The sequence below is a fragment of the Arachis hypogaea genome, chromosome 16 (assembly GCF_003086295.3).
Source record: "Arachis hypogaea cultivar Tifrunner chromosome 16, arahy.Tifrunner.gnm2.J5K5, whole genome shotgun sequence".
In the NCBI taxonomy this organism is placed as follows: domain Eukaryota; kingdom Viridiplantae; phylum Streptophyta; class Magnoliopsida; order Fabales; family Fabaceae; genus Arachis; species Arachis hypogaea.
The window spans coordinates 124,242,456-124,314,544 of NC_092051.1; the positions used below are offsets into that span (position 1 = coordinate 124,242,456).

Here is a 72,089-nt window from a genome sequence, read left to right on the forward strand (position 1 = left end):
TTGGTATGGTGGATGTGGGTTAGAGTCATATGGAGGTAAATGGTGTAAAGGGGCTTGTGAGTATGGTGGTCCAAAGTCATGTTGAGGAGAGGGTTTATAGGCATATGGTGGTGGTTGTTGATAGTCCATTGGAGGTGGTTGTTGCCATGAGGGTTGATCAAATCCTTGTGGCTCCTCCCATCTTTGATTGTTCCAACCTTGATGCATGTTCTCATTGTAATTTCCTCTTCCTGCAATATAATTGTAACCAGACTCATAGGCAAAGGGGTGAGAGTTCATAGTAGCAAATAAAAATTAAAAACGAAAATAAAAACAAATTTTAAATTAAAAAGTTATTTAAATTTTGAATTTAAAAATTAAATTTTAAAATTTGAAATTTGAAATTTTGAAATTTGAATTTTGAAATTTGAATTTTAAATTTTTTGAAATTTGAATTTTGAAACTTGATATTTGAAATTTGAAAATTTTTAAATTTGAGTTTTGAAAATTTTTAAATTTGAATTTTGAAATTTGATTTTTGAAATAAGATAAGATAAGATAAAATTTTTAAAATCAAAATCTGAATTTTTTTTTTTTTGGAAATTTCGAAAATTCAATAAAAATAAAGAGAAAATATATTTTTGAATTAAATGAGGAAAGAGAAAAATAATAAAATGATACCAAACTTAAAATTTTTAGATCAAAATGAAGAAAACAACTAAGAACAACTTGAAGGTCAAGATGAACACGAAGAACAACTTGAAGATCAAGATGAACACCAAAAAAAAAATTTTTGAAAAATTTTTAATAACTAAATAAAAACCAATAACATCTTAATTTATGAAAAAGTAAAAATAAAAACAAATAAAAACAAATAAACAAGCAAAAAGCAAATATTTACAATAACCAATAATAAGGCACACGTTTGCAATTCCCCGGCAACGGCGCCATTTTGAAGAACTGAAGATTGATGGTTTAGAAGTTATAGTAAACTCTCGTTGTAAGTATAGTTACTAAACCAAGCAATCAGCCTTTCTTACAAAAGTTTTGGTTGTCACAAGCAACAAACCCCTTTAAATTTGATAACCGAAGTATTTAAACCTCGAGTTGTCTTCTCAAGGAATTGCAGGGAAGTATGTTTTTATTATTGGTTATGAGTTTGTAAATTGGGAGTTTGGAGTTTGGGCAATGGGCACAGGTATATTTATAAATTAAAGCAATAATAATAAATAAGAAATTTTATTGTAATTAAATTAAAAACCTTGATTAGGAGAGATTAATCGGAAGTTCTATCCTTGTTGGATTTTTTCTCAAGATCAATTGATAATTGAAGGTTACTTCTACTTAGTTATCCTTTACCAAGTAAAGTAAAAGAAAGTTAAGTAAGTTGGAAGTCTACTTCTATTCACAAGTTCTAATCTTCTCCCTTGGGAAGGATTAGCGTTAGTGACTAGAGAGCCAGCCAACAATAAACCCAATTACAATTTAACTCTTGAGTAATTCAACTCAAGGGTCTCCGAATATTAATCAACTCTAAAATCAAGTTAGGATCTAACTTAGAACATTAATTAATAACAAACAATAGAAGAAGTGATAAATCTGAAATACCTCAATTATATTAAATAAAATATTCAAATCCTAACATGGAAAAGTTTATAAGCCAATTAGGCAACATAACTAATACAAGCATTAAAGTATCTGAAAATAAGAGATAAATATAAAGTAAAAGAAATATTGAACCTCATGAAGAGTTGAATCCTAAATCCTTTAAGAGAAATCCTAATCCTAAAACTTAAGAGAGAGGAGAGAACCTCTCTTTCTAAAAACTATATCTAAATTATGAAAAGTGAATTATGAAAAGCATGATTATGAATGGATGCATTCCCCCACTTTATAGCCTCTAATCTGTGTGTTCTGGGCTGAAAACTGGGTAAAAAACAGCCCAGAAATCGCCCCCAACGTATTCTAGTACGTTCAGGTCGCGGCAAAGTGACGCGGAGGCGTCATCCACGCGTTAGCGTGGATTGAAGTTCGCATATGCGACGCAGGCGCGTCATTCACGCGTTCGCGTTGCCTAACTTCAGAGCAGCTATAGCAAATTATATATCGTTGCGAAGCTCCGAACGTTAGCTTTCCAACGCAACTGGAACTGCATCATTTGGACCTCTGTAGCTCAAGTTATGACCGTTTGAGTGCCAGGAGGTCAGGCTAGACAACTTTAGCAGCTCCTTCAGTTTCCTGTATTCCTTCCACCTTTGCATGCTTCCTTTCCATCCTCTAAGCTATTCCTGACCTGTAATCTCTGAAAACACTTAACACACATATCAAGACATCTAATGGTGATAAGAGAGGATTAATATTAGCAATATAAAGGCCAAAGAAGCATGTTTGCAATCATAGCACAAAATCAGGAAGGAAAACATAAAGCATGCGATTAGGATGAATAAATGGGTAAAGAGTTGATAAAAACCACTCAATTAAGCATAAGATAAACCATAAAATAGTGGTTTATCACGCGTACGTGTCGCTTGCCTGCTGCACTGGTCACGCATACGCATAGCCTACGCATACGCGTCACCTAACTGCAAGGCAACTATGGCAAATTGCATATCATTTTGAAGCCCCGGATGTTAGCTTTCCAACGCAACTGGAACCACCTTTGTAGCTCAAGTTATGATCGATTTAGTACGAAGAGGTCAGGATTGACAGCTTAGCAATTCCTTCAATTTCTTGTGTTCCTTCAACTTTTCCATGCTTCCTTTCCATCCTCTAAGCCATTCCTATCCTATAAACCCTGAAAACACTTAACAAACATATCATGGCATCGAATGGTAATAAGAGAGAATTCAAATGAGCAAATTTAAGGCCAAAGAAGTATGTTTTCATTCATAGCACAAAATTAGGAAGGAAAATGTGAAACTTGCAAATTCTATGAATAAGTGTGAGAATAATGGATAAAATCCACTCAATTCAATACAAAATAAACCGTAAAATAGTGGTTTATCAGTGACATCAAAACCCAGATCAACAAGTCGACCAACAGAAATAAGATTAAAGTTTAATTTGGGAATATAATAAGTATCACGAAGATTAAGAGATGATTGGGAGATAGAACCTTTGTGTGTTGCGTGCAAGAGGAAACCATTAGTAGTATTGACAGAAGGTTCATTTGTAGTGGTAGACAGAGACGAGAAAAGATTACGCAACGGAGACATATGATTAGAGCAACCCAAGTCAAAATACCATTTAGAATTACCTGGAGGAGTCAAAAAAGCAGCAGGGATATTACCAGAAAGGGAGAGAAGATGCTGAAGAAAAGACACAATATCAGATAGAGAGACAGGAGACGGGTTGAGAGGAGCAGAGATGGTAGATTCAATAGTAGCAGCAACAGTAGAAGTAGGCACAATCTTGCATAAGTTAGGACGATAATGATACTTGAGTTGATCAGGACGTGGTGGGCGAGTAGGACAGGTAGTAATCAAATGTCCTGAGAGCTTGCAATTATGGCAGAACAGCTGTGAACATTGGTAGCTAATGTGACCTTTTTGGTGGCATATGCAACATTTAACAGAAGGACAGTCGGAGAAGAGGTGTCCGGAACGGTTACAGTTTCGATAGAATTTACACTTTCTGTCTATGGCAGCAAAAACATCTGACTTTTTCATGATAGTAGTCACAGAGATCAAAGAGATGAGAGAAAAATAAAATTTCGGAGTAGAAAATGAGAAATCAGAGTCCAAAATCGGAAAGATCTCACCAAAAAACCTTAGTGAGGGTCCCAATTGTCTACCACGTCAACGCCACATCAGCTTGAGCGCGGGTCAACCAGCGGATCGGGCCGGGTTGCACGCGGGTTACTGGGAAGGTTAGCATCACAACACGTGGAGGCTTCTAGACTGTTCGATCGACACCAAGATCCAACGGATCCTGAAGCGTCTGGAGATGAAACAATGGAGGCGGGCAGCGAGGTTGCGGCAGCGCGTGAGGGCGAGTCTGGCGGCGAGTCTGACGGTGTTGGAATCTTGACGAAGAGACGAACACGATGGTGACGGCGGTGGCGAACCAAAGCGTCAAGAAAAGACCAAAAAATGAGAGCAAAGAAGCACTGTTGAAAGAGAAAAATAAGGGGACTATAAACAAATTTTCATGAAAAAAAGAACTTAAGCTCTTGATACCATGTTAGAAACAAGAAAGACATATGAAGAAAGTATTTTTGTGCATTATTCAGGCTGTGGAAAAGTACAATATACAATGGGTATATATAGGTGTTAGAAGAATTAGAGTAATAAAAGTATACAATCCTATAATTTTTTTTGGTTTCCCACGGTATCCCCCAACCCGACAGGCCAAGGACTAATACGTCGCGGTACTGAGCTCCATTTTATAAGGGTTTGCCGCTGGCCAATAGATTGCTGCATGTACAAGGTGGGATTCGAACCCTCAACACTTGCTTAATTAATATACAGACATGGTATATAAATATAAATGATACTAATTGATCTAATAGTTTCAATTTGGGTAAGGATATTGTGTGACCATTTTGTCTTCAATTTTTTTTTATTTCTTTATTCTAAGATTTCTGATGGCAGGTTACTTTTGAAGGCAGATATTTAGGTTGGGTCCACATGATTAAATTCAGGTGGTGTGGAAATGGATATTATTACAGTAGTAAAATTTAGGATGAGAATAAAAGAAGAGTCAAAGTTTAGGGAGAGTATTGAGTTGATTTGTTGTTTAAAGAGGCTAGAACACATGTACAAAGATGTATAAAGAGAAGGTGGGTGTGATGCAGAAGAGGAAGAAGAGAGATTGTGAAATGGTGGCGGTGAAGGGTTAGAGATTGAGGTGGATTAGAATTAGATTATAGTTAAAATTTTGAATCAAGTTAGGATAGATAATTTAAAATTTTTGAATAATTTTTTAGAATTTATGTGGTTTTGTCGACTTGAGTTTATTTTTCATAAATACGTTAGTTTTATTTTTGAGTAAAGTATTAAAATTGACTATAAAATATTGTAATACGGACAATTTAACCATAAAAAAATAAAACTAATTTGTAACTATGAAAGATAAAGTTTCATAGATAAAACTATCCAAACTCTAAAATCTATAAAAAAATTTTAGATTATCCTTCTACTGTAAATCTAATCACCTTCAAACTCTAATCTTATCTCATCTCCATTCTCTAATCAAGAAACAGGGAGTTGTCCATTTTGTTCGCTTCCCTGGGTTTGCAACTCACTTCTTGTTGCTCTCCCTGCTCCCACAAATTCATTAGAACTAGAAGCACATACCATTTCAATCTTAATTACCTCTCTTTTTTCTGTTTTAGGATTATTTATCCTTTCAAATTTTTTGTGTCTATTCTTAGCATAACACTTGCAAAACACAAAGAAAATAACTGCAGCAAAAAATACAGTAATAATAGCTATACCTACAATCCAACCAAGCGAAAGCAAAGTACCACATAAAGAAACGTTCTTCAAACTCGACATTGTGGTCAGCGCAACAAGTACAAAACCGATTAACTAGTTATCGCAAAGCTACATACCGAATAAATCGATGCAGTTTGACAAATCCAAAATGAGACTGGTAAACTGATTCTTCTGAAGCTAGACTTGCTTTAAGTGCATCATTGACGCGAGTATATTGATGGTGCTGGTAAACCCAACACTATCGTTCTGGTCACTAATCTAAGGGAGAAGACATTGACAGAGTGACAGAGGTGGATAAGTTTGAGGAGAAGAGAGAAGGAAAGGTGGTGGTGGTGGAGAGAGAGAGAGGTTGAGGATGAATTTTGGGTGGAAGAGGAAGAATCTTAGGTTTTGGATTGAAGAAAGTGAGGTTGTAGTAGTAATGTGAAGTGAACGTTAGAGATAAAGTGAGATTAGAATTTTGAGAGGGTTAGAGTAGAGGAATAATTTAAAAATTTTTTATAAATTTTTTAAATTTTAATAATTTTGTTAGTAAAATCTCATTTTTTATAATTATAAGTTTTAATTCTTTTATAGTTAAATTTATCAATATTATATTTTATGATCAATTTTAGTACTTTATTCTATTTGTTTGGATAAATTTATCAATATCCAAATTTTTTATAATCACACATAATTATTTACTCTATAAATAAATATTCATTTTAAAAGATTTATATTCGATCTTTATTTGTCTAAATAACTGGCTAATACATATATAATATATTATTTTTAAAACAAAAATTAGATATTAAAATATATTAATCTCAAACTAATGTGAGAGTAAGAAGTCGGTTTCAAGTATTTTGTGATGATTAGAATTTCATCTATGATCTTTATATATTCTTTTTGGCCTATATATCATCGTATCAGAAAGTATATATCTGTATCTACTCGCTGCCCCTCTTTCCTCAACTCTCTCTCTCTCTCTCTCTTCTCTGTTTCCTTTTAAACTTCTTTTATTATATATTACCATAATTTCACCATGCAACCTCAAGAGCTGCAGCAGCTTCCAATTGTGGGTAAGTCAAATTTCTTTCTTTAGGATCACTAATCAAAGCCACTTCTATTATTATGATATTTAACTTCACAAAATATTAAGGCCAGCTTCCTATACGGTTTGTTCTTTTGTGATCATTTTCATTCAAGTTTGAGCATATCATGATTGTAGGCCAGTTATCATCTCATCATCTATAATACTACCCTTATGTGCATAAACTAATTAATAATCTAATCGTCTTGCATGTACATGAATTAAATTATTCGAAGCTTACGAGGAAGTAATTAAAATTTGGACGTTGTTGTGCTAGATGTAAACAAGAAGCCAGCAGAGTCCATATAATATAGCTAGCAAGAAAAGACAGTGTCCTGGAATGTAAATATCAGTCTTTAATTATGTCATCATCACACTATATGATTTTTTTTTTTTTTAAGATTTAGGTAAAAGTATTTTAAGGAAATTATTTATTAAAAAGATAATAATAATTTTTTTAAATTCTTTATGTATTCAAAATATTAAAAATAATATATAAAAAACTTTTTTTAATAATTCTTTTGAAAGATTTTTTATTTTACAGTGTTTATACAAGACCCTTTTTATTAATTTACTTATATATATAACGTATCATTCATAACTAAATTAAAAAGTATACATAAAAATGATATATCAATATAAACTGGGAGACAACAGTAATTGATAGTATTTGACTATTTGGGGTTTTAGATTTGGTGATAGAGATAGAGTTTGGAGGCGGTCATACATAGTTTTTTGGTAGTAGATATTGTTCGGTTTTATTTTTTATTTTTATTTTTTTGCTAGAAGTAACACAAAGTTTTGATAATAATCGCTGTTAGGATATTCTTTAAAGATACAGAGGATAAAATATTATTATTGAAAAAACAGAAACGTTTTCTATTTGATTAAATATAATATTTTCTATTTTTAAATATTTTTCTTTTTTATATCTTTAACAAGTAGTTTTAAGTAGGGGTGGTAAAGCGGGCCGGTCCGCCCCAACCTGTTCCGCCCCGCCAACTAAAATGGGTTCAAAATGCTCGTCCACTCCGTTTTACGGCGGATTGGCGGGTCGGCGGGTCGGCGGGCTAGCCCGCTTGACACTTTTTTTTTTTGAAAAATAAAATTCATTAAAATTAACTAAAAATAATAATTAAAAAATCAAATACAAATAAAAATAGTGAAATTATAATATAAATTTTTTACTATCTTGTTTTAATTTTTAACTTAAATAAAATTGTTCAAAATAATATTTGTCAATAGAATTATCTTTATTTTAAAAAATAAGTCACATAATTCGAACAAATATACGAATTGTAAAATAAAATAAATAAAGTTAATAACTAAAAGAAGAATAAAAACAAAAACAAAAACAAAAAAAAAGTGTTTGAAAATTCTATAATTATTAATTTTATAATAGTAATCACTCTTTTATTTAATAAAAAAAGAAAAAGAAAAATAAAAATCTTCGATCCGGCGGACCGGCCCGCCCCGCCCCGCCAAAACTCATCAATTTGGCAGTGCGGGTTTGGCGAATTTTTATAATTTGACGGGCTCCAAATTCTAGCCCGACCCGCCTTTTTAGCGGGTTGGTCCGACGGGTTCAATCCGTTTTGTCACCCCTAGTTTTAAGATAGTACAATCGTAAGTAAAATTATATCTCAGAAAAATTTTTTGGTTTTATGAAAATTGTATTTAATTTTTCTAAAAAAAAAATAAAATAAAATAAGGCGAGATTTATTTTTTATTTTTAAATTTTATGAACAAAATTTAGGCGGTAGAAACCACCTGTATCTAATATTAGGTGAGACTTCAATGAATATGTGATATGATGGGGAAATTAATGCAAAGCTCTCGTTTTCCATGTGAACGGGTCAAGCTTGTAATCACTTTTTTGTTTTTCCTGCTAAGAGGACAAGAAAATTAGTACAAATTTTTATTTTAAAAAGGCAAATTAAACATAAGCAAAAAGGAAGGGTTTTCACTTTTCATATTAAAAGAAATTGAACTATACTCTATCTCTCTCATACCTGTATGTCAAGTTGCATTTCAATTGGTACAAGCACATGCAAGATGAAGTTCCACTAAACTGCTTAATTGCTTATATTAAAAACGTGGATGATTGGACATATATATAGTGGTTTGTTTCTTTTTTGGTTTTATTTAACAAAGTTGCATATAGTGCCTTGAAGTGATAATGAAATTAGGTCTTTATGGCGTCTAAACAAAGAGGTGTATATTAAATAATGTGAAACAAAAATTAAATTCAGATTTCAGATATATAATGGTATTAAATAGATGAAATCCGGTCTTTATGGCATCAAAACAAAGAGGTAAATATATAGAAAATGTGAACCAAAAATTAAAATTCAATGATGTTGCGATAATAAATTAAAAGCAAGTAAAATGTATTATTATTATTATTATTATTATTATTATTATTATTATTATTATTATTATTATTATTATTATTATTAGCTCGAGAGGCACTTCTTACACTTACTATATTTTTTAAAATTTAATTATTATATATAATTTAAAAAATACTTTTCAATTGGATGTATATATTTATTAAATTTGTATCGATTAATATAATTGAGTGGTAATTAGAATTAGACATAGAAATAGAATAACCTTTTTAAAAGTATATGTGTTTAGGAAAATAATGAAAAGAAAGAAAAGAAAAGAAAAGGAAAGAAAATACCAGATGAAAGATGGACCAAAAGTAATTAAGGAAAAATTGGGTGTTCTGATAATAGTTATCTCATCGTGAGTTCACTAAGGTAGACAAATGAGTCGAAGCATTTTTATTTTACCATTTTAACCATATTTAATAGAAAAATCCTAAATTTGACATCACACCAAATAAAAGACTTAATTGGAAGAAAAATTAGAAATAGCAAAAAGAGGTAATTACAAAAGCGTATTTACATTATAATAGATATATTATTATTATTATTATTATTATTATTATTATTATTATTATTATTATTATTATTATTATTATTATTATTACATAAAATAAATGAAAACCCGTATTTAGGGCATCCAAACAAAAAGGTACATATGTATAGCAAAGGTAAAACAAAAAAGAAAAGTATAGGGTATTAATATACTATCTGTCAATTTATTGTCAATAATAATTAATTATTATATTTTAAACACATATATAAAGAGACACATCCAGAAAATACATCTATAAAAATATTTTTATTAGACACAGTTATAAAAAAGTCATTTTTATTAGACACATCTATAAAGACACTTCTATTAAATATAGTCATAAACAAGAATTGGCAGAAGTTGGCAGAAATGTTATTGGTAACGTAGCGGGATTGAAACAAAAAATAAACTCAATTTTGAGATACCAAAAAATAATTAGAATAGTATATTCTCATTATTATATGATATAATGATATGATGATAATTATTGAAGATAGTATAAATGAGGTACAGATCATGGTATGGATTACAAATTAAAGTTTTGGAAAGTAGTGGTGTGATTTCATGACATGGTGACCCATAAATGATTTGTTTTGTTTTGTTTTTACAGTATCTAATGGAGCTAATAAGGAAACAAATACATTGGAAGATGACAATAATGTTCCAACTCAAATGAACCAATCATCGGCTATGATGATCGAGAGGAAAATATACCATCGTTGGTTAAAAATAGCAGTGTATGCAGCATTTGTGTTGTTAGGCCAATCAGCAGCAACACTCCTAGGAAGATTGTACTATGAAAAAGGTGGTAAGAGCAAATGGATGGGAACACTTGTCCAAATTGCTGGATTCCCAATCCTCTTACCTTATTATTATTTTTTCAATCAATCATCACCACCCAAAAATAAAGATATAACAATTATTGATCCAAATAAACCATCACTTTCAATGTTGTCATTTGTGTATGTCTCTTTGGGTCTAATTGTTGCTTTGAATTGTTACTTATACTCAATTGGGTTATGGTACCTCCCTGTCTCCACACTCTCCCTAATTTGTTCATCCCAATTGGCCTTCAATGCTTTCTTCTCTTACTTTCTCAATTCACTCAAATTCACACCTTATATTATCAATTCCTTAGTACTTCTCACAATTTCATCAGTAGTTCTTGTATTTGAACCAAGTGATGATGGCACATCAGACTCATCAACAAAAGCCTCAAAGAAAAAGTACATTATTGGGTTCATCTGCACAATTGCTTCTTCTGCAGGTTATGGACTAGTCCTTTCCCTTCAACAATTGGCTTTCAAGAAGGTTCTAAAAGGTGAAACTTTCAAAGTGGTGATGGACGTGATAATATACCAATCAATTGTAGCTACAATTGCTACTCTAATTGGACTTTTTGCTAGTGGAGAATGGAAAGGTTTGAATGAAGAGATGAGAGGGTATGAAATGGGAGAAGTATCCTATGTGTTGAATTTGACCTTCACAGCTATAATTTGGCAACTTTTTAGTATCGGTTGTGTAGGGTTGATATTTGAGGTGTCTTCACTCTTTTCTAATTCTATAAGTGTTTTGGGTGTGCCCATTGTTCCACTTTTGGCTGTGATAGTGTTTAAGGACAAAATGCATGGGATTAAGGCTATTTCTATGGTGCTGGCTTTGTGGGGCTTTATATCTTATGTGTATCAACACTATGTGGATGAAAGAAACTACAATTCTCAAAACAGTAGCAATGGCCATGATGCAAAAGCTAGTCCTTCACCTTTAGAAGAGAAGGCCAATAGATAGGTGAATAATTAATTAAGTGTGGGCTTTTTTATCATCAGTTTCAGAGTGCACACTTGTATGAATTATATTACAAAATTCCAAAACTTTCACATTTCTGTAGTGGTACATTATTGTTTATATTTACAGTAGCATCCTATCAATATCTTGTTAACACTTAATTTAAATGTTTTTTTAATAGGTCTCCTGGAATTTTATTCTGAGAGATTTTCACTAATTAACAAATCCTTTTATCAAGAGCTGATGTGCAGTCATAACTACAAATTAATTGGAACAGTCTCAAAATAATACTGATTTTTCTAACAAGCAGACAAGCACATATGTCCTTTACTTGAGGCTTTCACAAACCTTTTCAACACCAAAAAAAAAAAAAAAAAAAAAAAAAAAAAAGACAGCGGGAAACCTAAGTTTATTGAAATTGAAAGCAGAAAAGGTCATGCACTCCAGAAACTTGCTGAGAAGAGAAAGAGTAAAAGATGCAAAGCTTTGATGAATAGAGAAGCAGAGAGTTAAGGTTATCTCTCGTTTTTTTAGTTGTAATAGTACCAAAGCTTTCCCTAAACAAGCACTATCCTAAGCATTGTAGAGGTTGTGGAACATTGTGGCAATTTTGACTCTATCCAATCTTTGTTATGAGTTGTTCTTTAGGAGCGCCTTTCAACACTCCATGGAGAAGATTTGATTCCAAAGTGTGAAGACTTAAGAGATTGAGCCAAAGGTCCTTCCTACAAACAAGTTTGTTCTTGTTCTTGTCTGCTCTGAGTTGGTCACTAATTTCTCTTGATTATTCTTCGAATTCTTATGCTTAAATAGAGTATGTTATTAGATTTCACATTGATCAACATCATCACTTAATGAGAGTAGACACAGAAGACGCAGCAAAAAGAGCACAGAGCCACCACAGGCTGGGAAAGGGTTAATTGGGGAAGGAAATCCCCATCTATACCATATATGACAAATTTTCAGTCAAATCATAAGACAATTTTATTACATTATGGAAAAAGCATTATGTGTAAATGATGTTATGTGTGAAAAAACTGTATCAACTCACATTTCATCCACTATTGAATAGGATGTGAATTTCATTTGAATTGGATACATATCTCGTTTAATAGTGAATGGAGTATGAGTCGACAACATATATGCACATATAGTATTACATTATACAACTATTGAATAGGACGTGAACCTCATTTAACTTAGATACACATCTCATTCAGTAATTTCTGAAGTGTGAATCGACAACATATATGTACATACAGGATTACAAACAAAGGTTGAAATTTACCATTATACCACATCCTTCTCTTTCTGGGTGATAACATTGCCCTCAGCTTCAGATTCTTTTATCTGCCTTTCTATATCTGCCTTCTTTTCAAGGAGTGCTTGTATTTTGACATTAACTTTTTCAAGCTTCTGCTTCAAGGTGCTTAGATCATTGGTTTTTTCCTTTTTCTTCTTCTCCTTGTCCTCTTTCTTCTTCTTCTTCTCTTTAGCATCTTTCTCATCACCCTTCTCTTCCTTGCATTCCTTCTCATTCTCTGTTATATCAATCTCCTTTGAAGCAACTTCAACTTTGACCTCCTTATCCTTCTTCTCTTTCTCCTTCTTATCTTTTTTCTTCTTTTTCTTATTCTCTTCATCATCATTATCCACTTCTTCTTCATCATCTACCTTCTTTTCTTTTTCTTATCCTTCTCTTTCTCCTTGTCTTTTTTCTTCTTTTTATCATTATCCACTTCTTCTTCTTCATTATCTTCCTTCTTTTCTTTCTTCTTATCCTTCTCTTTCTCCTTCTTGTCCTTTTTCTTCTTTTTATCATCATTATCTGCTTCTTCATTGCCATCGTCCTTTTTCTTTTCCTTTTTCTTATCCTTGTCCTTCTTTTCCTTTTTCTTCTCATTACCATCCTCACCTTCATCATCTTTTACCTTGTCCTTCTTTTCCTTTTTCTTCTTCTCCTTTTTCTCCTCATCACCATCATCATCTGCACCATTTTCATCATCCTTTTTCTTTTTCTTTTTATCCTTCTCCTTCTTTTTCTTCTCCTCGCCTTCCCCACATTTATCTTCTAAATCCTTTTCTTTCTCTTCTTCCTTTGATTCATTCTTCACGTCCAATTCAATCATATTCTTCTCTTCTTTTGCTTCATTTAGACTTACTTCGACGGAATCTTCCATACCTTTAATTTATGTACCTGAAACAGATAAATGTGACGGTAAATGCAAACCATTGAGTAAATAATTTGCTTGGTATGATTATAACGATACATTAGCTAAATACCAACATACTGAGTTGATCAACAAACTAAAGCTGAAATATTAAAACCATGTCTTAAAATTATCTGCCAAAATATACATCATGATCAGCCACATATCAGTAATCAAAAGCTAATAACAACTGATTCAAGCATTTAATTTAGTTATGACATCTGCTAGATTGAAATTTAGGCAAAAGATGCCAAACAGAACAGGGGATACATCAAATTTGCACGCCTTGATTTGTTTGAACATGTCAAACAGATCATGCGCAGTACAATTATAATCTTCAAACAATTGTCACAGAAACTAGTATAATCTAGCATCCTAATCTGAATTTAAGTAGCTGAATTGCCGTTGCTTTTGTGAACACATTTACATCTCACGTTAGATCTAAACATAAATGACCTTATTGCAAAAAAGATACATGAAGAGGCGTAATGACCTAGATCCAAATTCCAATCAACAACAAACTCCTAGATGAATAGCACAAAATGAAGTGAATCAGCGCTAGATCTTACACACATATCAAATGATTAACAAAATATAACGTCATAATTCAATTCCAATGATCATCAATCACGAACGATTTCAAGTTCAGGTACAGCATAATTCAATGATGATGAATGGAATTAAATGAATGAAGAAAAAGAAACATACCTTAGACGAATGCTTGGAATAACTCGAAAATGGTTTGTATAAAGAGGGCGTTGAGGTATTTATAAGATTTCAGTGAATGGTGTTGGTTCCAATGGCCCTTACGCGTAAGAAAGGAAGATTTCATGTTCGCTAATCAGAAGAAAAATATAATCCAAGTTTGCTGATTAGTCGGTGTCTAAAGCGTGGAATCATCCAACCACTCTTACGGTTCGCCTTTCTTCTCTTTTCTTTGCTTTGCGTGTTGTCTGCGTGGAATTTATTTCATTCACCGCCCTTGCAGGACAGCTCTGGTAATACTATGCTGTCTTTAATCCAAAAAAAAAAAAATAAATAGATAATATTTAATAAATTTTAAATATTTTATTTTTATTTTTAAAAATAAATTAAGCAAGTCAGATACTATCATTTTGTTTGGATGTAAAATAAAAAAAAATGAATGAAATAAAATAAAAAAAATAAATAAAAAAAAAGTTAATTTTTTTATATTGTTTGAATAAAAAAATAAAAAAAATTATTTAGATAAAAGAAAAAAAAATTATACCTAAATAAAATTACATTAATATTCTTATTTATATTACATAAAAATTATAATATATTAATATAACACAAAGGATAAATTTATAATATTATACTTATTTATAAATTTTTTTCAATTTTCTTCGCACAGATAAAGTGAAAAGTTAAACATGGGTCTCACGTCAATCTTTTTCCTTTCCATCCAATTTTCTTTCACATCCAATAACAAAAAAATTAAGTTTCATTTTCATTTTCTGCATTTTCTTTCCTTTAGTTTTCTTTTATTCTAAACACAATATACAATATAAACACCATAAAATTTACCTAATTTTTTAGTTCATTACGTTCCACATGCTATCATTAGTCGGCTTCATGAAAAATTTTTCATATATATTTATGCATAATGTAAGGTTAATATTTTTAATAGAAAATGTTTATTAGTATTAGTTTAAATATTTGATAAAATTAAAGAAAACATTATCAATATTTCATTATATTTATATACTTATTTTTTTTAATAGTATTCTTAGTCCGGCAAATTAATAGTTAATTTGTTATAAATTTAAATTCTATTTAAAAATTTATCGTTGACTAATAAATTGCTGCATATATAAAATAAAAATTAAATTTTGATATTTATTTAAGCAGACTAATAAAATAACTACTAAAACAACCTAAATAATTTATTTATATGTTAATTAAATGTTCAAGTTTTAGGTTTTTAAATTTTTAATTATCTTAAATATTAAATTATAAAAAAGTTAACCAATTATAATAATAAATTGTCTTTATAAATCTAAATCAGTTATGTCACATGTAGTAAATATAATAATTAAAATATGTTATATAGTAAAAATACAACACCCTTAGTTTAATAATGGTTAAAACTTTAAATAAATGCCTCCACTTAGCCAATAAATAAATCTTTTTAAAAAAATATTGGATTAACAAATTATTTTTATAATGAAATTTAACTAAATTTTTTTGTGTCTCTTTTTTTTTAATTAATTTTTATTATATCAATAAATTATCATACCAACTTAATTGAATTTAATTAGTAAAATAATATAATTATATAATATCATTATTTTTAATTTCGAACTAATTATTTAATTTTGAAGTGCTTATAGATCAACTAAAAATTAATGAATGTATTGGACATAGTATATTAATATATAGGGAAAAGGATAAATTAGTCCCTGAACTTTTAAATCGTGGACAAATCTATTCCAAAAGATCTAAAAATACTAAAACGCCCCTTACTATTCAAAACATGTGACGGATCGATCCTTCCGTGCAAAATGCTCTCTCAGACATAACAGAGAGGGGTGATTTGTCGCTTATTTGGCGTGTGTTGGGCCTAGACTACCGTAACGGTGCACATGTAAGCAAGGTGGATTGAGGTTAGGGACGAATTGGTCCCTGGATGGAAAGACGACGTCGTTTTTCTGTTTGCCCTATTTGTTCAAATGGAACTCGTTTGCCATTACCGTTGTTCATTTCTGTGAGTGGTTGAGTGTGGGGGTATTGTGCAAGCTTAAATGGCCAGTGACGGAGCCTCATCCAACTCACGACGCGTTCGACTGCCGCCAACCGTGAAATGCACGGAAGCTGCAGAGGAGAAGGACGAGATTGCTCCGACGTGTAAATGCGGTGTGTACGCCATATTGTACAAATCGAGGACAACGACGAACCCCAATAGATTGTTCTTTGGGTGTCTATTCTTTAAGGTATGTTGGTGATTTTATTTAGTCAGTTTGATTATAGGGGAGTTGATTATGTTTTGTTTGTTTTGGAACGATGAACATGCAGCTGAAAAATACCAGTCACTGCAAGTCTACAAGTTCTTCTTATGGCTGGATGGCCATGTTTCAACAATAAGAGTCCTTGAAAAGTTTATTACGGAGAACGAGGTTGATAATCTGAAAGTGTATATTGGGAAGAAGGTAGTGGAACAGAAGCTGATTGATTTGGAGAAGAAGGTGTTGTATCTAGAGAGGAAGAAGAATGTTAATCTGTATTTGGTTATTCTTGCAGTGGTTTCTGTAATTTTTTCTTCTGTCATTGTCAATCTTGGCTGAAAAGTAGGTAAAAAAAATGATGTAATGTAGTATGGGATGAGTTTCCATTTTGTTGTATACTATTTGAACAAAAATGTTGTAAGCTAAATTATGATATATTCAACAAAGTGATTGTCCTAAGCAAGTGAGTGGCATAATTATTTAGAGATATGATTATATATGTAAAGCATAATTTAATCTCATGAAAGAGTTGTTAATATTGACAAAAAAAGTCAATAACATGTCTACTGCCAAAGTAAGGCATAACTTAAGCCTGCAAGCTATAGATAATCACATTGTTTCCAAAAAGAGTTGCTTTGTAAAATAACAGTGTTTCTCAAAAAGGTGTTGATGTCATGACTAAAGTCTAAACATGTAGCATTAACTACTTGGCTTGTTTAGTCCTAGAGTGGGGATGAACTTAAACAGTCGTTGAGTTGCTTTGTCTGCTGCTGCCAAATCCTGTGGAGATGCTCCTGATGTAGTTGGTTGTTGTGGAGAGGGGAGATGCTGCTCACTCTGGGCAGGTGGCACAGGTTGCGAGGGTTTATTTGTCACAGGCTTCCTCCTAACTGTTTGCTTAGGCCTAAATGTCCCTCGTGCAGGGCGTGATGTAGACTAGGCTGGGGGCTTGAATGGTGCTTTTGGAGGCATTGATTGTGTCTCAACCGCTGCTACTGAGGGTCCAGATTCTTGCTCATTCATTGGTGCAGCGTTTGCATTGGAATTACCCTGCATGAAGGTCGAAACAAGTGTGAAATGCAATGAAACCAGCAAGCAACAACAATGAAATGTCACCAAAATTCTTACCTCATTAGCAACTGACTGATTAGCAGAATTTTATTCAACATGAGGAAGGTTCGTAGCAGCAAGGGGACTCTGTTCCACACTCTAAGATGAGGCATTGTGTAAAATGTATCCAGTTAGTTTAAACAGTCCCAGTGAAGCACATTATATCATAAGACATTTAAAACCATGAAGTATTGAAATATAGACATATATCACCCTAAATAAAACTAAAATAGACACTTAAATCCCTGAGTTTATTATCGGGGGGACAATTACATCCCTGGGAAAGTAAGGACTACCACTTCCTCGGGGGCTGACTGTGACAAAGGTAAAACCACAAGTGATTGAGAGTCCTTGGCCTTTGTTCTTGGTTTTTTCGTCTTTGGCTTCCAGTTTGAGTTGGATGGGGCCCTTTGCACGTCTTGTAGTTGTGTCCCCCCTCACCACACTTGCTACATGTGACATAAAAACTCCTCTTCAACTTGTCACCATCAATAACAGCCTCAGCTGGGTCTTTCTGTCTGTTATGCACCTTGGAACGTCCAATTGGTCTTTTTAACACAGGTGGAGCAGGCTTAGTAAACTCAGACCTTGTCCAGTATTCCTCACTCGTTACTGGCTGGATGAAGTGCTCGTATGTCTTTCTAATGAACTCCATACATAGCCATGGATGAACATAATCATTGAGATTATCATGCCGTTTTTTTATTGCTGCTATAGCATAAATGCACGGCATCCCTTCACAGCAGGACAGCAGTTTCACCACAACAGAATGGCATAAACATGATTAAAATATCATGAACTAATATAAATTCACAGCATGGCTAATATGTCCAAATTCACAGCATAGTTAATATCAACAGATTCACAGCATGTTAATTAGATTCACACCAAGCATGTCCAAATTCACAGCATGGTTAACATCATCTATGATTAAAATTGAAATTCATATCAACTATGAATTCACAGTAGGCTTAAATTAAAAAAATACATAGCATGTTAATATTGAAATTCAGGAACCTGACTGACCAGTGAGTTGCCATTTGTTACACGAGCAGCTGTGTTTGATCAGATCCACATCAACTTTGGATCCCTTGTGAGTGACTTCAAACCGTTTGCGCTCGTTATCACCAATCCACTCCGCTGTCCATTTGTTGCTTGGTTTGATAAGCCTCTGTAGCCTTTTCTCTTGCACTGGCGCCAATTTTCATTCATGAGTCCCCAAAAGTTTCTTGTGTTGAACCATTCACCGCATCACATAGCACCGTAACTCCTCGCACATTGTAAGTATGGGCTTGCTTCTGTACTTCACCACCTTTGCGTTAAACGACTCGCACATGTTGTTTGTTAGGTTGTCGACCTTGGGACCATGGCTAAAGTATGCTCTAACCCAGGTAGCAGGTTCAAATTTCATAAGATAGGCCCAGGCATCCTTGTTCACTACTTTCATTCTTTCTATGGTTGTCTTGAACTCTGAGATGGTGGTGCATCTAGCACAGTCCCATACAATTTCTCTTATATACAGATCCTTGAATCGGTTTATGAAATTCTTCCACATATGCATGACGCAGTTTCTGACATGTGCACCAGGCATTACATCTTTCAGTGCAGGTAGCAATCCCTAACAACAATGAAGGCATGAAGCCATGTTTACAACAATATATAATCCAGTAAATGACTGAGACAACAAACATGAAATGACAAAAAGGGAACTAACCTTCTGTTGATCCGACATAAAATTCCAACCGTGGTTGCCTACATCACCAATATCCTCCTGTAAGCATGTTAGGAACCACTTCCAAGATTCTTTGTTCTCGGATCTTGTAACTGCGTATGCAACCACGCAAAACTGGTTGTTGGCATCCTGTGCAATAGCAGAAAGTAGTTGTCTCCCATGGTATATTTTAAGAAATTCTCCATCTAGGTGGATCAATGGTCTGCAGCCACTCTTGAATCCCTGCTTGCAGGCCTCAAAACAAACATATAACTTGTCAAACATAGGGACTTCTTGAGGCTGAGGAATCAGGTCTAGCAATGCAGAAGACCCAGGGTTACTTCTATGTATCTCTAATAAGTAATCCCTCAATTTGCCGTACTGTTGCCTTTCGTTACCCATCATCCTCTCCCTTGCCTCCTTCACAGCTCTATACACCATCTTTGGGTGTGCAGTAAGGTCAAAGTCCTCTCTTAAAAAATCAATAGCTTCATGGGTTGTCATATGCGGGTGCGTTGCCATCCTCTTCTCCACCTTTTTACTGATCCAGTGTTGATCAGCGGCGTTGCTTCCAAGGTCCCTTGCACAAGTGTGCTCGTTTCTATACGTCTTGACTTGGAAGCATTGTAGTTGCCGATTGTAAGACAAGTGGGCAATCCAACCACACTCTTCGTCCTTGCACCCAACCCTAACTCTTTCCCTATCATTCTTTATCCACACCAACTCCCGGCCTTCAGCAATAAAGGTGTCCTTTACCACCTCTTTGAACCTCTCAATTGTTGCAAACCTTGTTCCAAGCTCAAATCTTCCCTCTCCGAAACTATATTGATCATTGAACTCAGGCCACTGATGTTTGTTTCCCTCATCATCAGAAGAAACAAGTGTATGCAGCTCCTCAAATTCATACTCCCATACAATATAATCACCATCCATGTCTACATCACTCACGTAGTCTACTAGTGCTGGCCTTGGTCCTCTGGCCCTATTGGGCTCCGTTGCAGGCCTAGATATATTGGACTCCCCTGCAGGCCTACATCCACTGGGCTGTCCACCAGGCCCACCTGCCTCAGGCTCATGGCCAGGCCCTTTCTTTCTTGCAGCAGATCTTGTTCTTTGAGACACACGTCGCGCTTGCTTCCTGGGTTGCTTACTTGGCTGAGGGGTTCTCTTAAAGGAATGAGGCACTTGTTTCCTCTTCCCTCTGCCAGACACAGACCCACTGACAACATCTTCCCCACTATCACTGTTACTTTCATTACCGGGAGGTGGAGGTGCATACGGCTCATCCTTTGCGCTCTCGTAACTATCGTGCTCCATTGACGACTCACCCAATTCATCCACCTCGACACGAACATCATCTTCCTCTACCTCAACATTTTCTTTACCAGCATAATCTACAGGCTCTGTATCATCAATAGGATGATAAAAAAATATATAGAACTCATCAGTATCTTTGTTTGTCATCTTTGCTTGGCGCATCTGGTTGATGCCTGCATCTCCCCTCAAAACATGCAGCCCCGACTCTATATCCTTGCTCTTTGGATCATACCAGTATGCCTCCTTGTATGATTGATATCCCAGTCCTTTGAACAATGTTATCAAATCACCGAAATTTACAAAATCCAGGTCCATGGGGGGGGGGGAACCTCTCAACCTTACCATCGAGATAAACTAACTCACCAGTCAGAACCCTTTGAAAGTAGCCCCCGTGATGGAAAATAGGAATCACGAAAATATCTACCATCTGCATCATTGTTTGACTCAACGATTACCACTAAGCATTAGCAAATACACAACTACCTAAGCCATAAAGCACACACAACTTATCTTCCATGCCCCTCCCAATACTACATTACACCTAAACCCCAACCCACGACATGCATAGCAGATAACGTTCGAATGTAACAGTCACATTCAGTTTCGCATTAAGGGTACTTACCACTACCGATGACACCCGCAACTCCGCCAACGAAGCTTCATTGGCGCAACGTTACACGAAGACGACAAAGGGAAGAAGATCAATCGTTTTTTTTTTTAGGGAAAAAGATCAAACATATGTGTTCTAGGGCATCATGTAATTTGTGGGTGACTGATATGGGCTTCTTTGGAATTATGACGAAACTCAAGGACTACAGCCAATGTTCTCAAAATATTGCCGTTTTAAATCATAAGGACCTATTTGTCCAAGACTTTTTCCAAACGGGCACACCAAGCTTCCTCAACGGTCCCGTCTTGCCACCTAGGCCCAACACACGCCAAATAAGCGACAGATCACCCCTCCCGTTACGTCTGGGAGAGCATTTTGCACGGAAGGATCGATCCGTCACACGTTTTGAATAGTAAGAGGTGTTTTAGTATTTTTAGATCTTCATGGATGGATTTGTCCACGATTTAAAAGCTCAGGGACTAATTTGTCCTTTTCCCTAATATATATTGGTTGTTTTCACAATTTTTTTTAATAAGAACGGGAGACTTCTGGTTAAACAATCTAGAATTTGTTTTAACGTAATTGGACGTTTTTAACTTTCTAACGAGATTTATATGTGTCTTTTCTACATTACTAATCAAAGTGTTTTTTTTAGGCCATGGACTAATCAAAGTCTTTGTTGGCTATATTCCATCTATGGTGCAAAAACAAAATGGCTTTAGGAGTTGATGCTTTTGTTAGGCCGACTAAATTTTTATATTAGTTCTTTAGATTGGGTATTAATTTAATTTTTGAGATTTTAATTGTATTATTTTTGTCTTTAAGATTACTCCAGGTTACATATTATCCTTCGCTCGAATTTCAGTGTGAGTCAACAATAGACTTGTTGATGTAGTACAACTACTGCCACCCAAGATCTACAAAACGATGTCGTTTCATGGGTGAAACGTTTTGAAACTAAAGCGTTGCCATTTTGCTCCCACTAGAATGAAATAGTGGCTTGGGGGAAGAGTTAGTCATTCGTTACATTTTTTTCATAATTTTTCAGTGACATCAATGCTTAGTCTCTTCCTCCATAGTCAGAGTCAATGGCAATAGCTTAGGACACTGCTGCTTGCTCGCTAATTTCTTCTGGTCGTTGCGCTAAAGTTTGAGGAAGTTTTGTGGGAAGCTATTGAAGCAAAGGGTGAGAAACGTTTAAGCTATCTTGAAAGTTTTTTTTTTCCAAAAAATTTTTTTGGCTCATTTTTCATTCTTCCGACAAAGGGGTTGTTTAAGTTACTCTTATCGTTTGCATTAAGATTTTGTTGGAAATGATATGTTGTTAGAATTTTTGTTGTTGATATGTTCGAACTGCTACTGGATGTTCTATTTCTTTTGAATATTGAACATGAGCTATCTCTGATCATGCAGTGTGTGTTTGTTATTTATTGTTTTTGGGTTGCATGCATTTTAAATTTTTTTCTTCTTTTGTTATGTTGCAGATGAACGCCGAAGTGTTAGATATAATGTTTCATCATGGGAGAAATTTTGAGAAGGGTAAGAATAGGAGGTGGACATATTATCCTGACAATAAGTACTGTTTGGGTGAGGTTGATGTGGATAGGTTGGATGTATTCTACTTGAGAAACTACTTCAAAGAGTTAGGGTATGAGAAAATAAAGGAAGTTTGGTGACAAGTGCCAAGAAGGAGCCTAAAAGTGGGGTTGAGGCATTTAAACTCTGATAATGAGTTGAGGGACGGTGTTATTGATGTGTACATTAAGCATGGAATTTCAAAACCTGAGATACTACAAGGGCAAGATGTTATTGTGCACCTTGATAACCAAGTGAAGGATCTTGGAGAGCAAGCAAAGCCAAATGCTACGATTGTGCTAAATCTTTTCCCTAAAACTACTACCGAAAAAGAGGTGAACGATTATGGTGAACGATTAACAGGATCTGTGTTGTCTTTAGAAATTACTACCTACTATAAAAAAAGGTGATGCCTGATGTGGGTCATCGTTTTTGTGTGTGACATTTATGACAAAATTTTAACAAGTAGTGAAAGGACTTGGAGTTGAGGAGTTTACTGTGAGAGTGCACACGAGAAACTACCTTTCAAGAGTTTAACGTATAGATACTATGGTTCTAAATGTGTCAAAATTCAAAGTGTCTCTTAGTTAGTTAGTTTTATTATTTGTGTTGTGCTTGGTCCTTATTTTATGGTTATGCAAAATTCAATTCTACATAATGTTAATATTTCTAAGTTCTTGTAATTCAAGAGAACTAAATTCAACATTTTCTCTTCATAAGGAATACATGGATAGGATCAAGGGGATGAATGAGAATGTATGGGCATATCTTGACAAGTGGCCTAGAGAGATATGGACGAGGTCACAGTTCAGACACAACTCGAAACTGGACTCCATTTGCAACAATGCATGTGAGATATTCAAATAAAAAATCAAGGAATCAAGGAAAAAGCCAATAATTACTCTTCTAGAAGAGGTGAGGATGTTCGTCATGAGGATTATGGCTAAGGACAAGGTCAAATTGGATAGCCATTTGGGATTGTTACCACCAGTAATTAAAAGTAGGCTTGAGAAGGTAAGGAAGAAGTCCAGGAACTAGCATACTATCTGGGCTGAAGATACTGGTTATGAGAAGTTTGAGGTTAATAGGCATCCTACCAACCATGTGGTTGACTTGGGAAAAAGACTGTGTACCTGCCAGTTTTGAATGTTGACAAGTTATATTTTCCAACCCAATTCATCAAATGTTTCATGATTTATTTCATATTAATGTTGTCTTATACAATGTTGTATTTTTTTAATGTCTTGAAATGATAATTTGTAGGAATTCTATGTGTTCATACTTGTGTTGCATTTGCCAGAGTGAACAAGCACCCGGAGGACTTTTGCCACAACTTGATAACTATGGAGTCTTACAAAGAAACATACAAGTACCACATTAATCCTCTACCTGGCCAACCTTTCTGGGAAAAAAGTTAGTATAATAGGCCATTGGCACTGATAAATCCATATTTTATGATATATTTTGTGCTTAGTTTGAGTGATTTATTCAATCCTTCATCCACTTATTCATGTTAATTGCATGGTTTTACTTTTCCTTCCTTATTATGTGATGTATGTGAAAAACATGTTTCCTATGCTTTAAAATTAATTATTTCAATTACCTTTATTTCCATTCGATGCCGTGATTAGTGTGTTGAGTAGTTTCAGATCTTCTAAGGCAGGAATGACTCAAAGGATGGAAAGGAAACATACAAAAATGGAAGGAAAGCGCAAAATGGAGTCATTGAAGAAACTGATATCCACGCGATCGCATGGACGACGCGATCGCGTGCCAAGCGCGAATCAGCAGCGACGCGGCCGTATGACTAACGCGACTGCGTGGCAAGGAAAAACTCCGAACGACGCGACCGCGTGACCCACGCGGACGCGTGACAGAGGCTACGCACCAGAAATTGTAGAAAACGCTCATAACGAATTCTGAAGCCCTTTTTGGCCCAAATCCAAGTCCAGAAGGCATAGACCAGAGGTTATGAAGTGAAGGAATGCATCCATTCAAGGAGAGTTCGCCAATTTAGTTACTTTCCATGATTTAGATTAGCTTGGAGAGAGGTTCTCTCCTCTCTCTCTCTTAGGATTAGGATTTAGGACTTCTCTTAGTTTTAGGAGTAACTCTCGATCCAGGTTTAATGTTCCTTTACTTTAGTTGATTATTTACTTTTGCACTTTGATTTATGAATTCTTCTATGTTCCAGATTATTTGAATTAATGTTATTTGAGGTATTCCAGTTTAATATTGCTTTCTCTCATTTATGCTATTATTGCTTTTACTCTGAAGACATCTTTATTCCAGTAGATTTACTTTTCCCCTTTTGGTTTTGGTTAAGAAATCAGTAACTCAGGAGTTATCCAATTCAACAGCATAATTGATAATTGTTATCTTGCCAATTGAATTGAACTTCAATAATCCCAATCTTTTCTTAGGAAATAAATAGGATTCGAAGATCAAACCAATTTGTCCCTTGACCTTCCCTTGCTTTAGCAAAGGTTAACTAAGAGGAATTAAGATTCAGCTTTCATTACTATTGATAAGGATAACTAATTTGGACTTCCAATTTCTCATACCTTGCCAAAAGTTTGCTTTACATTTATTTATTCATTTTAATTGCCATTTAATTTACTCACCATTAAATTACTTGTTCCTCATTCTTGAAACCCCAATTTGCAATCTCCATAGCTAATAATAAGAACATACTTCCTTGCAGTTCCTTGAGAAGATGACCCGAGGTTAAATACTCGGTTATCAATTTTAAGGGGTTTGTTACTTGTGACAACCAAAACGTTTGCACGAAAGGGATTTCTGTCGGTTTAGAGACTATATCTACAACGCGACTGTTTTTATGACATTCTTTACTGGCAAAAATCCTAATGTCAAAAAAATGGCGCCGTTGCCGAGGAACTGCTAACGTGTGCCTTATTATTGGTTATTGTAAATATTTTTCTTTTGCTTGTTTATTTATTTTTGTTTTTCCTTTTTAATTTTATTTGCTACCATGAACTCTCACCCCTCGCGCTTTGAGTTTGGTTCTAACTCTGTTGAAGGAAATAGAAGTTGCAGCAGGAATATGTATCACGGTCAGACCAATCAAGGATGGATGGAGCCAAGAGGATCTAATCAACCCTTTAGGCAACAACACCCTCCAAGATATCATGGACAACGACCATTCTACAATGCATACCCAGCTGATAGATATGGTGGACAATCTTGTGACTACCAACAAGCCCCACCCCGTGCCTATAGACCATCCTCTCAACATAACCTCGAACCACCACACTCACAAGCTTCTTTTCACCATTCGCCACCGTATGATCTTTTCCTACCCCAGTTTCAATCCAATCACTCCCAAGCACCACCACTTCCCCATGTTTCATTTCCAAATCTATCACCCAGAGAATCAGAGGTTCGCCTCAAGGCAACAGTACATAAACTTCAAACGACCATTCAACAACTGGAGCAAGCAGTAATTCAATTAGCTTCTAGACGCGCGAACATTCAAGGACCAACCACAGCCCCATGTGGACAATCTAATGAAGAGCGTAGCATGAAGGAAACATTAGAAACTCCAGTGAACAAGACAGAGCATGAATTCATACTAGAACAAGTAGAAGAAGCTGTCATTGTACAAGAAGAAGAGTTGGTTGAAGATCTAGGAGACGCTGAACCTCCATGGGAATCCAGAGTTGAGGAGAACTCCGTCAAAGACGTTACAGTTGATGCTAAGGAGGATATTGCACATTCCCCAAGGCAAGTCGTTTATGAAGAACTAGACAGAATAACCCAGGACACAAATTCCCTTGATGATGATAGTCACAAGTCAAGTTTTCTTAGTGATGAACTTGCATCCGCAAGTGAATTCTCTGAGATCGAAGGATCTTCCCCAATTGAATACGAAGATGATGCAGAGGTAGATTTCTCTCAACCTCCAATCTATGACTCAAGTGATGAGGAAGACATAGAAGACTTTGACCAGGACTCAGATGCATTTGAAGAACCTTACAAGAAAGTGGAGGAATTCACAGAAGAGCACAAGGGAGTAGAACTTCCAGAACCACCAGAAACACCTTCCCTAAGGCCATTACCACCTAATACAAGCTTCAAGTGGGTACAATCCTTAACTTTTAACTTTACTTATTCACTTGAATATGGTTTACTTGAAACAGATGGCCAGCTTAGAGCTCTCTGCGGCTTTAAGAGTAAGAGGGAAATGGCTCGTGCTCAGAGCTGGTTCAAAGGGTTCAATAAGGTTCCACGCTTCAACTCGAAGTGCACGGATTGGCATCATGTTCAATCGAATGGATCTCGGAAAACGTTTGGTCACTATGGTGAGAATCTACTTTCTAAACCGCCCAGATGGAAAAATATAGATCAAAACAAAGGCGGATTTAGAACCAAAGTTTGGAATCCTGGAAAATATTCTGATATTCATCACCCCGGGAGCCTGAAAATCTGTTTGAAGCTGCTCAGAAGCTTCACATGCCTAGTTTGGGATCCCAAAGGCTATTGGCATTCCAAGCATTGGTGGAGATTTCTGGATGAATTTAAACACAAGCCACCATAACAGGAAGCTGTTCCAATGTCCAACTTAAGGACTTTAACTAAAAGTGCTAGGTGGGAGACAACCCACCATGGTATGATCGTTCCTTTTGCAATTTTAATTTTATTTAGTTTTGTTTATTTTTGAATTTTATTTTTATTGAACCTGGAATCATGCATAGCATTCACATTAAGCATTGCATTCTGCATACTGCATTCTGCATTCTGCATTATTCAAAAAAATTAAAAAAAATTAAAAAAAGGGGGGGGAAGCACGCACGCGACGCGTCCGCATCGTTAGTGCATTGGGAAGAAAGAAGAGTGAACAAAGAGTCACGCGAGAGCGTGGCTGGAGGCGTGCCTTTGGCACAAATCAACCCACGCGACCGCGTCGCTGAGGCGACCGCATCGCTGAGGCGACCGCGTCATATAGGAATAATGGCCTCCCACTGCCCACGCGACCGCGTGACCAGGATTTCGACGTAATAATGGTGCACAGCCGAAAGTTGTGCTAGAGTGGTGCTGGACTGGCGCTGGACGCGTAGTCCATCTCATGTGACCGCGTGCCCCACGCGGTCGCGTCACATCCTACTAAGTGGCCACTTGCGCGATCGCATGCCCCATGCGATCGCGTCACCCAATATTTGGCAATTAATGATTTTTGAACAGAGAATTGTGCGAGAGCGAGGCTGCCCTCGCGCTAGCAGCATAAAACGTGTCACGCGACCGCGTGACCGACGCTACCGCGTCGATTAACTTAAAGCGCCAGTCACGCGACCGCGTGCCCCACGCGTCCGCGTCACTTGCGCCGCACAGCTTATCCTAATTTGCCAAATATCTTATCTTTTCTTCCCCAATCCTAATTTTTCCTCCCTCCTTTCTTACTTACTCCTTCTTCCGTTCTTTCCCTTCTCATTCTTCTTATCTTTCATTTTATTTTACTTAATTTATTTGAATATTTCATTCATTGCATTTTAATTTTGTGCATATTTTTCTTTTCTTTTCTAAATTTATTATTTTACCATTGGTGTTCAAATGTTCTTATTCAACTGTTATATCTTTTCTGGTATTATCTTGGTGCTTATGACTTGTTTTATTCTGGTTAGGTAATATTATTTAAATCAATGCCAATCTTTTATACCTGTATTACTTTTTGCATTGACATGAATTTATATTATCTCTCTTTCCCCACTCTCTTCTCCATTGTTGCAATTTTGCACCACTGGTATGCCATGGCTTCTATTGTTTTCTCACTTACATGTTGAAGCTTCCATGTAATTGAGACCCTTATTATCTGGCATTAACACCCATATTTTATTTATTTTCTATCTTTAATTTTGGGTTACTTTTCTTCTTTTTCTCTTCTTCAGGATGGCCACCAAAGAAGGGAAAGGGAAAACTTCTAAAAGGGGAGACAAACAAGTTCCTACGCACATTCCTTGATGAGAAAAGCGTCAGTTGGAACAACCCGTCCACCTGCACATCTCAGCATGCACCGAGGACGGTGCAATCTTTAAGTGTGGGGAGGTCGATACCGACTTCCAGGGGTTAGTTACCTTCTTTTCAACACCAATATTTTATTTTCTTTGTTAATTGTTGCATCTGCATATTTGACCGCATGTTTATTTGATTTTGTGCACTTAGTTACTACTTGGTTGAAGTAATATTTTCTTTTTCAAGAAATTTTTATAGTATTTCACTAATTTAAATTGAAAAATTTTTGTTAAATTTGCTTGAAGTTGTATTTGGAACATGGTTTTTGAGCTAAAGAACACACAACCTGTGAGATTTGAGCTTATTTATATGGTTATATTATTTAACCATAAATTTTTATTCTTGTGTATTTTCTTCTCTATGATTGTAATCTATATTTTGTTCCAATCTATATGTCCATTATTTAGTGTATTTACATGCTTGCATATGATTGAGGCCATTATTTGATTTTAGCTCACTTATCCCAAATAAGCATACCCTTTAAATCACCCTTGTCAGTCACTTTGAGCCTTTTAATCCCCATTTGTTCTATATTTTACCACATCACTAGCCTTAAGCGGAAAACAAATTAATTATCCCAATTGAATCTTTGGTTACCTTAAGATAGAGATTGTGTATCAACTAAGTGTGAGAAAACTGTGGGAACATGGGTTAATAAGGGAATGTATCATGTTTCTAATTTATTTGAATATTGGGAATTTGGGAACCTACTCATGAAAAACCAAAATAGAAAAATAATGGAAAATTCATGTGCATTGATAAGTTATGTTTGCTTTTATGAAAAAAAAATAATAATAATAATAAAAATATAATTCAATAAATAAATAAGGGGACAAAATTACCCCAATGCTAAGTTAATAAGAAGATCAATGCACATGTGATAAAAGTAAAGAAATATCAAAAATTTGGTACATGAGTATGGGAATCATACAAAAGTGGGAATTATGGGTAGCTAGACATGAATTTAAAAGTATATAGAGTATATGTATATTAGGTGAGAGCTTAGGTTAATTAAAGATTCATATTATAGCTCACTTGGCCATACATATATCCTCACCCTTACCTTAGCCCCATTACAACCTTGAAAAGACCTCATGATGTTTGCATTGGTATACTAAATATTTGTTGATTGGTTAGATGAAGAACAAAGTTTAGAAAGCATGATTAGAGAAGAGTAGAGTGAATTACCCTATACACTTGAGAGACTAGAGTGATATACACTACCAGTGAGGGTTCAGTACTTAATTCTATGTTCCCTGCTTTCATGAGCTATCTTCTTACAAGTTTACTTGCTTTTTATTGTATGATTTGAATTAGTGGAATTTTAATTACTTTTGTCTTGAAGAACTTATTTACTCTTAACCAGGTAAGTAGAATCATTCTGCATTTAGCTGCATTCATAGGTTGCATTTCATGCATTCTACCATTCCTCTTCATTTCTTTATAGCCTCTCTTAAGCTTAGCATGAGGACATGCTAATGTTTAAGTGTAGGGAGGTTGATAAACCCATATTTTATGATGTATTTTGTGCTTAGTTTGAGTGATTTATTCAATCCTTCACCCACTTATTCATGTTAATTGCATGGTTTTACTTTTCCTTCCTTATTATGTGATGTATGTGAAAAACATGTTTCCTATACTTTAAAATTAATTATTTCAATTACCTTTATTTCCATTCGATGCCGTGATTAGTGTGTTGAGTAGTTTCAGATCTTCTAAGGCAGGAATGACTCAAAGGATGGAAAGGAAACATACAAAAATGGAAGGAAAGCGCAAAATGGAGTCCTTGAAGAAACTGATATCCACGCGATCGCATGGACGACGCAATCGCGTGCCAAGCGCGAATCAGTAGCGACGTGGCCGCATGACTGACGCGACCGCGTGGCAAGGAAAAGCTCCGAACGACGCGACTGCGTGACCCACGCGGACGCGTGACAGAGGCTACGCACCATAAATTGCAGAAAACGCTCATAACGAATTCTGAAGCCCTTTTTGGCCCAAATCCAAGTCCAGAAGGCATAGACCAGAGGTTATAAAGTGAATGAATGCATCCATTCAAGAAGAGTTCGCCAATTTAGTTACTTTCCATGATTTAGATTAGCTTGGAGAGAGGTTCTCTCCTCTCTCTCTTAGGATTAGGATTTAGGACTTCTCTTAGTTTTAGGAGTAACTCTCGATCCAGGTTTAATGTTCCTTTACTTTAGTTGATTATTTACTTTTGCACTTTGATTTATAAATTCTTCTATGTTCCAGATTATTTGAATTAATGTTATTTGAGGTATTCCAGTTTAATATTGCTTTCTCTCATTTATGCTATTATTGCTTTTACTCTGAAGATATCTTTATTCCAGTAGATTTACTTTTCCCCTTTTGGTTTTGGTTAAGAAATCAGTAACTCAGGAGTTATCCAATTCAACCGCATAATTGATAATTGTTATCTTGCCAATTGAATTAAACTTCAATAATCCCAATCTTTTCTTAGGAAATAAATAGGATTCGAAGATCAAACCAATTTGTCCCTTGACCTTCCCTTGCTTTAGCAAAGGTTAACTAAGAGGAATTAAGATTCAGCTTTCATTACTATTGATAAGGATAACTAATTTGGACTTCCAATTTCTCATACCTTGCCAAAAGTTTGCTTTACAGTTATTTATTCATTTTAATTGCCATTTAATTTACTCACCATTAAATTACTTGTTCCTCATTCTTGAAACCCCAATTTGTAATCTCCATAGCCAATAATAAGAACATACTTCCTTGCAGTTCCTTGAGAAGACGACCCGAGGTTAAATACTCGGTTATCAATTTTAAGGGGTTTGTTACTTGTGACAACCAAAACGTTTGCATGAAAGGGATTTCTGTCGGTTTAGAGACTATATCTACAACGCGACTGTTTTTATGACATTCTTTACTGGCAAAAATCTCGATCGTCAGGCACCACCAATCAAGAGAAAGCCAAGGTACCTTCAAACAAAGAGGAGGAAGGATGCCGATGAAGGCACCAGTTCTAGCAAGAATTCTAAGCCAAGTTCAACCATGAAAAGACAGCTAAGACAATTCACCTACAAGTACTGCCTACAAAAGGGTCATACCAAGAGAGGGTGTGAAAAGAAGAGGGCTTTTGATGCTGCTACAGCTGCAAAGGCTACCGAAGCTACTAAAGATCCTAAGAATGCCACTGCTCAGGCCACTGCAATCGCTACTACTATTGCAACCTTAGATGGCACTGCTACTGCTACTACATCCACAGCTACTACTATTGATACTGCTACTGCTACTACTACAAATAATATCCCTGCAACAAGTACTACTGTTTCAACTGGTCACGCTTCAGAGATTGATCTGTCACAGCCAAGTTGTTCTGAACCAGAAGACTCTTAAAAGGTTTAATAATAATTTTTCACTAAAATTTTTTATTAAGTCTTCACTAATAACTCTGAAAAAGGTTTAGGGTCTTTGGTAGTGGCTGATGAGTTTGGGTTTTCCTTTCTTGTGTATCTTTTGTGTAGTTAACTGAAGCAACTGCTAAACCAGTTGCAAGACCTGAAAAATTAACCCCCTAGAAGAAGATCACCACCTCCAACACCCTCTATAGTAGTGGATCCAATGAAGGGAGCAAGTTCAGCCACTGCCTCATGCTTCACAAATTTTATGAAATTTGTACCCACTCCTGGATTCAAGCACCCACGAAAGAAGTGAAACTAAAGACTAGGATATTAGTTTTGCAAACTGTTCCTCTTTAGTTTAAAAAACTGTGACTATGCTCACTATAAGATACTTTATTCATTTTGTTAAGTGTGTCATATTACTTGCTTTTGTCAAATACTTATGACTGCATTGTGTAAAAACTATAAATGCTCTGTGGTATTTTGATCTAGATTAAGTAATACTATGGATGGTTTGAATCAACCTTACTATTAATTATTAACTTGAATTGTCTGTTCATTTTACATGATATTACATTCTAGAAAAATAACGTCAATAATAAAACCATTGTAATGTTACCCCAAGAAACTTTCATTCATTATATTACATAATGTTACATTGCCATGTTTTCAACTCTTTAACAGCATCATTCCTACAAAAACAACAACTACCAACAACCCAAAACCAAGAACTTGAATCATGAATTTGAGATTTCTAAAGTTTGCTTCAATTTTGTCCAGCTGCCATGCAAAGTTCATTTTCATTTCACCATCATCATATCCTGGAATAACTTTTTCAGTCAACTCTTCTTGCACACAATCTGCCCAAACGAATAAGCCACACCATTTTTTTCTACTTGTCTACAAACAACCCTTTACAAGTTAATGTGACAACCACAAAAAAATTAAATTACAAAGAAGTTACCTTCACTCACATTATAATTGGGACAACCAAAGAATGGCTTGTTAGGATGTGTCTCCGTCGCTGACCACTAAAACACAGGACGACAACCACAGCCGCACCTCTCTGGAACCCGCCCATGCTTGCTTCGCATTGTGCTTCTTGTCCAATTCTCCGTCGATAATGACTGGTTCGAGCTTCTTGCAATGTGGCTCTTAGTTTCTCTCATGGAGGATGACTATTGATGTACACAAGAGATGAAGAATGAGATGTCGATGGAGAGAACTAGAATGAGAGGAAGCAAATGAAGCTTTAGGGTTTATCAAGGGGACAGGGACTAAATTGGAGAATTACAAAACACTATCAACGTCATCTATCCACAATGAGATCCTAGGTGGCAGTGATTGTGCCACATCATCAAGTTGACTCATGCCGGAATTCGAGTGAAAGGCCAATATGTAGCCTGGAGTGCAATCTTGAGGACAAGAATAGTGCAATTGGAATCTCAGGGTCTAAATTGGTCCACGAGCCGAATTTGGGGACCACTATGAAAATTTAATCTGCTAGGCCAATAAAATTTGTGTACTCCTTAAATATACTAAATTATTAATGCTTGAAAATTGAAGGAGGTTAGTGAGTAGTGTGTATAGTAATAGTTAGTTAGACCTCTTTGTAATGTGATTAGCTATTTGTTAGGCACGTGAGCGTATGTGCTAGGCAAAGTTTGTTAGAAGAGATAGTCATACTAGTTGGTATATAAATTAGCACACACACATCATTGGAAATTAACTATACATTTCTAATATAGATCATTCTCTCTCTCTCTCTCTCTCTCTCTCTCTCTCTCTCTCTCTCTCTCTCTCTCTCTCTCTCTCTCTCTCTCTCTCTCTCTATTGAGTTCTGTCCTGATATCGTTATGATATCAGAGCTCCAGATCATTTTGACCATGACTTCTACATCACTCACTACTGCACAAATTGCTCAAGCTTTCTCAAGTCTGATTGCAATGAAGCTGGATGAAGAAAACTTTCTGCCTTGCAAAGATCAAGTAGAATCTATGATAGAAGGTTACGAAATGTTGAATCACATCACAAGTGAGTCAATGCCAAAGAAGCATCTTTCAATTGAAGATGGAGCTTCAGGCATGGTGAATCCAGAATACACAATGTGGAAGAAACAAGATGCACTACTCAAGACTTGGCTTCTTGCATCAACAAGCAAGAGATTCAATAGACACATGGTTGGATGTATGTTTTCTCACTAGATCTGGAAAAGATTGGAGACTTTCTTTGCATCACAGATCACGGCAAAAATTAGACAACTCAATGACAAACTAGTAAACACAAAGAAAGAAGGTTCAACTTGTAATTATTTGCTAGAGATAAAGAAGGTAGTAGATTTTTTAATTTGTGTTGGAGCAACGATAAATGACTCTGATCATGTAGAGACTATTTTAAATGGACTGTCAGAGGATTATACCTCATTCATCACCACCATAACTGCTAGGTCTCCTCCAGTGTCAATTGGAGAGTGATGAAAAGAATTTGTGCCAGTTTAGAATTTCTAAAAATAAGAAAAGAAAACTTCTTCGTTGATAGCATAGTCCAAATCGGCAACTAAACCCCAACATCAAAGTTTAAATATAGAATTTGTCACAATTCAAATTAAATAACCGGGAGTTTTAAATCACAGGTCGTTCTCCCTAGGAATTGCAATGAAGTGCTCAATTATTGGCTATGAGGAAGAGGGGTTTGTATTGAAATTAGCAAGAATTTAAAATGCAAGAAATCAAATAAGCATGCAAAGAATTAAATGAAAAGCAATTAAGGCAATGAAAATGGAAATTAAATGGCAAAGGGGAACTCTTGACAAGGGTTGAGAGTTAAGGTTACCTATCCTAGCCGTTAACTACAAACATATGATAATTATGAAGAGTTAATCCTACTTAGTCAACTCTAACATCGAGGATAAGTCAAATAGGCATAATTGATCCCAATTCACAAGTCATAGCCAACTCACCAATTAGCTTAGTGAAAGACTAGCGTTAGTGGAAACCAAACCAACTAACTTCCCTAATATATCAATCAAGAATGGACATCAATGACTCAAGGTTACCAAAGTCCTCAATTCCAAGCAGAGAGTGTGAAAAATTACACTAAAACTAAGTCAAGCATTTTATCAAACACTTGGTGTGCATGAAAATAAAAGCATATTAAATTGCAATGAAAATAAAATCTAAAACTACCAAATGTAAGAAAATAATAATAACAACTCAATTAAACATCAATAAACATAAAAATATAAAATTGCATTAAATATAATAGAAATTAACAAGAGTTCATCAACATAAAAAAGCAACCAAAATGAGAAATTAACAAGATAAACTAAGAAAATTAAGATAATAGAACAAAGAAAGGTAAAAGAAACTAGATGAAGACAAGAATTAAAAAGAGAAATTAAACTAATAACCCTAATTTCTAGAGAGAAAGGTGAGCTTCTCTCTCTAGAAAAACTAGCCTACAACATGTTAAAACCTAAACCTAATTGCTCACCCCTTGTTTTCTCTTAAATTAGGGTTGAAATAGCTTTAGAAATGAGTTTGATTGGATTCTGGAGGCCCAAAATTCACTGCCAGTGTTTTGCATTTAATGAGGTCACGTGTTGAGACTCGTGTGTATGACTGCACGCTTCCAACTGTGTGTACACACGCATCATTGTGCGTATGCACACTTGCTGAAAAGCTTTAAACTCCATTTCTTATTGATTTCTCCACTTTTGCATGCTTTTTCCTCACTTTTTCAATCCATATTAGCCTTGTAAGCCTGAAATCACTCAATAAATACATCAAGGAATCAAATGGAATTAAAGTGAATAAAATTTAGCAAATAAGGGCCTAAAAAGCATGTTTTCACTTTTAAGCACAATTTAGCGAGAATTTACAAAATCATGCTATTTCATTGAATAAATGTAGGAAAAGTTCATAAAATCCACCTAATTAGAGCAAATAAATACCATGAAATGTAGATTTATCACATCCCCACACTTAAACAACAGCATGTCCTCATGCTAAACTCAAGAAAGAAACAAGAAAGGGGTATTACATTTATTCAAAGCAAACTACCTATATGCAATCTATCTACATGAATGCAACTACTTAGTCAAAATAAATCAATCTCCAAGAATACATATATAAACATAAGGGTTAAAGCAATTTCAATCAGATCGAATCCACAATTGAATTGAGTTATTAAAAAGAGTTGAACAACTTGCAAGAAAGGAGATAATCAAAGGAGAAAATATGTAATTGAGCAATTGAACCCCTCACTAGATGTGTATACACTCTATTCACTCAATTCTCCTCTAATCAAGCTTTCTAAGATTTGTTTTTCATCTAACAATCAACAATTATTCAATGCATGCATACAAATATCATGAGAACTTTCCATTATTGTAACGAGACTAGGGTCAAGTAAGTTTGAAAGTTGAATCTTTGACTGACTTAAGCTCTCACCTAACCTACATAACAACCTATACAATTCAAACCTAACTACCCATTATTCACTTTTTTACATACTCATACATTCTCTTTTTAATCACATTCCTTATGCATTGTTATTACTTTTCTTTGGGGCTAACATTTGTCCCATTTTTTTGCTTACTTTTTCTCTTTTTTTTCCACTAAAATATGTACAAGAGCATCAATGCATATGGTTTAAATATTTAATACATGAGTATGTACCCAATTCCCAAGGTCTTTAACAAAAAAATACAAAAATACACCTTTATATCAACCAATGTTCCTAAGCTTCCCCACACTTAAATGATACACACTCTCACTAGCCTAAACTAATCAAAGATCCAAATAAGGGACATTTATTGTTTTTCACTTAGGGGTAGTGATATATTAAAATTAAGAACAAAAGGGGATTAAAATAGGCTCAAAGTTGGTTAACAAAGAAAGATAAAAAGGTAGGCTATTTGGGTAAGTGAGCTAAATAAAATGATGGTCTCAATCATATAAATGAATATATACATCAAACAATGGACATAAAGAATCAAATAAATCAAAGATTGCAATCATAAAAAGATAATAACACACAAGAATGAAAATAGTGGTTATATGATGTAACCACACAATTAGACTCAAAACTCACATGCTTATGTATTCTCAGCTCAAAAACATGTTCGACAATATATTTCAAGTAAGGTTCAATGAAGCAAATATCCACTCAAATCAATTAGGATATCTATTAAGAATATTTTTCTTGAAAAATTTTATTATTTCAACTAAGCTTATTATATGTGTATATATGAAAAGAAATGCAATCAGAGATGAGCAAGTAGGGTATGGCAACTTCCCGAATTGCCACCCTCAGCTGGTGGATCAATCAGCTGCTGCGTGTTCTTTCTTCTACTTCCCTTGTTGCTTATGGTGAATCATCCATGAAAAATAGAAAATAACACCGTAAGATGAATAAATGCAAAAATAAGGAAGCATAAATTGTTGGAACGAGGTGATATTCACTAAAATGAGTGAGTGAATTAGTTTATGACATGAAAGAAACAAGTTGTGTATTCTAAGTTGCGCGGTTTATAACACACACTAGCATAGAAAGCTATGTCACACTTACGCAAAAAAGGCATGCACTTCACTCATTCTAGTGTGCTTGAGATACTTTAAAAGAGACTTGTAAGTTAAGATAAACAAACAAGTAATGAAGGAGCATAAAAGCAATCAAGCAATAATCAAGCAATTGTGAAATAGATAATAGAGGAAAGTTTATTTGCAACACATAATTGACATGAAGTGAAAAACATGGTTGCAATGCAATTTAGAAAATGAGAGATATAAGATGATGTTAATCACATAGCAAGCATTGTCCATAAAGCTTAAAGAGCTCAAAAAATGTCACTAGGTGGGCTTATAATCCAATTTCACAATTCCATAATTTCAATGCATCAACTAGGTGACTTAAATAAAAATCAATCATAACAAGCATCACCTAACAAAAAATGCATCAACTACATACAATTGCCTAATACTAGATAATGAATTCAAATTACATGGTGGCTAGCTACAACATGCAATTTAGAATTTCAACAAGATTCATGAAGGCAATGTCATGAGTACTTAGTATGCACAAAATTAAACATGAAGAACTCAATACCAAGCAACAAAATATAACTTCAATAAATATATCCAACAATGAATAATTTCAGCATTAAGAAATAGCATATCAAATCATTAATCCAACACTTATCACCTAAAACAAAAAATTAAACAGAAAAATTAAACTACTAACCAACTAAATAACTAACTAATTAACTAACTAACTAACTAAAAAAGAGCATGGTGGGTGAGGAATGATAGTGGTGGATGGTGGTTGGAGAAGAGGAAGAAGAGAGAGAAAGAGAAAAGAAGAAAAGAAATAGAGATAAGAGAAGAAAAGAAGTAGGGTGGTGTGAGAACAGAGTTGTGCGTACGCACACTTGGCCGTGCGTACGCACAAAGCATGTAAAATGGGGGTTGTGCGCGAGCATAAGCATGTGCGAGCGCTTCGGTCAGAGGGTGAAAATTGAGTTGTACGTACGCACACTGAGATTTTTTTTTTTAGAATATGAAACGTCAAAATTTAACGCCCAATTCGACATTTGTGCGTACGCACACAGGTCCGTGTGTACGCACAAAAGGCGAAAACAAAGGAGACGCGAACGCACAATGGTGTGCGAGCGCTCCGAACAGAAGGGGTGCAAACGGGTGTGTACGCATAAGGTGCAGAAGGGGGTTGTGCGTACACACAGGTGTGTGCGCACGCACATGCTCTGTTTTACCAAAAATTTTAGTGCCTCTAAGGCATCAAACATGACATCCAAAGTAGCTTTTCAACCCCAAAACATATTATTCCTCAAAAATACATTATCAAAACCAATGTTCTGAAAACTGGACTGGACCGTCCGGTTCAACCGAGTTAACCGGGAACCCGTCATCTAGCCGGTCCGGTCTATATCCAAAATTGCCCTGCAAAAAACCGGCAAAAACTGATCGAATCGGCTGAACCGGTCGGGTTTTTACAAGGACCGGTTTTCCAAAATCTAACAAATGGTGTCATTTTGATGCTGAGGGAAAAAAAAGCAAAGCTGAAGCTGATAACATCCCACCCCACCCCTTTCTCTCTCTCTCTCTCTCACTCATACCTAGCAGAAAACTCTAGTCCACCCATAATCCTCTCCTCTCTTCGAAGTCCAAGAACAGCCACCACCCACCATCTCATTTCAGAGCTCAAACTCATCGCCGAACCCTTCTCTACCTGTCACCTTCTCTGTCCGAGCTTGCTTTGTCATCGTGGGTCGTGCCGCTTCGCTGCTCCTCGCCGTGGGTCGTCGCCGCTTCTCTCCTCCTCGTCGTTCCTCCTTCTCCCCTCCTCACTAGCGTTGTTTCTGCTTCTATTCTCCGCACTGTGTCTCACCGTCGTTGCTTCTCTTCTTCACGTGGAGTCTCGAAGTCGAAGCGACTACCTTTCGTCGTGTCTCATGTCTCTAGTCTCTGCTTCAACCCTCTCAAGTCTCAAATCTCAGGTCGCAAGTCTCTTCTTCTCTGATTCAAGCCTTCAACCCTCTCAGGTCTCAAGTCTCAGTCTCTAACACTCCCTGATTCTATTTCCCTGACTCTATCCCTCTGAAATTTGAAATTTATTTTGAACATGCATATGATGTATTATTGATGATTCTGCTAAATTTTGAGATATTAATGTTTTAAATTTTTATTTGAATTCAGTCTGTTCATATTGAATTAATTCTACTGAGATTGAGTCACAAATTCAATTGTTTAATTTATTAATTCGACTGAGATTGATTTTTAAATCCAATTCTGCATTGAATTTGCTATATGGCTTTATATGATTTGGTTGAATTATGTTTATGATTGTTAGATTGGATACATGTTTTGGATGTTTTGCAGAGTGACTTGATTGACTTGCAAAAATTCACATACGGGAGAGTTGGAGTTTTTTTTAATAATTTTATTATATATTTAATGAAACCGGTTCAACCCCGATTGGACATCGGTTGGTCCATTGAACCTGTCACCTGGCCGGTTCAATGACCGGTCCAGTTCTCACAACCTTGATCAAAACTAAGATGTAACTAAACTAAGCCTAGAATTAATTAAACTAAGCTAACTAAGAAAACAAAAGCTAAAAGAAGAGAAGAGTTAGAAGGATGTTACCATGGTGGGGTGTCTCCCACTTAGCACTTTTATTTATTGTCTTTAAGTTAGACAATTAGGAGAGCCCTTGCTATGGTGGCTTGTGCTTGACTTTTCCACCAATGCTTAAATTTCAAATGTCCTTCGGGATCCCAATCCTAACCATTAACAAAAACAAAAAATAACCAAAAAGCAAGTTATTCACATATTAACATAATTACAATAGTCAATAATGTAACACCATTGCAACTCCCCAGCAACGGCACCAAAAACCTTATGAAAAGAATTTGTGCCGGTTTAGAATTTCTCAAAATAAGAAAAGTGAACTTCTTCGTTGATAGCATATTCCAAACCGGCAATTAAACCCCAACATCAAAGTTTAAATATAGAATTTGTCACAATTCAAATCAAATAACCGGGAGTTTTAAATCCCGGGTCGTTCTCCCTAAGAATTGCAATAAAGTGCTCAATTATTGGCTATGAGGAAGAGGGGTTTGTATGGCAATTAGCAAGAATTTAAAATGCAAGAAATCAAACAAGCATGCAAATAATTAAATGGAAAGCAATTAAAGCAATGAAAATGGAAATTAAATGGCAAAGGGGAATTCTTGGCAAAAGTTGAGAGTTAAGGTTACCTATTCTAGCCATTGACCACAAACATATGATGATTATGAAGAGTTAATCCTACTTAGTCAACCCTAACATCAAGGATAAGTCAAATAAGCATAATTGATCTCAATCCATAAGTCCTAACCAACTCACTAATTAGCTTAGTGAAAGACTAGCGTTAGTGGAAACCAAACCAACTAACTATCCTAATATATCAATCAAGAATTGACATCAATGACTCAAGATTACTAAAGTCCTCAATTCTAAGCTAAGAGTGTGAAAAACTACACTAAAACTAAGCCAAACATTTTATCAAACACTTGGTGTGCATGAAAATAAAAGCATATTAAATTGCAATGAAAATAAAACCTAAAACTACCAAATGAAAGAAAATAATAATAACAACTCAATTAAACATCAATAAACATAAAAATATAAAATTGCATTAAATATAATGAAAATTAACAAGAGTTCATCAACATAAAAAAGTAACCAAAATGAGAAATTAACAAGATAAACTAAGAAAATTAAGGCAATAGAATAAAGAAAGGTAAAAGAAACTAGATGAAGACAAGAATTAAAAAGAGAAATTAAACTAATAACCCTAATTTTTAGAGAGAAAGGGGAGCTTCTCTCTCTAGGAAAACTAGCCTACAACATGTTAAAACCTAAACCTAATTGCTCATCCCTTGTTTCCTCTTGAATTAGGGTTGAAATAGTTTCAGAAATGAGTTGGGTTGGGTTCTAGAGGTCCAAAATTCGCTGCCAGCGTTTTGTATTTAATGAGGTCACGTGCTGGGACTTGTGCATACACACAGATGTGTGCGTACACACACTTGCTGATTCTCACTTGTGCGTACGTACGCATTACTTGTGCGTATGCATGACTGCACGCTTCCACCTGTGCGTACGCACGCATCATTGTGCGTACGCACACTTGCTGAAAAGCTCCAAACTCCATTTCTTCATGATTTCTCTACTTTTGCATGCTTTTTCCTCACTTTTTCAATCCATATTAGCCTTATAAGCCTGAAATCACTCAATAAATACATCAAGGCATCAAATGGAATTAAAGTGAATAAAATTTAGCAAATAAGAGCCTAAAAAGCATGTTTTTACTTTTAAGCACAATTTAGGAAGAATTTACAAAACCATGCTATTTCATTGAATAAATATAGAAAAAATTGATAAAATCCACTCAATTAGAGCAAATAAATACCATGAAATGTGGATTTATCAGAGAGTTAGAAACTTTGTTAATGGCGCACGAAGAGTTGTTAGACAAGTATAAGAGACCTAACAATTTTGTACAAGCACATGTTGTAACACCTTACCATACAGAACTTTACGCCTAGGTTGTAAATCAACGGTGGTGAGGTATCACGACTTCTACAAACAAAATACATACATATATAATGGAAAGAATATGATATACTAGGAGCCCGTGATGAAAAGACATAAGCAAAATCGCATCACATTCAGAAACTGGCAATATAAGTAAGCAGAATGACAGAAGAAAATATATATATATATATATATGATTGAAAATTTATACATAACAACACTAGTCTTAACCTGCGAAAATAAGGCCGACTAGTTAATATAATATAACCCAAGAGTATAAATATCAACATAAATCCTGTTTCTCCAGAATTAACCTCTAAAAGGGATATACAAGTTATAAAATATATATAAGCAAAAGTAAAATTCCCCAAAAGACAATATTCACTTTGCGGAGAGAAACCGGCACACTCAACGAGTGCATCACGTCCAGTACCTGTAAATATGGAAATTTCCAAAACGAGTCAGAATATCATCCCTTTCCACGTTCTCAACAGGGGTAATAGTTCCAAAGCAGAGATGATGTAAAGACTACACGAATCCTCTAGGCAATTCTAATACTTAAACAAACAGAAATCCAAGTCTAGAAGTATATTAAACCAGAAGAATAGTAAGGTATGCTAGATCAACTAACTGAACTCATGCACCTTCGGTTTTCACTCAACCTTTCTCTCTCCAATAAACCTCAAGTCCTTCTCAACCTTTCTCCTATCAGTTCTCTTACATTTCACTTATCATGTTTCATTCAGTCTCAAGTCCTTCCCATTCATCTAAGCCTCCATTTATACAAGGTCTCGTAATAGAACAGTAACAGCAAACATAAGTAATGAAATTCAAGCATAACCAGATTCTACACTTGTCAAATTCTTAAGAGTTTTAGTAGCCTACACATAGTGTATTTTAGTGTAAAAATATCAAATAGAATTATTAATTTAGTTTAAAGAGATAAAAAAAATTAAATTTATTCAAATAACGTAATGAACTCCTGAAGCAAAATACCAGTTAGAAAAATAAATGGCCAACTCAATAAGCAATGTATTTCAATACATTGCACTACTCACTAAAAAGGCAAAACCACCACAATCTTTAAACTTTGTTGTAATAGGTTGTGTCAATGTACTGTATCTGAAAGCATCTACAAACAGATCAAAGTGTTGTTTGGAAGGAAAATCCTCAGACCAGATTGTAGCACATCAGTTAAGAGTAAAATGAAAAATGAGCAAATTCCGATGTGCTTACCTGTGACATCCCTTGAAGATGTTAGAGATCTATCCGTCGTTATTGCTCCTTTGCCGCTCAAGGCTACCAATCTTTCTGCTCTGGTGGAAAATGAACCTGACTTACTATTCAACGAAGATGAAAGTGAATGCCGCTTGGTTAATGGTCATAGCATTTTTGTCTAACAAATCAGCGGCGAAGAAGAAGAAGATTCTTTTTGTTGTTGTTGCAGCTAGTTATGAAGATCCACTAAATCTTGTCGAATCTCACTTAGCATTCCCTTGGCGGCATGCAGAGTCTTCAATTTGCCAACGGCTTCGGCACTATGACCAGTCTCATCTCCCTTCTTCGGTTCGACAATTTCTTCCGAAGATTAGCATCCCAAATATCAGTGCTGCCAAGGTCGTCGCAATCAGGACCACCAAACCTAAGACGGAATCCAAGCGACACACCCAGCACTGACTCGATTGTATGCACAAAATTGGAGTTCAAAGACATCGCGAACGAGTGAGGGTAAGAAGGACCGAGTCAACTACTGAGTCAAAATTGAGCGAATCTATGTGACATGTGAGCTAAGAATTGAACCAAGAAACAAAATATGGGCAAAAGAAAGATTTAAACCATAGATTTGACTCTACCAAAAAAAAACCTTAGATTTGAATTTCAAAAATTTTTTGGTTGAAACTTCCCCGCTCAATAAATGTTATTTGAGCACTTTAATATCAAAACTGGACCCCTGTCATACATTTGAACTGAACACTTTGTTGATCAATTAGCCTATACATTTGTCGAGCTTTGAACCTATTATGCTCTCCTATTATATATTAATAATATTATATATTAATTAATTAATAGATAGATAGATAGATAGATAAAACACAAAAAACATTGTTTGTAGGAAGTATATCCGAACTCTAATCCCTAAAAGAGAAACACATCAAGTATTGTCCAAGTAACACCACTTTAGTTCCTTATGACCAACTGATGCCAAAAAGGTGCTAGTCCTTAAACCATTTTCCACCAAAGGTACGCCCTGGGGCATAGAGTAGAGAGGGTTCAGAAGTAGAATTTCTGTTTGAGTAACCACTGCAGAAAGCATTTTTAGAACCAGAATTTGGGTCTGAGTAACCACTGCAGAAAACATCAAAACAAAAAGAAGCAACAAAATAATAGTTTAATTAAACACCATCATGTATAACATGTAAGAGATAATGGAACAGAAACTGCATTTGAAGTAATTCTCACTCGTAGTAGTCTGAATCTGAGTCTTCTCCACCTGCAAGTTTTCGAGCTTCTGATTTTTTCCTACAAACAAGAAAGTCATTTTAAGTAGCAATAAATTCAACTATACATGGATATATTGAGGAAGGTAGTTGAATGAAACCTCAATTCCCTTGATTTTGCCTTTATTTCTTCAGCACTGCCAAGACTACAAATATTGCAGCACAAAGGAACGATTTTGGCAACCGAAGGACCACCTATGACACAAAAATGAAAAATGTCACTGTCTCTAACAGTATCTGATAGTAAAAAGAAGTAAACAAAGAAAAAAATTAGTAAAGATACCAGATTTTGGAGGATCCGGATGAGGTTCACAGTAAGACACGTGAGTATCCCGATTAGGCTTTTGATGAACTAGGGCATAAAAATGCCTAGTAGGAGAATTTCCAAGTATTGGCTGAGCCTTAAAGTGCAATAATCGAATAAAACCAATCTTCCTTACATAAAAACGCATGTCCTCACAGCGTTGAGAAACCTTGTATTGTTCTTTCTGGAAAACAATTAACAAATAATTATTTTTTCTACATGAAAGCAATAAAGCAAAACGAAATCAACAGATTAAGATTGGAAAAAAAAATAACCTCCTTTCGATTTTTGTTGTAATGTTGCATTGCCACTAATGGATAAGGAAACACATCCTCGAGCTTCTTGCTTTGGTGTGAACACTTAAATCTGTAGCAGTGGAGACAAATCACGGTATTTGAGGCACTGATAACAAACTGATATAATGATCTATGTTACTATCAATCATAATTAAGAAAAAAGAAACATAATCGTGTACTCACACTTTTTTCCCTTTACTACGAGGATGTTCAGGCGCATTCCTTCTGGTGGAGCGCTCAGAGTTTGGTCTTTGATTACAAACAAAATTTATGAGATAAAGAAACTTACAAAACTAATATATTTCTATAAATGATTATTAAGTAAACAATAACAAAGCTTGTTTGTACTCACATTCTTTCCTCTTTACCATGAGGATCTTCCGGTACAATGCTTCCAGTGGAGACCTTACCACGCTTTGATCTGCATTTTCATATACAAATTGTATGAGATCTCAGAATAAATTAAAAAGTTTCCAGATATATAGACAACAAAAAGAGAAAGCACGAAGCTCATAAATAGTAACAACCCTGACCTGCGAGGTGTCGAATCACTGTAGTTAGCTACACGATCACGAGATCTAAGATTGTACGGCACTCGCAATGGTTCCATGGTGTGTCTCTGGATTTCAATAAAAACACACACAAAAAGGAGGAGGGGAAAAAAGGGCTTACTGATTTGTATACAATAAGAGATGAGGAATCAGAGACAACATACAAACACCAAAAGAATAATTTTGAAAAAATGAAAAGAAAGTACAAGGCAGCTTCAAAGCGCACCTACAAGACAAAATTAGACAGGAGGAGTGCATGTTATGCTCATTTACAATTGCCCAACAGCAAAAAGAATTTCTGATATGCATGTCATAAATTTCTGTCATGTTTGCATGCATACAAAGTAGAAAATCTTTGTTGACTCAACCAACCTCCCAATTTGTAATCCATATAATAGCTTTACCATGCAATGCTGCCTCTAACATGTTCATGTCAAAGTGAGTCAACTAAGACGATTAGACTATGGCTAACCTCAATAGAGTATTCGTACAGTCGGTCTTAGCAATTTATTAAGAAGGCAAGTTCGTAACAACCACTGTATTTAGGCTCTAAATCGTTGGCCAATGAGGTTAGTTACTATCATAGCAGAAGAGAAGGAACAAGAAGAACCCCTTCTCTTCTTCTTTAAAGGATGGTTTAACGAGTTCATATTAACAAGGTTTATTAGAATTGTTGTATGATTCATTCTCAAAAGGGAAATTCTTTTATATAATGTAAGAATTGGCTTTGATCTTTGGAGTTCTTGTTCATTAACTTCCCTGCTCTCAGACATCATATCAATATAACATTTGTTTACCAAACAACTTAACATCAGAGAGGAGGTAGCAAATAAATGGGATTTTAGAGGAGGCAGCCATGGAATTGCAGAAGCTAAGCAAGTTGAAACCCTCTTTAAAAATTAGTTGCTTCTAAAGCCTTGGAGACAAAGCAATGACTCGTGTAATACACTAATACTGAAAGCCCTAGAGCAGTATCCCGAATTCCCGATCATTAATCAACCACCATCATCATACGTCCAATAAATAATTAAAAAACAACAAGAATCGAATAAACCTAGGGAAACATAGAACAGCATGAGAAAGAACCAAGAAAAGGGAGAAACAAAGTAGGAAAAAAATGTATTACCTGCTTGCCGCAGAAGGGAATTGAGAAAAGAAGAAGAAGAAAGAAGGACTAATTTTTTTTTTTTTTTTTTAGTATATTTAATAAATTTTTAATAATAAAAATAAAAATTTTAAAAAAATATTTTTTTTAAAGAAATATATTTTTTAAATTATTTTTTATATAATAAATAAACAAAAAATATTTTTATTTTATTTTATCTAAATATAATTAATAAATAACAAAATTTATACAAAATATTTAAATATAAAATTATTTTTATTTTTATAAAATTTTAAAAAAAATTATTTAAAAAAGTCTTTTCTAAAATGGGCATCTAAACAAGACCAGAATGAGAAAGAAAAGAATGGCCAAAGTAACGAAACAAAAGAAAAGTACAGAATTTTTTTTTTTTTTTGTATTAAAAGTACAGGAATCTATCAGAATGGCCTCTCACTCTCGGTATGGGTCTAAGCCCAAATTCTAGAAGACTACGAAAGCAAAACAAAGAGCCCATTCTAAGGTCCCAAATACCAATTCTCAAGGCTGATTCACGCTTGACCAAAATGAAAGGCTGATTCACTAAAAAAACAAAAAAGGGGCTGATTCATTAATCAATAAAATATTTGCAGTGTCAAAGAGAGCGTGCCCAACTTTTCAGTCATTAATTTTTGCCCAAAACATAAATTCTATTCGACCATTTTCAAATCAGATTGGATATGCGGGGATAAATATTTTATACAGATATATAATTATATCTATTTTTTTAATAAACATTTATATAATCAATATAAAAATAGTTATTTTTGTTTGTTGACATGGTATTATATGATTGAATGCATGTTTAAAATTGTTTTACAATGATAATGTATTAAAACTAAATTATATACCAAAGAGATTAATTTTGAATTTTTGATGTAGTGTAAAATATTTTTTACAGTTGTACAATCACATATATTATTTTAGTTGAACATTCACATAGATAATATACAAAGTAATTATTTTTGCTGATGTGGTATTAGGTGATTAGATACAAATTAAAACTACTTTACATTAATAGTGTGTTAAAATTATATTCTATCGTGGATATGACAAAATTTTTAAAATTAAAAAGAAAAACTGAGCATATAGTTATTTTTGTGAACATAAGAGAGGAAAAAAACAGAAAACAAAGAAAGAAAGAAAAAGACTAGTGACGGAGGAAAAATGTCGGTAAAGATATTTACAAAAAAATCGCGTTACAAGTATAGTTCTAAATCGATAATTAAACCTCAATCAACGTTTAGATTGTTTGTCACAAATACAAACCCAATAAAATTAATCGAAATATTCAAACTTCGGGTCGTTTCTCAAGGAATTGCAGGGAACTATGTTTATTATTGGCTATGGAAAAGTATATTTTTGGGTTTTGTAATAAGAAACAAGAAAGTAAATTGGCAAGAAAATAAACTAATAACTAAGAAAGCTCTTAGTTATCATCGTCAATTGTGATGGTAAATATGAATTGCCTTCACTTAATTAACCTCTAACCAATGGAGGAAGGTTAAGTACATACAATAAACTTGAGTTCACAAGCCCTAGTCACCTCATAGTGAGAGACTAGCTTTAGTGAAGTTCAAGTTAACCGGCAATCTTCAATCACCAATCAACAAAAGACTTTTGATAACTCAAGAGTCTCTAAATAATCAATCTGAGTCAAGAACATAAAAATCTAAATTAAAATCGACCCAAACATTTTATCAAACACTTGGAAGGCACAAAATAAAAGTATAAAAAAGTAATAAGAGAATGTAAAATCTAAGACCAACAATTGCAAGGAATCAATAACAACAAATGAAGAAAGAAGCAGTAAACATGAAATATCTCAAATTGCATTAAAAAGAAATTGAATCTAACATGAAGAGTTCATAAACTAAATTGGAAAAATGAATAAATCAACAAGAGAAGATAAACTAAGATGCTAGAATAATAGAATGTAGAAGAGAAACTAAATTAAAGCAAGATGGAAATCCGAATTGGAGAAGAAATAATACTAAAAACCCTAAAACCTAGAGAGAGGAGAGAGCCTCTCTCCCTAGAAACCTACATCTAAACCTAAAAATTGTGAATGAATGAAAATTGTATGATTGATTCCCCTCATTCGTCTCACTCTGCAACCTCTAATCTTCATTTTCGGGCTTGAAATTGGGCCCAAAGCAGTCCAGAAATTACCCCCAGCGAATTCGCTTTACTGAGGCACGTGATGCGTGTCACGCGTACGCATCGCTTGCCTGCTGCATCGGTCACGTATACGCGTCGTCCATACATGTGCGTCAAGGCCAACTTTCCAAAACTTCAATTTCTTGTGTTCCTTCCACTTTTGCATGCTTCCTTTCCATCCTCTAAGTCATTTCTGCCCTATAAACCCTGAAAACACTTAACAAACATATCACGATATCGAATGATAATAAGATAGGATTAAAAATTAGCGATTTTAAGGCCTAAGAAGCGTGTTTTCAATCATAGCACACAATCAGGAAGAAAATTTAAAAACATACAATTTACATGAATAAGAGTGAGAATAAATGACAAAATTCACTCAATTCAATCCAAAATATACCATAAAATAGTGATTTATCAACTAGCTCATATCTAAGGTTTGGTTTGGTAAAGCTTTTTGAAGAGGTGTTTGTGCTTTTTAAAAGCTCAATCTCCTTATTTTGTGTTTGGTAAATCAAAAAGACTATGTGCTTGTACTTGCAGCTTTTAAAAGATCGAGGTATTTTTGAAAGCACCTAAAATAAAGCTTTTTAAAATTGGCTTGTACTTTTTAAAATTGGCTTGTACTTTTCAAAATTTAAAAGTCTAATATAATCTCATATGTTAACTAATTTCAAATTTAATACTTACATTTATGTCTATTATAGTATTTTTAAATTTTTAAAGCTATTTTACCAAACGCAATTGATGTTGTTTGTGTTTATTAAAAGCTATTTTTGATTTGATTAGTTTACCAAACATAAATACTACAACTCTTAAAAAACCATCTTTTAAAAATGGTGTTTGCTACGGTACGATGATAAATTCATACGTACCGATATATTTAAAATACGGACAAGTAATAACAAGCCACGTGGAATTTATTTTCCACATCAGCATTTAATTTTTTTTTAAATATATATTATATCACCACTTTTACTAATACACCCATTTAATTAAATTAAAATAAAAATATATTTTTTATTTAATTTTATAAAAAATCTTAAACATCCTTCATTTATTTGATTAGACAAAAATACCCTTTTAAATTAATCAAATTTAAAAATTCAATTAATCCTAATTTTATAATTTCAAATAATTGAAACAAGAAAATAAAAATATATTAAAAAAATAAAAAATCAAAATTGTTCTTCATCTGGGTTAAACATATTAAAAAAACAAAAAATCAAAATTGTTCTTCATCTGGGTTAAACATATTAAAGAAACAAAAAACCAAAATTGTTCTTCATCTGGGTTTAGAAACCCTCCACTTCACGCCTCTGAAGGTTTCAGTATTCTTCATCTTCTTCTCTCCTCTTCCTATCCTCTCTCTCTGTCTTTCTCTGCTCGATCTCTCTCATCTGTCTCACTGTGCGTCGCACGCAAGATCTTTCCCTCTCTCCTCTCTTGTCTTGCAATCGAGGTCATCGTCGAGTCATAGAGCATCGCCATCTTGCGCGTTCCAGAGAGCGTCGCCTTCCTCCTGGTTCTAAAGAGCGTTACCTTCCTCTTGGTTCCGTCTTCGTCACTGTCTTCTTTGCCGTCTTCCTCATTCTTCATCACTGTTGTCAGCCTCTCCCTTCCGATAATTTCCTCCTTATGATTTCTTTGATTTGAATTATTATAGCATTGGTGTGATTTTTGTAATTAGGGTAATTTGGTTTGATTTATGTGATTTGATATTAGTTGTTAATTTTGACAAATTGTTGAATTCTTATTTTATCTGCATATGTTTCTAAAACTGTGAATGTAATTTTTTTAATAGAAAACTTAATTTAGATCACAATAGTTTCATTTTTCAGATGCTACATAGTGTCTTAATGCACATCTAATTTCATTAGAAACAAATCCTTGATTAGCTTTTGATGACAGAAAAACAATTGGATTGGTAGATCCTCTGATTAGATATATCTTCTAAACTTCTGTTGAATACTACCAAGTCACATGGTGCACTCTTATGGTAAAAAAAATGAACAAATGAAACTTGCTTTCTAAATCGACATGAAATGCATAAAGCTTTCAATCATGTGGACAAGATGGCAGCCAAAACTTGTTAATAGAGATACAAACAAATCAAGCTTATCTACACATTAATTTGATTAAGTTTCAGGGACTGTATTGAGGTTGGGATTAAAATGGAGCAGTGACCAATGCTTCATTCTATAACTAAATGAAAATGAAGAAATGAATTCAAAAGCCTTAAATACATCATTAAACAATCCGAATTCTACTGGGTCATAAAGTTAAAATGAGTTCATGAAGATAATATTAAATTTTACATTGGAGAAAATGATAAACCTATTTATATCAATTGCCTTGTTGTACCCTGAAGCTTTCTTCTTTCTCTTATTCCTTTTCTTTTGAGCTCTAAGTATGTGGTCCTTATGATGAGAGTCTTCATTTGCTTCATTGGTACCTCCAGCTTCACTTTGTCCCAAAGAATTTCGGGAATCAGGAGTTTTTGATTGGTTTTGACTTTAGAAAAGTCACATAATGCGATTGGATGTGAATGTGATGCTATTGATATATTTCTTTTCATGGAGTTTTGCGATTGATGTGAATGTGAATGAGATTAGATATTTTTCTTATAGATCTATGTACTTATATAGTGATATTATTGCTAATTGTTAATGAATTGAACTAAACTTTTTTTGTTATTATACATCACAAAGATTGTAATGAAGTCAAATTAATTTCCATTCTAAGATTCGAACTAGCCCTGCTTGAGCATTTCCTTTGGATGGTAAATGACTAGTTTTGTTTATCAATTTATAAGAGTTTAATGAATCTAATCTGGTTTAAATTCTACTGATGTAATTCAACTTGTGAAATGCCTTTTATTCTGTAGCCTAAACCCCTGAAGAATTTGAATGTATCAATCTGTCAAATTTGTGGTGAAACTGTTGGATTAACAGACAGCGGCGATGTCTTTGTTGCTTGCAATGAGTGTGCATTTCCAGTTTGTCGTCCTTGTTATGAATACGAGCGAAAGGATATACCAGTGTTGCCTCCAGTGCAAGACTAAATACAAAAGGCACAAAGGTAAGTTTACTTTGTGCATATGTGTTTTCTTTTTTTCTGTTTTGGACTCTGATGATCCTTTGTCTTAACTTTGAATTGAACTGAAAGAATCATCTTTGGATTTTAGGGAGTCCTCGAGTGGATGGAGATGAAGATGTGGATGATGTTGATGATTTGGCGAATGAGTTCAGTTATGGCCAAGGAAAGAGTCCCAATAATGCAATCTCTCATAGTAGAGTATCATAAATTCATAACTCTTAATTCCATTGATAAATTCTTGGTTTCTGATTGATTATGTCACTCATGGAAGGTCTAGGCGCAGCATGAAATGTTGCTAATGTGACAAAAGGATCATCTGTGGTGATATTTGGTCTCGGAACTGTTGGCCTTTCTGTAAGTACAGGGAACAACTCTGTCTGTCTTAACTTTTCAGTTCTCAATTAATTACAAATTATCATTTTCAAACTACAAGATAATTTATGAATTCTCCTTTAATTAGGTTGCACAAGGTGCAAAACTAAGGGGAGCATCTCGAATAATTGGCATGGATAAGAATCCACAGAAGTGTGAAAAAGGTGCCAAAATCAGTCCTGAAATCGATCTGAATATTGTTTTTTCACCTAGCACAATCCTTGGTTCATTATTTGTTATTGTGTTTGTTATTGTCGCAGCAAAAGCTTTTAGATTTACAGAAGTTGTTGACCCGAGTTCCTACCAAGAACCTATTGCTCAGGTTGTTGTTTATCTCATCAGAAAATATCCAATTTAACCTTTCAGATAATATATATATGGTCATATATCATATCAAATAGCTGCTGCTAGGTTAAGACTTACATGTCTGTGAAACAAGTTTATTTGTAACAATCGTTTATATGTTAAAAATTTTCAGGTTATTAAGCGCATTACTGATGGCGGAACAGATTTTTCTTTTGAATGTGTAGGCGACACTGACATGATAACCACTGCATTGCAGTCCTGTTGTGATGTAATACTCATTATAGCCAAAACTCTCCTTGTGAAATTTAAAGGCTTTTATTTAATAGACTTGAATTTTATTCTACATTTTTTCCCCTTTTTTCTCCTAGGGATGGGGTTTGACAGTAACACTTGGTGTGCCAAAGGTGAAGCCTGAGATGTCAGCTCACTATGGACTATTCTTAATGGGAAGAAAACTCAAGGGATCTCTATTTGGAGGATGAAAACCTAAATCTGATCTTCCTTTATTAGTAGAGAAGTATGTGAACAAGGTAATAGCAAGAGTACCGTGATAATTTTGTTTGATCATTGCTTTGTCTATATTTATTTTCATGTGGAACATGCAAGTCTTCACTTCAAGGCCTCACTCTCTCATAACTTTTAAGTTCCAAACTCCAACCTACTTTTAATTTGATATTTCAGCAAGAAATATGTACTAATATGATGTTTAATATGCAGGAAATTCAAATTGATGACTACATAACACATAATTTGCCATTTGATGACATTAACAATGCTTTTGATCTCAGGAAGGAAGGAAAGTGTCTGCGTTGTGTTATTCACATGCCAAGATAATTCCTGTGGATTTATATTAGAATTTTCTTTCAAGGAAAATGGTCCAAAATCCAATCATTGTAGAAGGAACTAATATAAGAGCTATTCTACTATTATAAGAGTTATTCTCCTTAATTTTTTTTAAAAAATTGAATTGCAATTCTTTAAAAAGATAATTTCTAGAATACCCTTTTTGAAATATGAAATATTTTATCTTTCCTCCAAGGAATATAGAAACTTTATCTAGCGGTTATAAAAAGTTACACATCAATCTTTTAGCATGGCATAACTTGGTATTTAGCATTAGCACCAAAAGGATGTAAAATGGCAGCAACTTATTGCACAATAAAAATTAAGGAGACTGAACTATAACTATATGTATTTCAACCAAAAAGTATATAGGTTGTCTCCTTTAAAAAGAACACTAACAGTATTTTCATAAGTTAGAGTCAGATAAGGAAGCTCAACACAGAGCAGCAACATTACATTATTTTCATCCATTATTCAAATGAACTGAGCTAAAGGTTGTAATCACAAAAAGATGAAACTATAAAAACACCCTTTTTGATATTTATGATAGATAATCAAAGATAGGATCCCCAGTGTAGAGGTGGAAGCACCTTGATTCCATGACCACCAACAGCTCCCTTGGTAGTTCCCAAGGAGCACGGTATGAGTTCATATCATCCTCCATTACTAAAAATCTATGCCAATACACTTAAAGAGGTTGCTTTTGCAAGTGCACTTTCTCCTTGTTGAATCCATTACCTAATCTTCAGTCAAATCTTCCCAACTTCTGAACTGACAGCACAGGATAAGTAATCTTAGACTAACTTTTCACATGACAATGCAGAGTTTATTGTGAAGTCCAAAGCATACAACTCAGATACAAATATTTACAGTGAGAAAGGACCAAGAATGATACAAAAACACTGGACTATGTGAAAGGTCTATGCCACAGTTTTTCCAAGATCATCAGAGCAATACAGTGGTTAATGTGCCCTTCACATGACAAGTACAGTCTGCAAGCACCTTGAAGATCCCACTGCTGGTTACATCAGCAGACAGGAGACATTCCATTTAAGTCCCCCCAATAGACATCAAACTTGAGAGGTTGGAACTGAGGAAAGAAAGCATTGGTTGAATTTTTATCAGTGGTAATGAAAAATTCCTTTTCAGTTGGCATTATGCTCTGAATATTATCCTATAGTTGCAAAATTTTATGTTGTTTCCAAGATTTAGACTTCTCTGAACAATAAATAGCTTTATTATTACCAAACTAATAATGATAAAAATAAATAGCTATATTAACAGTTCTTTAAAAAATTGGTTGTGTTTTTAATTATTATTTATTTTTACATTTACAGATAAACTATTCTTTCTGTGTAATACTCATTTAAGAAAAGTGTAAAACTATGTATAGATATCGGTAAGCTAAAAATTTAGTTTACAAATTAAAGTGTAGTTATAGTTACTTGAGCTCAAGTATCTCTATGCGACACTTCAGCTAAGCCTAAGTTTTTATTATCTCAATGCTTATGTATTTGTTATAAACATCTTGCAAGCAGATGCCAATTACCGAAGTCTCATCATTCTACATTGAACCAATTGAAATTGAAAAGTACCCTTCACTAGAAATTGGTTTCAAAAGAACAATTTGATAATGGAATGGAATAAATTTAGAAAAAGGATAATTTCGTAAGTTTCTTTCCTCTTGCCCATTTTATGTGTCATTGACAAGATAACACTGTTACCTGATTTTCTATGTGAGAATGAATGCCTCAAAACTTGTCAAAAATTCATGAAACTAGTCACCAGTTAAGGCCCTTGGTCTATGCTCAATAGTATAAAGTGACATCCCTGTTCGTGAAACTGCTCTGACAAATGCCATATTTGCAGTTAAAGTGGGAGCATGCCAATGATCACCAGTGCCAAAGACAATTTTATTTTTCAATGCCAGCTTCCTTGTGGTTGGGAGGCTCATCATGCGTTCTGAAGGTGTATCAGGAATAATTCTGTGGTGATCCTTCAGTTTGTTATTGCAAATATTATGCTAAGGATTATCAATTTAAAAAATAAAAAAAAGATAATCAATAAAGAAACTTTTAAGGGTGAACTTCGCAACAAATAAAAGGTTAGGAAAAAAGTCCCTTAAAAGTGTAACTGCATAAGTATGTTCAAACACGCCTAATAATTTCGTAAAATAGATGATGTATCCATGATTAGAAAACTAATACATACTAAAAACAATAATTTTCCATTGCAATTTTTTTTTCTTTTCCAAATATTAAACTGGGTGAGATGAAGATACTATAGCTCATTAAACTAACCTGAGGCAATTTGTTAGCTTCTCAGCTGAGTTTCTCATTGGGTCCTCCACACATCAATACCAACTCCTTAAATTCCGTATTAACACTCTCACAAATTATTCCTGTCTTTCCATATAAGATTTTACCAAATTGTACATGGATTGGACTTTCAAGTTCGGACATTACCTGGCAATAAAATTGGGCAATGATTTAGCCAATTCACTTGATGCCGATAAAAGCCATAATAGTTTATGAAGCTATATAAAATGTACATGTTTACCGCATGAAATTTCAGTCCCTAATTCTTCACCGAAGGTGAATAGGTGATCATCAAGACATTCATAAAAATCACAACCTCCAACAATTAATAATATTTCCAACACATATTACCCTAGCATCTTATGTAATATCAGTACTAGGTGCTAATACCGCATATCCGAAACAAAGTTCAAACACTTTGTCGTATCCTCATTCCTTATTCACAAATTAGTCCTTAAAAAATCATTCATTACCATTATTAACATATTACCATAACAAGACAGCTATTGACACTAAGACATCAACCAAATACCACAACCTTCTCAGATCTCAATATTAACCACCACTTAAAAAAATGACAATGCTCACCTATCCAACAAAGTGCTACACATTCTTGTAAATACAGTTAGTTAAAATAATCCAAAGACATTGCAAAAACCAAAAAACACTGAAAATGTTTACCTTGTCACGCATCTTATGACAGGAGATTGGTATGAAGAAGAGGTGTGCCTGATCCGGATCGAGGGTTTGGAACCTACTCTCCCGAATGTTCTGGAAGAAATATCCCTCACTGGCGTATTTCCCAGTGAGCTTCCTAGGTGTTTGATAAAATGTCTTGGGATCTCCATCAGAATATATACAAACCTTGAACTTCATCATCTCCGCGTAGTTCAGCTTGAAAACCCGTGGTGAGTGGTATATATCAGACAACTCTTCACCTCCTTCTTCCTCATCGTTGCGTTCCTTCACTTCAGGATCCACTAGCTTCACTATGGAGATCTTCGAGACCAAAAAATTAAATTTTTTTTATCAATTTTTTTTTGCTGAAAAAAAGAAAAAAAGAAAAATTTTAAAAATTAAAAGGAAGAAGAAAAAACCGAGCATTCAGCAACCAGAGCAAAATTAAAAGTAGGGCCACTAACCTTCGACGGAGACACGGCGGCAACCGGCGACACGACGGCGAGAGCAAAGACGGCGGCAAGCGGTGATCCGATGACGAGCTGCTCCAAGCCACAGATAGAGAAGCCAGCGAGGATGGGGACGACGTGCCGAGCTACCTGGGTTCCGGACAGAGGGAAGAGGAAGAAACGAAAGCGCTGAGCCTGGGGACGCCGGCGGCAAAGAACCTAGGGCTAGGGTTTTGCCGTTTTGGTGTGCTTTAGAGGAGAGGGGAGGGGGCACGAATGATATTAGGGAAATTGGAGAAGATGAGGAACAGATTGATTTTTTATTTTTTTGATATGTTTTGCTTTGCTTCAGGGGGACGAATGATTAGGGGAATTGGAGAAGACGAAGAACGATTGATTTTTGTTTTTTTTATATGCTTTTGTTTTGTTGTTTAAATTAATTGAAACTATAAAATTAGGATTAATTGAATTTTAAAATTTGATTAATTTAAAAGGATATTTTTGTCTAATCAAATAAAGTAAGGATGTTTAAGACTTTTTATAAAATTAAATAAAAAATATATTTTTATTTTTATTTAATGAAATGGGTGTATTAGTAAAAGTAGTGATATAATATATATTTAAAAAAGAAAAAATTAAATACTGATATGGAAAATTGAAGGATTACCATGTGTTCATAATACGCAGCGGAAGAAAAGAAAGTAATCCTTAAAGATATATTTTGTGCTTAAACTTTATTCCAATAATAATATATATATCAGATCTAAATACCTTTAGACACTTTAGTAAAAACTTTATTCTTCGATTGTACGAAGCCTCTATGCGTATCCACACCGAGACCAACCTTTGCTGTCAACTCTTTGACCAATGGACATCTGATCTAAATTGAGGAACCTATTGCAACTCTTTACACACCATAAAATTCTTCTCCAAGAATTAGGCTCACATACATTTATGTGCGTAGAGGTAAGGGAATAAAACTCTTGTGTTTTATTCTCATCTCATCACTTTCCTCTACTCTTGGCATACATATATATAGTATGAGATTTGTTACTGATTTTAAATTTGAATCTCAATTCAAATTTAAATCATATCTTGAAATTCCAAATCTGACTCCTTCAAATTTTATGAATCATATCATAACAATTTAAAATAGAATCAATTAGGATCTTCATCCAAATTTATAATTCAAATTTAGAAATAAAATAACTAATTATTCTCAAATCTCATTTAATATTCTCAATTATCATACTATTATTATATTCTTGGTGCTAACAAAAAATATAATAATATTCTATTTGAATTAATATAATTATTTATTTGATCAAATCAAATTAATAATTAAATAATTCTACAGCGAAGATTAGAACACTTGTTAGTGTGTGACCCCATAGGTTCAATACTAAGCGGGTAGTAAATTAGTCATACTAAATTTACTAATCAAGGTTGGCGTCTAGCAACACTCCTCAACAACCCGATAGTATGAAGTAATATATTTTTACTAAGAACCTTAGAAGAACAAAGTATAATTCCTTCCATCTTTCCAGCTCTTGGTTAACCTTTAGAGTATGATTTAATTGTCAAATTCTAATTTGTTACCATTATTATAATGAACTGTGAATGACCTAAGAAACTCATTTCTTCATTCATTCAATCCCCTTGGCCAATGTTTTATTCATCTCAGTCATTATAATCAGAGCTCAAACTCTTTACCGAGAGTTGACGGATTCCTTATTGACTAATCATTAATTCTACAAGTATTTAAATCATACCCAATATCTATTCAACTAGCACCCTAGGGTATTAAGTGTCCGGAATCAAAGTATAATAAATACATTGTTAATTACTATGATAGTCGCAGGTCAAAGGAAACTATATTACTATGTTCATCTTGAGAATATCCTATTGACAAATATACAGTAATTATAACCATTAGGAATTCCCAAAGTGAGTCCGTTCAATGGTCATATCTCTATATGCACCATCTATATATTTAATTTAATAAATGAGATCTATTAATCTTCATCCAATGAAGACCATTATATATATATATATATATATATATATATATATATATATATATATATATATATATATATATATATATATATATTGATCGTTCCGAATTATTAATCTCCTTTTTAATAATCCAATGACCAAGAACAATTTAGATTAAATTATAAAAGATTCATCTCTCAATATTGTCATCACTATCACAATGATAAATCTCTAAATTTAATCAAGGACGTTATTAAATTAATATTTTAATATAATAACAATAACAAATTATTTAACACGTGATTGATTGGATTGTGGTCATACTATTTATTCCCAACAATCTCCCACTTGTACGAGAGCCAATCATGATAGATTGGATCTTGGGCATACTATTATCACAATAATCTCCCACTTGCACTAGAGCCAATCAATCATGTGTATAATTTTTCAATGCACATTTGTGTTTATCAAAACTCTTTTGACCTTAAACACCTTAGCTCTTGAGCATATGTGCTTGACTTTTTTGTAAAATATGCCTAATGTATAATAAATATCACATTTTCTCAAAACATGAAATCTCCCACTACAATAGTGCGTAATTTTATTTTAAGGACAATCCTTATTGAACATGATTATAAAAAAATCTAAGTAACCATTAGATCTATCTTTATAGAATTGTATCATTATACAAATAGGTTACTTGTTCAAAAAGTTCGTTTGACGATCAAACCTTTTATACTTTCAAGAGAAAGTATATCCTCTGTTGAGTGGTATACAATTCTAATAAAAGTAATTGCACTCCCACTCTTCTTTAAGATGGAATCCCTTTTCTAAAAAAGAGTTTAACCTCTTATCACAGACACTTTATTTCTGATAAAAATAATCTCATTATTTCTTTAGAGTAACCAATAAATCTCATTTATCGGACCTAATATCAATTCTATTGTTGTGCAATCTCTTAACACACATAAGACATCTTCAAACTCTAATGTTCTTGAGTTTCAGCTTATGCCTTTTTCATATCTCATATGGGTAAAAAATTGATTTAGTGAGGAATTTGTTAATTTAGCAATATTTCTAAAATGTAGTCCAAATATTTAACAAACAGTGATATTCAACGAAATCAAATTTCATGTTTCTTAAACATAATGGAGTACATAGAGTACTAGTATTTATGCACGGAGAGAATCTCATTTTCTATTTAATAGAATATCAATTGGATATTAGAGATTTTACTTTAAACTCTTATAATAAAAATACTTAATATTTTTATTATTGGTCAAACCAACCCTTAAGAGCAATTTTGATTCGCATCCTCAATACTCATATTGAGTTTTTCCAAAAAGGCCACAAACCTTAATCATATTAAAGCCAATTATAAATTGTTTACAACAAAATAAAACTCCAAAAATGCTTGCAAGAACAATTCTCGCTAAAGCCATTTGCCGAATGGCATTCCAACTTCTAAAATTGTTTAATTCAAAATATATTGCCCAATACTCCCACTAATTTAAATAAAATCTTTGATAGTCATATTATCTTACTTTGGGCACCATACATCTTCTCAAGATGTTCAGTAATAAATAGTGGGTATATGCTTTTGAAATTAGAACTCATGGTTGTTAAAACAACCTATGTAAAATAATATTACAAATATTTCACAAGTTTTGACCATTCCAAAACCAATTTTATTGGAATATATTATTTCAGTAGGATTATCATGTAATCCTTTCATAAATAAGAACAATTCTCAATTTGTAGCCAATTTGTTACTTTCAAGTATGCCATACGAAAGATGGATATATTTAAAAATCTAAAATATGAAAGTAAACAAGAAATCTATATTTCTGGCAAAATTATTTAGAATCGTGAATGAGTAACTTGGTTGTCAAGTTGTTACTCATACCTATTCTAAATAAACATGATTAAATTATATCCCATATAATTATAATCCCAAATAATTATCTGGTTGTCAGACAATTATTTAACTGAATTCTATTTTATACCCCTAGGTTGTCTAGTTTCAAGTATAAAATTAATTCTCCTTATACATCATCATATGCATAAATAAATTCTATCTTTGAGTACAAGTCTCCTGATTGTCAGGTTGCTGTAACACCCTACCACACTAAGCTTTACGCTTAAGTCGTAAAACAAAGGTGGTGTGGTATTACGACCTCTAAAATAAAATGAGTACACATAATAGCAGAAGAATTATAATATGCTAGGAGTCTTGAAGAATAGGGAAAATAAAAGTTGCGAAATAAAAGTGCAACGCTCAAGGAACGAGTTACTTGCGTGCTAAGAAAACCATAACTATTAAACATAAGATAACAAAAGTAGGAATAGAGTGCCAAAGATACAAAATAACAAGCTCCTAACTCAGCCTGCGAAGTCAATACTGGTCGGAGAATATTTACACATATATACATACATATCCAAAACCCAAAAGTACATATACACAATCCTGCCTCTCCATAAACATCTAAGAGGATTAAAAAGAACAAGTTATGCAGAGAGAAAGCTAAGTACATATTTATACATCACTGTACAACAAAACTACCCAGTAACCACTCCGCTTCAAGAGTCCAGACGCCTAACGAGATGCCTCTCGACCTGCATCTGAAAAACAACAACATAGTATGGAATGAGAACCGGAGGTTCTCAGTATGGTAAAGGTGCCACACACATAATATATAAGGTCCTGGGAATGCCAGAGGCAATCTTAGAACATCGAGACTCAGATTATAGAGCTTAAAGTATTAAACAGGAGCCATAAAAGGTGGTTTTCTAAGATTATTTAATCCTAACTTAACTTAACCTTAAAATCTAAGTCTCATACTGCCATTCCTCCATACCTCCAACTCCATCATGCATTTTTACAGACAATTAAACAGATAAAGGCAAGCACAAGAAGGTTACAGTTACTGCAGGTAATAAATACACATTTAACATGGCAAGTACACATAGGCACACCCAATTAAAGCACAAGCAAGTAATTCAAGTATTATGCATATGATGCATGCCTGTCCTATGGCTGATGAGGCTCATCTGTCTGTTATCCAGCCAACCAGACAAGTCTGAATTGTTCTTAGACTGTCCCCCGACGTGCATTCCCAAGAGTCTATGCATAGCTTTTTCTCAAATAATCAATATTGCTCAATAGGAGTAACATTCCCAGGAATTTATATAGTGCCCGGTCACACTTACATCGTAGGGTCAACAGAGTATCGAGTTTTCAACCTGGTACACGTGGTGGCAAGCCACAGCACTTGATCCAGGGAATCTCGTATCTCAGATTATTCAAATTCATAAGCCATATAAATAATTCAATTATAATTCATTAACATCCACATCATTCTCAATCGCATCTCATTCATCATTATACGTCAATCATATTCAATCCTTATCCTTCATTACCACACCTCCCATTCCGTCCATCAATAGTTCCAATTCAAAACATAATTCATTCTTTTCTAAATGAATCAAATTTAAAACATGCTCATTTTCTTAACAACTCTAAATCAAACCATATAACCTTTGAATCTAAATCTTTTTAAATAATCATATAAACAAAATCTCTAATTTTTATAAAATTTCGGCAGCATCTTCTCTAAAACTCAGACTTTGCCACCCTTTTCGGGTCCAAACCTGCTTTCTTTTCAATTCAACATACCCTTCCTCATCATCATAACAGTCACCACAATAAATCTACCTCAAATCAATAATTATACTCATATAATATTCAAATCCAACAACCAAAATTCAACTAAGGATCATAGTTCACTAATCCTAGGTTTCTAACACAAAATACCTCAAATCAATAATTCACCAAATCATTAGTTAATCAACAAGCACCAAACCAACCATGTTCATCAACAATAACATTCAACCATAATTCTCTCCAAATTAACATAACAACATTCACCATCCAAAATTAATAACTAATTATCCAATAAAGTTCAACCAAATATATTCATCGACAAATTACTAAACATTAAACATACACCTGCATTCCAACTTATCCTATGGTCGTCTAGCCTAAGTTTTCACAGAATATTATATATTAAATGCAAGAAACCTAAACCATACCTTGGCCGATTTCCACGTAACGACCAAAGCTATTTATTCAAAACCAAGGCAGCCCCTCAAAACTCAACTAATTCGCTTCCTCCAAGTTCTAGTATTCACAATTTCAAGCTCCAATTATTTATTCACAACCCAATACACATTCATAACACATATATATCCAATTTAATACTCAAAGCTCAAATTCAATGAAAATAAAATAGAATTATCGTATCCTCACCTTACTCAAGCTTCACATAAGCAAGAGTGAACGTTTTTCTCAAGCTAATTGGATCTTAAAACATCAGAAATCAAAGAAATTCAACATTCCCACTCAAAATTCAAAAATTGGGGGAAAAGAAGACTGAGTGTGAAATAACGAGTTACCTATGAAATTGTTCCGGTAGAAACGTAGAGCTCAACACAGTGAACACATGGCCGCAAACGGTGCGGCGATCGGAGCTCGGACGGAGGAGTTACGTCAGTTGGAATTTCACCGTAGGGTTACGGGATTCCTTTCTCTCCTTTCCCCTGCAACTTCAACGTTGCTGAAATGAGGAAGAGGAGGACGTGGGTCCTTTTAATAAACTGGTCCGGTTGGGCCCATGGCCTGATTTGGGCCCGGTTCAGCCCGTTCGGTCCAATCTTGGACCGTTTTCTTCGAAATTAGTGTCAAAATTCTCGTTTTGATGAGCTTTATCCTAATTTAATATAATATTCACATTTCTAATCTTTCTTATTAAAAATTAATTTATTGACTAATTATCTACTGATTTAACTGGGGTTTACATCCTACCCACCTAATAAAGAATTTTATCCTCAAAATTCAAATTCAGTTACCTGAAAAGAGATGTGGATAGTCCTTTCGCATATCTGATTCGAGCTCCCAGGTATGTTCTTCGATACCAGCTCGACTCCAAGCTACTTTTACCAATGATACTTCCTTCCCGCGTAATCGTTTAATACTGATGTCATCAATTCTCACTGGAATTACTGTGAGTGTTAGATCTTCTCTCACTTGGATTGGTTCTGGTTCTAGAACATGACTTGCGTCAGGAGTATACTTCCGAAGCTGTGATACATGAAACACATCATGCAGATTCGAAAGATATGGCGGTAAGGCAATTCTATAAGCTATCGGCTTAATTCTTTTCAGGATCTCAAACGGTCCAACATAACGGGGATTCATTTTCTTAGTCTTAATAGCTCTTCCCACTCTAGTGGTTGGTGTAACTTTCAGAAAGACATGTTCTCCTTCTTCGAACTCCAAAGGCTTTCGCCTCTGATCAGCATAGCTCTTTTGGCGGCTTTGGGCTATAAGCATTCGGTTACGAATCTTCTTTACCTGTTCAGTAGTTTCAGCTATCATCTCAGGCCCTAACAAACTTCTTTCTCCAGTTTCATACCAACACAATGGAGATTGACATTTTATGCCATACAGAGCCTCATATGGAGCCATTCCAATGCTCGCATGATAGCTATTATTATAAACAAATTCTATTAATGGCATATACCGATCCCAGCTCGCCGGCTGGTCCAAAACACAAGCTCTTAGCATATCCTCCAAGGTCTGAATAGTTCTTTCTGACTGACCATCTGTCTAAGGGTGATACGTAGTACTCAAGCTTAACTGAGTCCCAAATGCACGCTGAAAAGCTCCCAAGAATCTTGATGTAAAGCGAGGATCCCTGTCAGATATAATGGTAGAAGGCACGCCATGCAACCTGACAATCTCTTTAATATACATTCGAGCTAATTCTTCCATTGTACAACTTATTCGGATAGGAAAAAAGTGAGCTGATTTTGTCAGTCGATCCACAACCACCCAAATAGCGTCACAACCTAATCGGGTTCTAGGCAACCCTATCACAAAATCCATTGCGATACTCTCCCATTTTCATTGTGGAATCTCCAAAGGTTGAAGGGTCCCTGATGGTCTTTGATGCTCAATCTTAACCTTCTGACACGTTAAACATATAGATACATGCAATGCCACATTATTCTTTATACCTGGCCACCAGAACGTCACTTTCAGATCCTGATATATTTTGGTGCTCCCTGGATGAATTAAAAACCCGCTTATGAGCTTCCTTCAAGGTACTCGGTCGCAGGTCTCCAATATTTGGCACAATAATCTGGTTCTTGAACCTCCACAAACCATCCTGTCCTTCTGACACTCTCTACTGTTTTTCATGTTCAACTGCTGGTAATATCTTACGTAACACTTCGCTGTCTTGATGAGCTTTCAGAAGTTCTGATTTAAATTCACTTGAAATCTGTAACTGACTTAAACACAAAATTCCAGATTTTTCTCTAATTCTCAAATTCAAGCCTTGAAATGCCCTTAGTAATTCTTCTTCCCGTAGCATCATCCAAGCTGCATATAAAGATTTCTGACTCAAGGCATCCGCCACAACGTTCGCTTTTCCTGGATGATAATTTAATTCAAAATCATAATCTTTCAAAAGCTCAATCCACCTTCTCTGACGCATATTCAACTCTTTCTGCTCAAAAAGATATTTCAAACTCTTATGGTCTGAGAAAACATGAAACTTAACACCATAGAGGTAGTGCCTCCAAATCTTTAAAGCAAACACAACAGCAGCAAGTTCTAAATCATGTGTCGGGTAGTTCATCTCATGCGGCCTTAACTGCCGTAAGGCATATGCTACAACATTCTAGTGCTGCATCAGAACGCACCCTAAACCCTTCAGTGATGCATCACAGTACACTTCAAACGGTTTACTTAGTTCAGGCAATACCAACACGGGTGCAATAGTCAATTTGTGCTTCAACGTTTGAAAACTTTCCTTACACTCCGGAGTCCAGACAAAAAGCGTATCCTTCCTAGTCAACTTAGTTAAAGGTAAGGCGAGCTGTGAAAATCCTTTAATGAATCTGCGATAATACCCCGGCAAACCTAGGAAACTCCTGATCTTTGTCACTAAAGTTGGTCGCTCCCAATTCATCACTGCTTCCACCTTAGTAGAATCCACAGCTATCCCCTGCTTACTCACCACGTGGCCGAGAAACTTCACTTCACTCTTCCAGAACTCACATTTAGATAACTTAGCATATAACTTCCTGTCTCTCAGAATTTGCAGTACAGTTCGGAAGTGTTCAGCATGTTCCTCTTCAGACTTAGAATAAACAAGAATATCATCAATGAAGACAATAACAAACTTGTCCAGATACGGTCGAAAAATCCTGTTCATATAATCCATAAATACTTTCGGGGCATTAGTTAACCCAAAGGACATCACTGTATACTCATAATGACCATAACGCGTCCTGAAAGCAGTTTTTGGTATATCCTCGTCTCTAACCCTTATCTGATGATACCCGAATCGCAGGTCAATCTTAGAAAACACACCGGCACCCTGTAACTGATCCATTGGATCATCGATTCTAGGCAACAGATATTTATTCTTCACAGTGATCTTATTCAATTGCCGATAATCGACACACAACCGCATACTCCCATCCTTCTTCTTTACCAGTAACACCGGCGCTCCCCACGGAGAAACACTTGGTCGGATAAAATGCTTACCCAACAGATCTTCCAGCTGAGCTTTCAGTTCAGCCATTTCTAAAGGTGACATCCTATAAGGAGTAATTGAAATCGAACCAGCTCCATCCACCAACTCAATTGCAAACTCAACCTCCCGATTAGGTGGAAATTCATTAATATCATCTGGAAACACATTTGGAAATTCACATACAACGAAAATCTGCTCTATACTCTAATCATCACCTGATACTCCCGCAGTTAATAACATAATACCCTGACATTCAGTTCCAGAACAGTTTACTATCATAGAATTCAAATAGTAACCATTCACCACAACCGGTGCTTCTGACCCTTCCAGCATAAACTGTACTGACTTCTCAGAACAATCAAGCAAAACATGATTCTTAGATAACCAACCTCCCGGTTATTCCAGCATCATCTACCTGCAGGATACGTCGTATTCCCTACCACCAATGCTGAGCCTCGCTTTGCAGCTGATAAGTTCCAAACACAACCCATTGCTCCTCAGGAACCTGCAACGCCCTTTCCATAGCCTGGATCCAATTATCTGCATTAGTGAGATTTGAGGTTCCCCTAAAAGTTGGAGGGCGAACTTTCAAAAACGTAGTAAGTGTCATAGGACCGTTCTCATCATTATTATTCCTGTGATTACCCTGATTTATCTGGTTACCCAGCACCTCAGCTGTTGCCTGCATAGCTGCAGCCATATTTTCCAGGGCAGCCATAAAGTCTACTGGATCATTCCCAACCGGGTTAGGAGTAACGGTGCCTATCCTACTTTTACCTCACCCGCGACCGCGTCCGCGAGTCGACATCTGGTCCTTATACACACCAAACAAGTGATATTAAGTTGATCAGTCTCAATATCACAAGTCTAATGCTTTAAGTTCCAAATGCATGCTCACAAACGTTTATGCCATATATATCAATCAGATATCCTAATAGCACATACACACATATACAGAGAATGCACAGAAGTACAATCAGTCCGTCTTTCAGGCTCTATAGGAACGAACTGCTCAGATACCATAATGTAACACCCTACCACACTAAGCTTTACGCTTAAGTCGTAAAACAAAGGTGGTGTGGTATTACAACCTCTAAAATAAAATGAGTACACATAATAGCAGAAGAATTATAACATGCTATGAGCCTTGAAGAATAGGGGAAATAAAAGTTGCGAAATAAAAGTGCAACGCTCAAGGAACGAGTTAACTTGAGTGCTAAGAAAACCATAACTATTAAACATATGATAACAAAAGTAGGAATAGAGTGCCAAAGATACAAAATAGCAAGCTCCTAACTCAGCCTGCGAAGTCAAGACTGGTCGGAGAATATTTACACATATATACATACATATCCAAAACCCAAAAGTACATATACACAATCCTGCCTCTCCATAAACATCTAAGAGGATTAAAAAGAACAAGTTATGCAGAGAGAAAGCTAAGTACATATTTATACATCACTGTACAACAAAACTACCCAATAACCACTCCGCTTCAAGAGTCCAGACGCCTAACGAGATGCCTCTCGACCTGCATCTGAAAAACAACAACATAGTATGGAATGAGAACCGGAGGTTCTCAGTATGGTAAAGGTGCCACACACATAATATATAAGGTCCTGGGAATGCCAGAGGCAATCCTAGAACATCGACACTCAGATTATAGAGCTTAAAGTATTAAACAGGAGCCATAAAAGGTGGTTTTCTAAGAATATTTAATCCTAACTTAACTTAACCTTAAAATCTAAGTCCCATACTGCCATTCCTCCATACCTCTAACTCCATCATGCATTTTCACAGACAATTAAACAGATAAAGGCAAGCAAGAAGGTTACAGTTACTGCAGGTAACAAATACACATTTAACATGGCAAGTACACATAGGCACACCCAATTAAAGCACAAGCAAGTAATTCAAGTATTATGCATATGATGCATGCCTGTCCTATGGCTGATGAGGCTCATCTATCTGTTATCCAGCCAACCCGACAAGTCTGAATTGTCCTTAGACTGTCCCCCGACGTGCATCCCCAAGAGTCTATGCATAGCTTTTTCTCAAATAATATCAATATTGCTCAATGGGGGTAACATTTTCAGGAATTTATATAGTGCCCAGTCACACTTACGTCGTAGGATCAACAGAATATCGAGTTTTCAACCTGGTACACGTGGTGGCAAGCCACGGCACTTGATCCAGGGAATCTCGTATCTCAGATTATTCAAATTCATAAGCCATATAAATAATTCAATTATAATTCATCAACATCCACATAATTCTCAATCACATCTCATTCATCATTATACGTCAATCATATTCAATCCTTATCCTTCATTACCACACCTCCTATTCCGTCCATCAATAGTTCCAATTCAAAACATAATTCATTCTTTTCTAAATGAATCAAACTTAAAACATGCTCATTTTCTTAACAACTCTAAATCAAACCATATAACCTTTGAATCTAAATCTTTTTAAATAATCATATAAATAAAATCTCTAATTTTTATAAAATTTCGGCAGCATCTTCTCTAAAACTCGGACTTTGCCACCATTTTCGAGTCCAAACCTGCTTTCTTTTCAATTCAACATACCCTTCCTCATCATCATAACAGTCACCACAATAAATCTACCTCAAATCAATAATTATACTCATACAATATTCAAATCCAACAACCAAAATTCAACTAAGGATCATAGTTCACTAATCCTAGGTTTCTAACACAAAATACCTCAAATCAATAATTCACCAAATCATTAGTTAATCAACAAGCACCAAACCAACCATGTTCATCAACAATAACATTCAACCATAATTCTCTCCAAATTAACATAACAACATTCACCATCCAAAATTAATAACTAATTATCCAATAAATTTTAACCAAATATATTCATCGACAAATTACTAAACATTAAACATACACCTGCATTCCAACTTATCCTATGGTCGTCTAGCCTAAGTTTTCACAGAACATTATATATTAAATGCAAGAAACCTAAACCATACCTTGGCCGATTTTCACGTAACGACCAAAGCTATTTATTCAAAACCAAGGCAGCCCCTCAAAACTCAACTAATCCGCTTCCTCCAAGTTTCAGTATTCACAATTTCAAGCTCCAATTATTTATTCATAACATAATACACATTCATAACACATATATATCCAATTTAATAGTCAAAGCTCAAATTCAATAAAAATAAAATAGAATTATCGTATCCTCACCTTACTCAAGCTTCACATAAGCAAGAGTGAACATTTTTCTCAAGCTAATTGGATCCTAAAACATCAGAAATCAAAGAAATTCAACATTCTCACTCAAAAATCGAAAATTGGGGGAAAAGAAGGCTGAGTGTGAAATAACAAGTTACCTATGAAATTGTTCTAGTAAAAATATAGAGCTCAACGCAGTGAACGCATGGCCACAAACGGTGCGACGATCGGAGCTCGGACGGAGGAGTTACGTTAGTTGGAATTTCACCGTAGGGTTACGGGATTCCTTTCTCTCCTTTCCCCTGCAACTTGAACATTGCTGAAATGGGGAAGAGGAGGACGTGGGTCCTTTTAATAAACTGGTCCGGTTGGGCCTACGGCCCGATTTGGGCCCGGTTCAACCGGTTCAGCCCGTTCGGTCCAATCTTGGACCGTTTTTTTCGAAATTAGTGCCAAAATTCTCGTTTCGATGAGCTCTATTCTAATTTAATATAATATTTACATTTCTAATCTTTCTTATTAAAAATTAATTTATTGACTAATTATCTACTGATTTAACCGGGGTTTACAGTTGCTCCTTGTAAACAAGAGATAAATTATTTTTTTTGACAATCTCCTAACTTTTGGAATTTATCTCTATTGTTAGAGATTTTTTTTTTATCAGTACTCATAGATTAAATTTTATACTCCCATGTTGTCTAGGTAAAAATATAAAATTAAATTCCTAATACATCAAATGTATATACTGATTATTATCTTGAAAATAAAACTCCTTGTTGTCAAGCCGTTCTTTATAATCAAGAACATTAGAAAAACTAATTTCTAAAATTATAGTGTTCAAAACACATCAATCAAATCAAAATTTAATTTTTCATGTACTGACGTTTAGCCTTAAAAAATTATCAAATCAAATTTGACCTTTATATATACACTTATATATATAAAAAACAAACAAAAGATATTTTGCATCTTATTCCTTTTATTATGATCAAAATCACAATAAAATTTAATAAATAAAAAAATCAAACAAAATATTTGATTATAAATATAACTTTTATATTAAAAAAAATGATAATTTAATCACAATTAAATAATTAACATTGAAATAAATTAACTATTAATTTATTAGAAAACCATCTCAATAGAAATAACTACATCGCATGTTTAAAAATTTTTTTGAATTAATCCTATTAATTCAAAAAAATAGGAATAAAATTTAAACACAAAAATCCAAAGCTCTGATACCACTGAAGGATTACCATGTGTTCATAATACGCAGCGGAAGAAAAGAAAGTAATCCTTAAAGATCTATTTTGTGCTTAAACTTTATTCCAATAATAATATATAGATCAGATCTAAATACCTTTAGACACTTTAGTAAAAACTTTATTCTTCGATTGTACGAAAACTCTATGCGTATCCCCACCGAGACCAACATTTGCTGTCAACTCTTTGACGAATGGACATCTGATCTAAATTGAAGAACCTCTTGCAACTCTTTGCACACCATAAAATTCTTCTCCAAGAATTAGGCTCACATACATTTATGTGCGTAGAGGTAAAGGAATAAAACTCTTGTGTTTTATTCTCATCTCATCACTTTCCTCTACTCTTGGCATACATATATATAGTATGAGATTTGTTATTGATTTTAAATTTGAATCTCAATTCAAATTTAAATCATATCTTAAAATTCCAAATCTGACTCCTTCAAATTTTATTAATCATATCATAACAATTTAAAATAGAATCAATTAGGATCTTCATCCAAATTTATAATTCAAATTTAGAAATAGAATAACTAATTATTCTCAAATCTCATTTAATATTCTCAATTATCATACTATTATTATATTTTTGGTGTTAGCAAAAAATATAATAATATTCCATTTGAATTAATATAATTATTTATTTAATCAAATCAAATTAATAATTAAATAATTCTACAGCAAAGATTAGAACACTCGTTAGTGTGTGACCCCATAGGTTCAATACTAAGCGGGTAGTAAATTAGTCATACTAAATTTACTAATCAAGGTTGGCGTCTAG

At 34.5% G+C, this 72,089-nt stretch overlaps 3 protein-coding genes, 2 long non-coding RNA genes and 1 pseudogene across 7 annotated transcripts; 2 read left to right on the forward strand and 4 right to left on the reverse strand.

The window, feature by feature from the left end:
• Positions 1-1,573: 1,573 nt before the first annotated feature.
• On the reverse strand, positions 1,574-5,864 carry LOC140180369 (uncharacterized). The gene is made up of 2 exons (XR_011874484.1): positions 5,534-5,864; positions 1,574-2,773 (listed from the first exon to the last, which is right to left on the reverse strand). It is a non-coding gene; the product is annotated as an uncharacterized lncRNA (long non-coding RNA).
• A 385-nt stretch (positions 5,865-6,249) lies between these two features.
• Positions 6,250-11,321, forward strand: LOC112754848 (purine permease 21). Of its 2 annotated transcripts, XM_025802643.3 has the most exons (3): positions 6,326-6,478; positions 10,025-10,219; positions 10,682-11,321. In XM_025802643.3, the coding sequence occupies exons 1-3, from the start codon at positions 6,442-6,444 to the stop codon at positions 11,200-11,202; spliced, it is 753 nt and encodes a 250-aa protein (XP_025658428.1). In that variant the 5' UTR covers positions 6,326-6,441; the 3' UTR covers positions 11,203-11,321. The 2 variants fall into 2 exon arrangements, with proteins under 2 accessions (XP_025658426.1, XP_025658428.1); XM_025802641.3 differs by having other exon boundaries at positions 6,250-6,478; positions 10,025-11,321.
• An 837-nt stretch (positions 11,322-12,158) lies between these two features.
• On the reverse strand, positions 12,159-14,431 carry LOC112754850 (uncharacterized). Its single transcript, XM_025802644.3, has 2 exons — positions 14,118-14,431; positions 12,159-13,396 (listed from the first exon to the last, which is right to left on the reverse strand). The coding sequence occupies exon 2, from the start codon at positions 13,377-13,379 to the stop codon at positions 12,870-12,872; it is 510 nt and encodes a 169-aa protein (XP_025658429.1). The 5' UTR covers positions 13,380-13,396; positions 14,118-14,431; the 3' UTR covers positions 12,159-12,869.
• A 29,707-nt stretch (positions 14,432-44,138) lies between these two features.
• LOC112754851 (uncharacterized) lies at positions 44,139-47,350 on the reverse strand. Of its 2 annotated transcripts, none has more exons than XM_025802645.3 (9): positions 46,984-47,350; positions 45,840-45,925; positions 45,659-45,727; positions 45,490-45,555; positions 45,286-45,376; positions 44,990-45,194; positions 44,808-44,901; positions 44,669-44,728; positions 44,139-44,554 (listed from the first exon to the last, which is right to left on the reverse strand). In XM_025802645.3, the coding sequence occupies exons 2-9, from the start codon at positions 45,914-45,916 to the stop codon at positions 44,422-44,424; spliced, it is 795 nt and encodes a 264-aa protein (XP_025658430.1). In that variant the 5' UTR covers positions 45,917-45,925; positions 46,984-47,350; the 3' UTR covers positions 44,139-44,421. The 2 variants fall into 2 exon arrangements, with proteins under 2 accessions (XP_025658430.1, XP_072077208.1); XM_072221107.1 differs by having other exon boundaries at positions 45,840-46,083; positions 46,984-47,028.
• A 5,547-nt stretch (positions 47,351-52,897) lies between these two features.
• On the forward strand, positions 52,898-53,769 carry LOC112757482 (alcohol dehydrogenase-like 6; annotated as a pseudogene).
• Positions 53,770-68,012: 14,243 nt separating this feature from the next.
• Positions 68,013-70,361, reverse strand: LOC140180370 (uncharacterized). The gene is made up of 3 exons (XR_011874485.1): positions 70,199-70,361; positions 70,053-70,107; positions 68,013-68,365 (listed from the first exon to the last, which is right to left on the reverse strand). It is a non-coding gene; the product is annotated as an uncharacterized lncRNA (long non-coding RNA).
• Between the last annotated feature and the right edge of the window lie 1,728 nt (positions 70,362-72,089).

What these genes read in the sequence shown, in the direction of transcription:
- LOC112754848 (XM_025802641.3), top strand. Translation starts at nt 6,442, where the DNA reads ATGCAACCTCAAGAGCTGCAGCAGCTTCCAATTGTGG. An exon ending in GCAGCAGCTTCCAATTGTGG is followed by an intron (nt 6,479 to 10,024) that starts GTAAGTCAAATT and finishes TTGTTTTTACAG; the next exon opens with TATCTAATGGAGCTAATAAG.
- LOC112754850 (XM_025802644.3), bottom strand. Translation starts at nt 13,379, where the DNA reads ATGGAAGATTCCGTCGAAGTAAGTCTAAATGAAGCAAAAGAAGAGAAG.
- LOC112754851 (XM_025802645.3), bottom strand. Translation starts at nt 45,916, where the DNA reads ATGGAACCATTGCGAGTGCCGTACAATCTTAGATCTCGTGATCGTGTA. An exon ending in ACAACAAAAATCGAAAGGAG is followed by an intron (nt 45,195 to 45,285) that starts GTTATTTTTTTT and finishes ATTGTTTTCCAG; the next exon opens with AAAGAACAATACAAGGTTTC. An exon ending in TCCGGATCCTCCAAAATCTG is followed by an intron (nt 44,902 to 44,989) that starts GTATCTTTACTA and finishes TTTGTGTCATAG; the next exon opens with GTGGTCCTTCGGTTGCCAAA.